Consider the following 72,089-nt stretch of genomic DNA (forward strand, 5'->3'; position numbering starts at 1 on the left):
GATCTCCACTGAGGATGATAGGACTGATGTCCTACCGCAAAACAGTGTTGTTGATCAGAGAAACCCTCAGAGTGACCAGACAGTGGTGGGCCAGGTTGGAGAAGGTGTCCTGAGGCGTTCACAAAGGTGCCATGAGCCACCGAAAAGGCTACAGTACCCTCAATTAGGGAATCCTCTTTCCTTGGTCATACAGTCCTTACTGCAGGGACTCAGTACAGCATTCACTGCATCACTGGAGGAGTCTGACTGCCTTGGGGAAGCCTCTCCGGAAATGGAAACTGGATCTCCCTCTGCTGTGATTTCACAGCCTGGAAGATGCAGTGGGACCTGCATATCTTCAAGGCGGGGAGAATGTAACCCGGGTAACCCAGGCTACTAATAAATAAAATGAAAGAAGAAAATAAGGAAGAAAGAAACAGAAAGAAATCACTGATTAATGAGGTGATGGGCCCTTTAAGAGCTAGTAGCGGCAGTGAGTCAAGCCCCGCCTATCTGCTACTGTTAGAGCGAGTGAGATGACGCAGTTACACGGAGCGATCTTCAAAACCCCTCCATGTAAGTGATTAATTCAGAGAAAAGTGATCAAATACGACAGAAAAACAGGATTTCTGATCTGATGCTATAATATGAAGGAGCTGATGCCAGAGGAAGAAGCGGATGAGACGGAGGCTTGTGAAACAGATTGATGCAGATATACACGGAACATCAATGTACCACAAATGAACTTCCTTGTTAAAAACATATAAATTCATCGCCTTGGTGAGTTAAAAACTCAAACATTAACTTGATGTTTATGTAAAAAGTGCCGCGAATCTGATAAAGAGTCAATACAGTGTGTTTATATATGCCGTGCGAGCCGAAGTGGATAGCACATGGGCTAAAGCTGACGCACGTGTGAGAATGCTAATGAGCTAACGAAGTATGCTATTTAAGTGTTAAAATGTTATGTTAAATGTGTTATTTGAAGTGCATACATGTGATTTGACAATGAAATTGTTGAATTGAAGACTAATTATTGTTCTGCCTTGTGTTTTACAAGGCTGGGTTTTTTTGAGATTCAAGTTCTTCTGTGATGAGTTCCTTGATTCGTGCTGGACGCACGATGTGCAGATTGTATATGGCGGGCCACCCATGGAACCGTTTTCTCTGTTGAACTGTGTTTTTGAGCCATCAAACTGGTAGGAGAATTATTTCTTGTACTTTCGGACAATCGGGACTCGGACTCATTGAGATCATCTTGTTTTTTTCTATTTTTCCTTTTTGATTTATCAACAAGAGACATTGATTGTGATCTTGAATCATTCTAAAAGAATCAACAGTTCTCTGAGCTCATCGATTCGCTTTATGAACTCAGGTTATCTGAATTGATTATCTTGAGTTTCTGATTCACATTGGACTATTACGTTTCGAGGAGAAAGTGATTCATTTGCAACTGAAAGTGAAAGTTCAGAATTCCATTCTGTGTATTGAATCAAACTGATTGTCCATTTGATTATATTTTGAGGTATCTGAGTTATTGATTGCAATACTTTGTGTGAGAGCATTATCTATTGTTTCTTTAATTTTGTTGTTAGAAAGAACCTGACACAGAGATTTATTTTATTTCTTTTATTATTCATAAGTATATGATAATCTGTTTTCTATAGAGTCAAAAGTGTTTGGCTACTGTCCAAAACTGAGTCCACGTATCTGAAAAAAACAACAACAAGAAGAGTGTGAATATTATCATTTATTGTATTTCAATTGTTTACCTTTGTGATTCACACATTTTGAGCAAAAGTGTATTTTCTCCTAATACAAGATCAACCTAAATCAGAAACAAGACTTTGTATTGATTGTTCACTCACCTGTTGTGCTATCTTCCTCTCTCCAGTAGTCGCATCTACCTTCTGACCAATTGGCCCATATTAAATGTTACGTTAGACACGTGTTGCACGCTTCATATATATATATATATATATATATATATATATATATATATATACACAAACTAATATTTGCGTGCTGTCTGAGACGCAGCTTTCTGTGTGTGTGAGTTCTCATTTACGTCATCATGTGCTTGAATGTTTAGATCAGCAAGGCTTTAAATAAGTCTAGTTTAAACACAAATAGCAACGTGTGCTTGCACGCTATCAACACCCGGGTGATTACGGTGTAAATAACTAGTCATATTAGAGCGTTATTGAACTAAGTTTACAAAGAGTGACTGTTTTGTCCACGATTTTTATTATCATTGTTGTCACGTATTGGGAAGCCAGAATGCGTATCCATCGCTTATCCATCGGTTTTATGCATTGTTATTTTCAACAAACCATATTATAGATGTATAATATGGAGAACGGTACTGTTCGATTTTTTACAGAGAACCGTTATACCTCTAGTTTCTTAACAAAGTGACAACACCAGCTACTGGACTGGCATGCAATACAGCGTTTTTGGGTATTCTCACGGATCCGTGTGAACGGGAATCATTTTGGTAACGTTGTCATGTGCAAAGGAAAAACGTTTCTGTTTTTAGTACATCGTTGTTGTGATAATTTAGTTATGGTGCGCAATGAAAAAAAAATGCGCCTGTCACCTTGGATTGGTTTATTATAAGCAAGATGCTTGCGTTCACTATAGACATTGTTAGCTTACTCAATTGCTTGAATTGAATTACTCATGACACATGACACACAGCTAAAAGTATTCCTAATAAGTTTTACCTATTGAGTCATGCCTTCAGAAGCATCCGTAAGAGCTGTGATTGTGATTTTTGAGTTGGGGGAGGCGCAATGCACAAAAGGGGTTGTTTGCAAAATATGATTTGTTTTTTTAATTCCGCTAGGTGCCACTAGTGTCGCAGAAACTACTTCACCTTTAACTACTGTAGGTTGTGGGTTTCAGTTGAATGTTATGTAGCTAATATTACATTTTCAAACACTTTTCCCATTTGGAGAAGATTTGGACTCATCTTTTTATGGTTTAAGCATCTCACTGGTTATGATCGATTCAAGATGATTATTCATTTACTTTCGCCCCATCAGGATCTGTGCAATTGTTTTTGCTGAACTTTATCCGCCTTATGCCCTGCTGATTTATCAGTCTGACAGTTCAGCTACTAAGTAATATAACCAAAAGACTTGGATGGGGTATATTCTTCACACAGACAGCAAGGAAAAGGTCATTGACGCCTCTTATCTTAGGATTTTCAGACTTTTTTGCTTCATCCATAAATGATAGAATCGGAGCTACAGTACATTATTTGAAAAAAAAAAAGAAGAAAGAAGAAAGAAGAATTCTTGCTGTCACTTCCCATTCAAACAACTGTTTATTTTGGATTTTTATTTGGAACAATATCATTGAAAATGAAGCTGTGTGCATGATTGTTTGTTGGCAAAATAGGTGTTTGTCTAAAAAAATATATAATAATTCTATATTCCAAACTAAACTCCCGGCATCATCATGTTCAGTTAAACAACTAAACACAGTACAACCGCACTGGCATATTCAGATAAGAGTCAAGTAATTAATGAAGGCAGATTTGAAAAGAATATTGGCCTGCTATTGAGACAAGTTATCTCAAAAAGGTAATATGTTTTCATTGTCTTTCCTGGGCAACAGCAGTGAAAATGTCCAAATGCCTTTTCGTAGTCAGGACTTTAATATATGCATATGTACATCTATGCAAAAGTGAAATATTCACTGAAGTAAAATATGTGTTAATAAGCCTCGGCCCTCCCCATATGCATGCTGCTCTTTGCCAATTCACTTTTTTTCTTTATGCTGCACATATTTAGATATTACAGTAGTATGTTTTTGAGAAATAAGTTATACACAACCTTTTGTCTTTCAACATGAGTGTTCTTTGAACAACAAGAAATCTCAGAGACTTTTGATTTAGTACTCAGAATGGAGGACAGTCATTTATTTATCATTATCAGCAGTATAATGTTTCTCTCTATGTTTAGACTGGAGTTAAGAGCAATAAAGGCTTTTCAAAGATTTATATTCAGCCCTACATTCCCTGAGCGAACGAGATAAAGTACAACCTTGTCGCATGTCGCACTTTGCCATCCTTAAATAGTAACCCTGCTCTAATTTATTTATTTATTTTTATTAAGTGGGAGTCCAAAATATCTGCTCCTTTGCTACCCTGTCTTCACTTACTTACAGAACTGTCTCATTATCAACTCCAAGAATGAATATTACTGTCATTTGATTTGACCAGCTCCGTCTGAGGCCACAATTGACTGTTTTCCGTCCAGCCAATCACCCGTGTCCAATTAAACGATATGTCTCGGGAAAGTTGGGGAACTTCTCAACTCCTTTCTTCTTAGACGTTTTAAACCAGTCAGCCTCTCTGAGCTGCAGTCACGCTCTGTAGACACCTGATTAATGCTCTCCACACCATGTCCGAGCAGCAGGGGAAGCTCATCGGACTCCACCTCCAAACACGGCCCCAGGAAGGACACAGGAGCTTAAGGGAGCAGAGCTTTGCAGTGACAGACAGAAACAGAGTGATTGCATTTACTTTTATCATCACACCTGATATATCTGCAGACCACTACAGCAAAATACCATAAGACCCCTCATACAAGCAGCGTTCATTTATTCAGCATCCCTGATGTCCAAATGAAATTGGAGGCTATTGATTTTTACTAGCTCGAATCCCCATTTCACAAAATTTTTCATTCACTTAGACTGTTGGAGAGTGTTTGTAATACATATATTCCACCCACACTAGGGAGATCGAGATCCAGAGTAAGAGAAGAGGATGGTTTCAAATAAAGTCCAAAAATACAGCAAGCTGATAAAAACGAAGTTAGTTTTATTCAGAAATTCCTCGTATTAAATTGCTCATTACTTTTGCTGCTTCAGCAGATATTTTTCAGTCCTCCAATTTTCCAGTTTTCTTATCAGATTTTCCATAATTTTAATTTAATTATTATATTTTGTAATTTATAATATGTTTATAAATTAAAAACAGTCATTTATTAATTACAACACAATTACACACAATTATAAAAATGATGTATTATATATAATATTGTAGATGGTTTAAAGGGGCTATATGTACGATTTTTAATGTATTGATAGTTTGATAGTATCTTGTACGTTACGTGTACGTGAGAGTGAGCACAAGCAATATAGCCCAAAGTATATACTTCACTTTTTACGCATACACGAAGGTCAGCGTACAGTGCGCCTGACACAAATTTCGTCATCAGAAGAGTACCTTATGCTGGTGACCAGCAATGCTAGATTTATCAGCTGGGTAAGCTAGTGTGACCATTGAACATTCAACAGCATATAAATAAAAACTGCCTAATGTTAGAAAATGAAATGTCGAACCCACAAAAAAGTGTACAACTGTGCAAGCTTTGGGGCTGTTGATGGACGTCATCTATGTTTTGATCATTATTTTGAATCTGATTTGGCTGAAGTCACATCTCACATATTGACTGTTTTCATATTCTGGGGGCCATGAAACTTTTGTGAATAAGATCAAAAATACTGGTGCTGGCTTAAAAACAAAAAAAAATAAAAAGCTGGTGGGGAAAGAATTAATAAATCTTTAGCCTCTTCATATACTGTAAATAACTAGGCCTACTCATTTTCAACTGTAACCTCAAATGCTCATATAAAATTGTCCTCTCTTTTAAATTGCTTGTATGTATTTTCATAGGATTTTCCAGCTGTTCATGTCGTTTCATTGCATTACAGTAGGTGAAGTGAAGCCTGTAGCCCTTCTGATTGGGGTGTTAATATAATTCATTTATTCATACATCTGTGTGCATGATTTATTCACCCAGAATAACATTCATCCCTAATTTTGTCATAATGCTCATCCAATAATTGCCATAACTATTTTTTAAATGTCATCTGTCTTGATTTTGTGTCTCGTTTAAAGAGGAAAACACACACACACGCACATTAACTTTACCAGTTGTGTATGAGACACGCACATCCTTAAACCCATTTAATTGGCTGCAGTGGTTAGTGTTAGTTAATTGATATGACTCATATGCCCTCATGGACCTGTACTCCTCAATACCATTTTAATGACCTTTGAAAGTTTTGCTAGAAACAACTCATTAATTTTCATAGTTGGAGATCAGGAAGTGTTAATGTATCTGGCATAATGTGTCACTGCATGATTTTTAAAAAATGCTGGTGTGACTGTTTATTCATTGATTCCTTTAGACAAGTAGAATATATTGTCTTGAAAACATCCAAAGGCATAGAACTGCTACTGCTCTAGGCGTCTTAGAAGTTATTTACTGATTAACAACCTGCCTAATTGGCAGAATTTAACACTTAACAGAATTTAACATTTTATTTACTTTTTTCAGCAAATTTCAACTTAACACTCTTCAACTTAAAACTGACATATGAAATTCAATTAATCTGAATACAAGTGATCTAATGGATGTGGTTTTTGTGGTACGTGGTCATAAAATTGCCACCAACTACTGCAGTAAATGTGGCGCATTCAAACAATTTGACAGTTATCTTTACCTGCTTTAAATGCATACTGCCCATCATGCACAGTTTCCCTAAAACCATCGGGGCTTGGGGTCTGTTCTTCGTACCTCGCTTAATACATCCGAGATGATTTGACAGATCCCAGATCTTTTAATGCCGATAACTGATCTCAGGCTAATTTGGTTCTTCAAACGAATTTGCAGATTGGATTAAAATATCTGGATTAAGTTATGAGATTACTGAGCGTTCGTGTGTTCCCTGAAGAGGGCAGATGTATCAATCCTCGAAACCACGATCAGCAATGCAGCGATTGGCTGGCGGCAAGACAGCAACGTAATGACGTCATATAATAAAAAAGCCACCTGGCAAAACTAGACTAAATAAATAAATTCTGGACCTTTATAAGGAAACCGCCAAATGACCAAACCGACTTAAGTTATAATAGATAAATGAAATGTGTTTTTCCCAACATGAGTCCCAATTATTTATAGTCACAATTTTTTTATTTGTACACCCTTTACAGTTTTATTTCAATGTTGTAATTAGCAATTCATTTAGTTTTTAATTCAATTTCACTGAACTGAACACTCAAAAGAAAGGCCTACTGTTATCCACACAACAAAGCCATGACAAACTCATCTAAGTGGCAGTAAAGTCTTAGCAAATCGGAAAGGCAAGATTGAGTAAACAAAAAACATAATTTTATTTTGTTTCACAGAATATTGACTCATTAAGTTAAATAGACGGGGGCAAAAACAGAACCAGACCCCTCACTATCATCCCTGTATGGAGGTGATATTGACAGAACCGGACTCCTCAGCATCATCCTGGATGGAGGTGGCATTGACAGAACCGGACCCCTCAGCAGCATCATCCTGGATGGAGGTGGCATTGACAGAACCGGACCCCTCAGCATCATCTTGGCTGATGTTGGTGGCATTGACAGAACCGGACCCCTCAGCATCATCCTGGATGGAGGTGGCATTGACAGAACCGGACCCCTCAGCATCATCTTGGCTGATGTTGGTGGCATTGACAGAACCGGACCCCTCAGCATCATCCTGGATGGAGGTGGTATTGACAGAACCGGACCCCTCAGCATCATCCTGGATGGAGGTGATATTGACAGATCCGGACCCCTCAGAATCATCTTGGCTGATGTTGGTGGTATTGACAGAACCGGACCCCTCAGAATCATCCTGTATGGAGGTGGCATTGACAGAACCAGACCCCTCAGCATCATCTTGGCTGATGTTGGTGGCATTGACAGAACCGGACCCCTCAGCATCATCTTGGCTGATGTTGGTGGCATTGACAGAACCGGACCCCTCAGCATCATCTTGGCTGATGTTGGTGGCATTGACAGAACCGGATCCCTCAGAATCATCCTGGATGGAGGTGGCATTGACAGAACCGGACCCCTCAGAATCATCCTGGATGGAGGTGGCATTGACAGAACCGGACCCCTCAGCATCATCCTGGATGGAGGTGGCATTGACAGAACCGGACCCCTCAGCATCATCCTGGATGGAGGTGGCATTGACAGAACCGGACCCCTCAGCATCATCTTGGCTGATGTTGGTGGCATTGACAGAACCGGACCCCTCAGCATCATCTTGGCTGATGTTGGTGGCATTGACAGAACCGGACCCCTCAGCATCATCTTGGCTGATGTTGGTGGCATTGACAGAACCGGATCCCTCAGAATCATCCTGTATGGAGGTGGCATTGACAGAACCGGACCCCTCAGAATCATCCTGGATGGAGGTGGCATTGACAGAACCGGACCCCTCAGCATCATCCTGGATGGAGGTGGCATTGACAGAACCGGACCCCTCAGAATCATCCTGGATGGAGGTGGCATTGACAGAACCGGACCCCTCAGAATCATCCTGGATGGAGGTGGCATTGACAGAACCGGACCCCTCAGCATCATCCTGGATGGAGGTGGCATTGACAGAACCGGACCCCTCAGCATCATCTTGGCTGATGTTGGTGGCATTGACAGAACCGGACCCCTCAGAATCGTCTTGGCTGATGTTGGTGGCATTGACAGAACCGGACCCCTCAGAATCGTCTTGGCTGATGTTGGTGGCATTGACAGAACCGGACCCCTCAGAATCGTCCTGTATGGAGGTGGCATTGACAGAACCGGACCCCTCAGAATCTTCTTGGCTGATGTTGGTGGCATTGACAGAACCGGACCCCTCAGAATCGTCCTGTATGGAGGTGGCATTGACAGAACCGGACCCCTCAGAATCATCTTGGCTGATGTTGGTGGCATTGACAGAACCGGACCCCTCAGAATTATCCTGGATGGAGGTGGCATTGACAGAACCGGACCCCTCAGCATCATCTTGGCTGATGTTGGTGGCATTGACAGAACTGGACCCCTCAGAATTATCCTGTATGGAGGTGGCATTGACAGAACCGGACCCCTCAGCATCATCCTTGATGGAGGTGGCATTGACAGAACCGGACCCCTCAGCATCATCCTGGATGGAGGTGGCATTGACAGAACCGGACCCCTTAGAATCTTCTTGGCTGATGTTGGTGGCATTGACAGAACCGGACCCCTCAGAATCATCTTGGCTGATGTTGGTGGCATTGACAGAACCGGATCCCTCAGTGTTGCCGTGGCTGAAAGTGCCTTGTAGGGGAACAGAGTTAGAACTAGTTACACAGACTTGATTGTTAGTAGATTCGTTATTAGCAACAAAAAAAAAAACTAACTTTCTCTGACAATGTAAATAGGTTACTATAAACTCATTTATTTAGTACAGGAACATGTTAGATTAAAAAACACAAAAAAGGTCTACAAACCTTTTCCTTCAACATCACTCCAGGAGAAATCTAAGGATCCATCTTTAACTGCAGAGCTGAATACTAAAAAATACATTGACATAAAAAAAACAAGTAATCTCACTACAAGCATACAAATATTAAAATAAACTTACCATGCCATACCAACTGCTGATAAAGAACCACCAAAACAGTAACTTTAATCAAACCCATTCTATAAAACAAACTGAGCCACTAAGAAAGCCAATCTAACCAGGCAAAGTAACGCTTTTAAAGATTAAACAGAAAACCATTTGGATGGCCACCTGGATGACTCGTTAACTCATTATTGGGGCAAATCTGCTAATTAATGAGATCAATAATTAATTAATCACTCTGCATACGAGGCTGACGTTATATCACATAGAACTAAAGTTTTAGGCCTGGGGTCCGTTCTTTGTACCTTGCTTAATACATCTGAGATGATTTGACAGATCCCAGTTCTTTTAATCATGATAACTGATCTCTGGCTAATTTGGTTCTTCAAACAAATTTGCAGATTGGATTAAAATATCTGGATTAAATGATCTAAGATCACTGTGCGTTCTTGTGTTCCCTGAAGAGGGCAGATGCATTGATACTCGAAACCACGATCAGCAATGCAGCGATTGGCTGGCATCACAACAGCAACGTAATGACATCATATAATTAAAAAAGCAAAAAAATCGACAAATTATACAATAAAAACCCCACGAATTTCTGGATCTTTATAAGGAAACAGCCAAATGACCAAACCAACATAAAAGTTAGAATAATAAATGAGAATTTTTTTTTTTAACATGATAACCAATTTTGTATATTCACTATTTTATACAGTATTTGTACACCCTTTACATTTTTATTTCAATGTTGTAATTAAATTTTTAATTCAATTTGAAGCAGATTTGTAACGTGACAGTATTAAAGTTTCTTATGGGTCAAGATCAAATTATCTGCATCTCTTGCGCTGCATCAAGCCACTCCCATAATATCTGTGATCACTGAAATTAAAGCACGGCTCAGAGTAACTGTACAACATGTATGTACACCTCCAATAAAATTATAAAGTAATTATTCCATCACAAATAAATCGCTCAATCAAGTGGCTGTGTCTATATTATTATATACAACATTAAAATATTATATACATTCTCATATACATATACAATATAACATTTTTATATTATTATTATTATTTAAAAGTATTATTATTGCTTCTGGTTCAGTAATGAACTCTTGTAATAAAGTAGCAGTGGCTGGGACAGATTTTAAGTATCACCTCAAGATGCAATCTAATCCTTCCATCCATCCATCCATCCATCCATCTTCTTCCGCTTTATCCAGGGCCGGGTGGCGGGGGCAGCAGTCTAAGCAGAGATGCCCAGACTTCCCTCTCCCTAGACACTTCCTCTAGCTCTTCCGGGGGGACACCGAGGCGTTCCCAGGCCAGCCGGAAGACATAGTCCCTCCAGCGTGTCCTAGGTCTTCCCAGGGGCCTCCTCCCGGTTGGACATGCCCGAAACACCTTCCCGGGAAGGCGTTCAGGAGGCATCCGGAACAGATGCCCGAGCCACCTCAGCTGACCCCTCTCGATGTGGAGGAGCAGCGGCTCTACTCCGAGTTCCTCCCGAGTGACTGAGCTTCTCACCCTATCTCTAAGGGAGCGCCCAGCCACCCTGCGGAGAAAGCTCATTTCAGCCGCCTGTATCCGGGATCTTGTCCTTTCGGTCATGACCCAAAGCTCATGACCATAGGTGAGAGTAGGAACGTAGATTGACCGGTAAATCGAGAGCTTCGCCTTACGGCTTAGCTCTTTCTTCACCACAACAGACGCGTACATCGACCGCATTACTGCAGAAGCTGCACCGATCCGTCTGTCAATCTCCCGTTCCATCCTCCTCTCACTCGTGAAAAAAACCCCTAGATACTTGAACTCCTCCACTTGAGGCAGGAACTCTCCACCAACCTGAAGTGGGCAAACCACCCTTTTCCGACTGAGGACCATGGCCTCGGATTTGGAGGTGCTGATCCTCATCCCAGCCGCTTCACACTCGCTTCACAATCTAATCCTGTTTACATGAAATAAGCCGCTCCCGAGCAGGTTTAAGCTTACGGACATGTTGCTATTACAGCAAGTCCAGGATGAGCGTCGAAGAACCAAACAATCCAAGATCATGCCAAATCGTCAACAATCAAATCCGGCTGACAGAGTTAGCGACGTATGAAGAACGGACCCCTGGTTTCACAGACAGGGCTTAGATTAAGCCATGATTATGCCATGGTTCAATTAGGACATTTTAGTAGCTTTTATAAATGTGCTGTGGAAAAAAAACATTACGGGTGTGCATCTTGAGACAAAACAATGACAGTGACATATTTTAAGTTGCTTTCAGTTAAAACGGCTCAAACATGCATTTTAGTCTGGGACTAGGCTTTAGCCTTGTCTGTGAAACCAGGGGTTAATGTTTATCTCTTGTGATTCATTGACCTCCACTGAATGAAGATCCAACAAGAAAAAAGTTACCCCTGTTTTCATAGACATGGCTTAAGACTAGTCCCAGACTAAAATACATTTAAGCTGTTTTTAACTGAAAGAAACTTACACTGGCATATCTTAAAATATGTCCGTGCCATTGTTTTGTCTCAAGTTGCACACCAGTAATATGTTTTCCTAAGGAACATTCATAAAAGCTACTTAAATATCCTAATTAAATTTAGGCCTAATCCTGTTTTATTCAAAACCCTATCCCCCGGTTTCACAGGCAAGGCTTAAGCTAGTCCTAGACTAAAATGCATGTTTGAGTTGTGTTAACTGAAAGAAACTTGCACTGATGTATCTTAAACTATATCAGTGCCATTGTTTTGTCTTAAAGGGGTGATGAACTGAGAAATCAACTTTCCCTTGAGCTTTTGATATATAAAAGGTCACGGTAATATAAGAATATCCTGTAAGTTTCAGAGCTGAAAACTTCCTTGTTAGTCAAATAAAAACTTTTATTGACACCAGGCCCAGAAAACGAGGGCTCTCAGAATATGCGGATCTCTTACATAATAGGACCTGGACGCCGCCTCTACAGATAAATATGCTTCTGTAGCCCCGCCCACCGACTCGTGAGCTAAGGATCGTCCCTGCATTAGCTTCCTTCTGAACACACACTTATGTGAGTAGGCTAAAACATGTTTTTTATATGTGTTAGTTTTGCATAACATTACAGATCGTTTGAAATCTATTGATTACATACCTTAGCACGCTGTCACAGGGTGGAGAAGGTGTTATTGAATTGGTTCACTCGTGATCGGACTTGAAATGTTATGGGCCAGGCGCGAGTGTGTGTGTCCGCACGACGCGAGTGAGTGAGTGTGTGTCCGCCTGCACGAGTGAGTGTGTGTCCGCACGAGTGAGTGAGTAAGTGAGTGAGTGAGTGAGTGTGTGTGTGTGTGTGTGTGTGTGTGTGTGTGTGTGTGCGTGTGTCCGTGAGAGAGTGTGTGTGTGTTTGTGTGTGAGAGTGTGTGTGTGTGTGATTTAATCATTGTGTTTGTTTAATATTTTGCGAGTCCTCTGAGCATTTCCCCCAGACGATTCCTGGGACTGACGGTAGCTGAAGCTCATTAAATATGCAAATCTTATCCAATCCTAGCCGTGGGCATTTAATTCCAAGTGTTCAGTGCGGCACGCCCATCAAATCCGAGTGTTTTTCAGAGAGCCTCAGGCCCTGTCCACACGAACATGGGTATTTTCTAAACCGCAGCTTTTTCTACGCGGTTTGGCTGTTCGTCCACACGCAAACGCAGTATCCAGTTACTGAAACCAGACTTTTTTGAAAACTCCGGCCAGGGTGAAGATTTTAGAAACTCCGGTTACAGCGTTGTCGTGTAGATGGTGAAACCGGAGATCTCGGCTTGTTAAGTCGAAGTGTGCGCCGTTCTCTCCTTTGTTTGACTTCAGATTGTGCGCCGTTATCGCTTTTGTTTACATGAGTGGAGTCTATGCAATTGCGGACGTAGCTTTTAATAACTCTGCTAACAGCGCTTATCACATGTACAGATACATGCAGAGTTATCATTGTATTGCAGAACAGAGGCGCCAGAATGCAATAATACAACATAGCAAGGCAAGTGTGTGAAGCTTCCGTCCACTTGGGCTCTGCCCCTGTTTACAGTTACCTATCACAGAGTTATCACAGAGTCCAGAGTAAACTTGCAGAAGGGTTTCACTGAGCCCATGGCATCCCTCAGTGCATCGATGCCGTGGATGGGACCCATGTGGAAATCAGGCAGCCAGTCATAGCGCGGTTTTGCGTTTTCATGTGGACAGAGATTTTTTTTAAACCGTGCTTGTGTGGACGCGATTGTTTTTTAAAACGGAGGATGAAAAACTCAGGTTATAAAAATACCTGTGTACGTGTGGACTAGGCCTCAAAAACAAAGCAGAAAATAGCCTATTACTTATTCATTATGATGTTTTTGAATGTAAAAACCACACAAACGTCATAAGTTGACCTCAGACAACAGTATAAAAAAATAAAAAAAAGCCAGTTCATGACACCTTTAAGATACACACCAGTAATGTTTTTTTTCTAGGGCACATTTATAAAAGTTACTTAAATGTACTAATTGCACTAATGCCTAATCCTAGTTTAGCTTAAGCCCTGTTTGTGAAACCGGGCCTATGTACGTAGATTAAGCCAGGATCAGGCATTGGTTCAATTAGGACATTTAGCTTTTATAAACATGTTTTAGAAAAAAGACAAACAAAATTAAAATATTGAGACAAAGCAATGGCATATTTTAAAATATGTACTGACATTTGAATATATGTCAGTGCAAGTAGCTTTCAGTTAAAACAACGCAAACATGCATTTTAGTCTGGAACTAGGCTTAAGATTTGTCTGTGAATCTGGGCAACGCTGTACTATTCCACATCAACTGGTAAAAAAGCACCAAATAAAGATGACAGAACTTGGACCCCTTGGCATCGTCCTGGTTGATGGAGGCACTCACTGAACCGGACCCCTCCGCTTGTCCTGGCTGAAGGCGGCGTTCTCAGAACTGGACCCCTCAGCATCGTCCTGGCTGATAATTTAATCTTGACCCTTAAGAAACTTTAATACTGTCACGTTACAAATTTGCCTCAAATTGATTTAAAAATGTAATTTCAACATTGAAATAAAAATGTAAAGGGTGTAGCCTACAAATACTGTATAAAATCGTGAATATAAATAATTGGTAATCATGTTTAAAAATTTTTTATCTATTATAACTTTTATGTTGGTTTGGTCATTTGGCTTTTTCCCTATAAAGGTCCATAAATTTGTGTTTTTTTTTGTGCGTGTGTGTGTGTGTGTGTGTGTGTGTAATTTGTCAAACTTTTTGCCAGGTGGGTTTTTTAATTATATGATGTCATTACGTTGCTGTCTTGCTGGCAGCCAATCACTGCATTGCTGATCGTGGTTTCGAGTATCGATACATCTGCCCTCTTCAGGGAACACAATAAGCATGTAATCTCAGATAACTTAATCCAGATATTTTAATCTAATCCGCAAATTCAATTGAAGAACCAAATAAACCAGACATCAGTTATCAGATCTGGGATCATAAGATCCTAAGATCTCATAAGATCTGGGATCTGTCAAATCATCTCAGATGTATTAAGCGAGGTACGAAGAACAGACCCCAGGAAGTGTTAATGCAGTCATATGTCACTGCATGATTTTTAAAAAAATGCTGTCGTGGTGCTGTTTATTCATCTAGACAAGTAGAATATGTTGTCCTGAAAACATCCAAAGGCATAGAACTGCTACTGCTCTAGACTTCTTAAAAGTTAATTTACCTATTAACAACCTGCCTAATGGGCAGAATTTAACTCTGTTAACAGAATTTAAGAAATACTTCAGGACTTTTTAATTTCAATTTAACACTCATTTGAAACTGACATGAAATTAAATTAATCTGAATACAAGTGATCTAATGGATGTGGTTTTTGTGGTACGTGGTCAAAAAATTGCCACCAACTACTGCAGTAAATGTGGCCCATTCAAACAACTTGACACATTTATATTTATTTACCTGTTTTAAATGCATACTGCCCATCGTGCACAGTTTCCCTAAAGCCACCAGGGCTTGGGGTCCGTTCTTCGTATCTTGCTTAATACATCCGAGATGATTTGACAGATCCCAGATCTTTTAATGCTTATAACTGATTTGGTTCTTCATACGAATTTGCGTATCGGATTAAAATATGTGTTATAAATTATGAGATTAGAGCGTTCGTGTGTTCCCTGAAGAGCACAGATGTATAAATCCTTGAAACCACGATCAGCAATGCAGCGATTGGCTGGCGGCAAGACAGCAACGCAATGACATCATATTTAAAAAAGCCACCTGGCAAACCTTGACAAATGAAAAAAAAAAAACGAACTTTTGGACAATTATAGTTATGTGCACTGTTTTTTTACCACCATGATTCCCAATTCTTTATATTCATGATTTTATAGTATTTGTACACCCGTTACGGTTTTATTTCAATGTTGTATTTAGTAATTTAGTTTTATTCAATTTCACTTTTTCAATCAACACTTGTTAGGCAAAACCTGAACTCAAAATAAAGGCCTCCTATTATCCACACAACAAAGCCATTACAAACTAATCCAAGTGGCAGTCTAAGAAAATCGAAAAAGCAAGATGGAGTTGAAAAAAACCATAACATTTTATTTTGTTACACAGAATCTTGACTCATTAAGTTGAGTAGACACAGGCCAAAACAGAACCAGACCCCTCAGCATCATCCCTGGATGGAGGTGGCATTGACAGAACCGGACCCCTCAGCATCATCCTGGATGGAGGTGGCATTGACAGAACCGGACCCCTCAGCATCATCTTGGCTGATGTTGGTGGCATTGATAGAACCGGACCCCTCAGAATCATCCTGGGTGGTGGCATTGACAGAACCGGACCCCTCAGCATCATCCCTGGATGGAGGTGGCATTGACAGAACCGGACCCCTCAGCATCATCCTGGATGGAGGTGGCATTGACAGAACCGGACCCCTCAGAATCATCTTTGCTGATGTTGGTGGCATTGACAGAACCGGACCCCTCAGAATCATCTGGGCTGATGTTGGTGGCATTGACAGAACTGGACCCCTCAGCATCATCCTGTATGGAGGTGGCATTGACAGAACCGGACTACTCAGCATCATCCTGGATAGAGGTGGCATTGACAGAACCGGACCCCTCAGCATCAACCTGGATGGAGGTGGCATTGACAGAACCGGACCCTTCAGCATCATCCTGTATGGAGGTGGCATTGACAGAACCGGACCCTTCAGCATCATCCTCGATGGAGGTGGCATTGACAGAGCCGGACCCCTCAGAATCATCTTGGCTGATGTTGGTGGCATTGACAGAACCGGACCCCTCAGAATCATCTGGGCTGATGTTGGTGGCATTGACAGAACTGGACCCCTCAGCATCATCCTGGATGGAGGTGGCATTGACAGAACCGGACCACTCAGCATCATCCTGGATGGAGGTGGCATTGACAGAACCGGACCCCTCAGCATCAACCTGGATGGAGGTGGCATTGACAGAACCGGACCCTTCAGCATCATCCTGTATGGAGGTGGCATTGACAGAACCGGACCCTTCAGCATCATCCTCGATGGAGGTGGCATTGACAGAGCCGGACCCCTCAGAATCATCTTGGCTGATGTTGGTGTCGACAGAACCGGATCCCTCAGTGTTGCCGTGGCTGAAAGTGCCTGGCAGGTGAACGGAGTTAGGAACTAGTTACACAGACTTTATTGTTAGTAGATTTGTGTCACGGTTCAGGAATGCATTGCTTTCTTTTGTGTCTCGTGTCTCTGTTTGTTGTGTTGGTATGTGCTGCGTGGATCCGTGGGCGTGGCCGGAGCAATCATGCTCATTCATCTATCATCGGCGCCAGCTGCGAGTCATTATCACTTGCATTTATACTCACCGTTTTCTCCTCTCCTTTGTCAGATCGTTGTCGATGTTGTGTGCTGTCTGGTGTCCTGAGTTCCTTGTTCCTGTTCCGTTTGGATTATCGTGTGGTGTTTGTTCTGGGATTCCTGTTCGTTGTTTCCTGTTCATCGTTTCACGCCGGATTTCACCCACATCACCATCGCGTCACTCTTCACCAGCACAGATACAACCTGTTGATCATCGAGGTCCCTGCGTCACCTGCCAGCGGTGTTGTCTGTCTCCATTTTGTCCTGTCTGACATTAAAAACTGAGTTTATTTGCACCTGCATTTGTTTCCTCTTTCTGTGATCATGACAGAACGATCTGACCCAATGATGGAAGCAGCAGGCGAAGCTCCGATGACTATGGAGTCATTTGTTCACAGCAGCCTTCAACGCATGGACGCACAAGAGGAGGGGCTCAGCAACACTAGCCGTGCGGTTCAGGTTTTGGTGACGCAGGTGTCCGGGCTCACCCAGCAGCTTCTACAACTGCGAGCTCCCACTGCGCCACCCACACCGTTCGTTCCTCCCACACCATCAGATCCACTCTCCCAGTCGGAGCCTCGTCTACCAGTGCCTGAGAGGTATGCCGGAGAGCCCAGTTTCTGTCGGGCGTTTCTGACTGGATGCTCCATGCATTTTGCACTACAACCGAGAACTTTCAACAATGAGCGATCCAAAGTCGCATTTGTTCTTTCGCTACTGACTGGGAGAGCAGCACTCTGGGGAACGGCGGTGTGGGAGAACCAGGACCCATGCTGCCAGTCGTTCCAGGCACTCTCCGCCGTCATGAAGCGGGTGTTTGACCGTGCGGTCTCCGGAAGAGAGGCGGCGAGGGTGCTCGCCGAGCTTCATCAGGGGGAGAGGTCTGTTTCGGATTACTCGATCGAATTCCGGACTCTCGCGGCGGAGTGCCAATGGAACGACGAGGCGCAGTGGGATATGTTCCTGCATGGGCTGGCTGACCGCATCCAGAAGGAGATCTACACCCTGGACCTGCCTAACACCTTGGATGGACTTATTGATTTAGCACTACGAGTTGATGCTCGACTGTCAAGAGTCGAGCGACGCGTCCTTCCCAATCGGGTTTTTAGAGGAGCAGAGAGTTCGCGGTCCAGCGGTACGGATGTGGTCAGCCCTACCTACGATCACGAGCCCATGCAGGTAGGGCGAGCTCGGCTTTCCCGGGAGGAGAAGGAGAGGCGGAGGTCCCAAGGCCTTTGTCTATACTGCGGCGGAGAGGGACATTTTCTGAACATGTGTCCGGTAAAAGGCCACGCCCGGTAGTAACAGTGAGGCTACTATCGGGTGGGATCTCCGCCGAGAAGACCTCATCGACATCTACCCTCCTCCCGGTTAGACTAAGATGGTCAACACACCAGCACGACTGTCAAGCACTATTGGACTCCGGGGCGGAAGGTAATTTTATGGACCACACTCTCGCACACCACCTTCAGATTCCCCTTCAGTCACTTCCTCAGGACATTTCTGTCCACGCACTCAATGGTCAACAGCTTCCCATGATTTCCCTATCCACTGGACCCGTTACTCTCATTACATCTGGTAACCATTCGGAAACTCTGTCATTTTACATCATGGACTCACCTCTTGCACCCATAGTACTCGGACATCCCTGGTTAACTCAACACAACCCCAAAGTAGACTGGATCCGGAGGTCCATTACGGAGTGGAGCACCAAATGTCATGAGTCCTGTCTTGTCTCTGCCTGTTCGTCTGTTCCGTTGTCTGTGTTACAGGAGAAAGCAGTGGATTTGTCTAACGTGCCCGCGGAGTACCAGGACCTGAAGGAGGTGTTCAGTAAGTCTCGAGCTGCTTCTCTGCCTCCGCATCGTCCCTACGACTGTGCTATAGATTTATTGCCAGGTAAATCTCCGCCTAAAGGCAAGCTTTATTCACTTTCGGTTCCAGAAAGGGAGGTCATGGAGAAATACATTTCTGATTCGCTAGCAACTAGGTTCATTCGCCCTTCCTCTTCTCCAGCGGGGGCGGGGTTCTTTTTTGTGGGGAAGAAGGACGGTTCTCTGCGACCTTGTATTGATTACCGGGGGTTGAACAACATCACGATAAAGAATACTTATCCTTTACCGTTGATGTCTTCAGCTTTCGAGAGGTTGCAGGGAGCGTCAATCTTCACAAAATTGGATTTACGTAATGCTTATCATTTGGTCCGCATCAGGGAGGGGGATGAATGGAAGACTGCTTTTAACACCCCTAGGGGGCACTTTGAATATTTGGTCATGCCCTTCGGGCTGTCCAACTCCCCAGCAGTCTTCCAGGCCCTCGTCAATGACGTGCTGCGAGACATGGTCGACCAGTTCATATATGTTTACCTGGATGACATATTGATTTTTTCTTCGTCTCTCCAGGAACATGTGCAGCACGTTCGACGAGTGCTTCAGAGGTTGCTGGCGAATGGGCTTTTTGTCAAGGCGGAGAAATGCGAGTTCCACGCACAGTCGGTTCCATTTCTGGGATACATCATTTCGTCTGAGGGAGTATGTATGGACCCTGAGAAGGTTAAGGCTGTGGTGGAGTGGCCAATCCCAGATTCTCGCAAGGCCCTGCAGAGGTTTCTGGGATTCGCCAATTTCTACCGACGTTTTATTCGTAACTACAGCCAACTAGCCGCGCCTCTGACTGCCTTGACCTCCCCCAGAACGACGTTCAGGTGGACTGACGCGGCTGAGGCCGCGTTCACCAAACTAAAAGACCGCTTTGTTTCGGCCCCCATTTTGATAGCCCCTGATTCCTCACGTCAGTTCATGGTGGAGGTCGACGCGTCAGAGGTGGGGGTAGGTGCAGTGTTGTCCCAACGTTCTTCCACGGACGAGAAGATACACCCTTGCGCGTTTTTTTCTCATCGCTTGTCACCTGCCGAACGTAACTATGACATTGGTAACAGAGAGTTGTTGGCAGTCAAGTTAGCGTTGGAGGAATGGCGTCACTGGTTAGAAGGGTCGGGGGTACCTTTTATCGTCTGGACCGATCATAAGAATTTGGAATATATTAGGACGGCTAAAAGATTGAACTCCAGGCAGGCTCGGTGGGCACTTTTTTTCGGTCGTTTTGACTTTACTCTCTCGTACCGCCCGGGTTCCAAAAACATCAAACCCGATTCTTTGTCGCGTATTTTTGATCGCTCCGAACGCCTGGTTACTCCCGAGTGCATTTTACCTGAGACCCTATTTGTCTCCACACTCACATGGGAGGTTGAATCGAAGGTCAAGAAGGCCTTAGAAGGGGTAACGCCCCCGGTCGGTTGCCCACCGAATCGATTATTTGTGCCGGAGGGATTACGGTCAGACGTTATTCAGTGGGGGCATTGTTCCAACGTAGCCTGTCATCCAGGAGTGACTCGTACGAAGTTTCTGGTTAAACAACGATTCTGGTGGCCACTTATGGCCCGGGACATTCACAGTTTTGTTTTGGCTTGCTCGGTTTGTGCCATTGGTAAGTCTTCCAATCGACCCCCAGATGGGCTACTCCAACCGCTGCCTGTCCCTTCGAGACCCTGGTCCCATATCGCACTAGATTTTGTTACCGCCCTCCCGCCCTCCCAGGGCAACACGGTAGTTTTAACCGTGGTGGACCGGTTCTCGAAGGCGACTCATTTTATTCCCTTGCCCAAATTACCCTCAGCCAAGGAGACAGCGGTGGCCGTCGTGGATCACGTCTTTCGGTTACATGGCCTCCCGATGGACGTGGTTTCCGACAGAGGACCCCAATTTGTGTCCAAATTTTGGCAAGAATTTTGTAGATTGCTAGGGGCGACTGTTAGTCTTTCCTCAGGGTTTCATCCCCAGAGCAATGGTCAGACCGAGAGAGCCAACCAGGATCTGGAAAGAATGTTGCGGTGTTTGGTTTCCAAGAATCCTTCGTCTTGGAGTCAGCAACTGTCTATGGTGGAGTACGCCCACAATACGTTACCAGTGTCATCTACGGGCCTGTCTCCGTTTGAGTGTAGTGTAGGTTACCAGCCACCTATCTTTCCCAGTCTGGATTCCGAAGTCGCGGTCCCCTCCGCCCACGCCTTCATCCAGAGGTGTCACAACACCTGGACTAGAGCCCGAGAGACTCTACTCCGGGTGGGGTTGCGCACCAAGGCTAAGGCCGATCGCCACCGGTCAAAGCCTCCCGTATACGTCGTTGGTCAAAAAGTGTGGCTTTCTACTAAGAATATTCCTCTCCGTTCCGTCTCTAATAAGCTCGCACCCAAATTCATTGGCCCGTTCGCTGTCACCAAGATCATTAGTCCGGTGACAGTCCGCCTCAACCTTCCTCCAGTGTACAGGAGAATTCACCCCGTGTTTCATGTATCTAAGATTAAGCCTGTGTTTCGATCAGCAATTAACCCGCCGGTTCCGGTTCCTCCCCCGCCGCGTCTCGTAGATGGGGAACCTACGTTTTCGGTAAATCGTATTCTGGACTCTAGGCGGAGGGGACGCGGAGTCCAGTACTTGGTGGACTGGGAAGGTTACGGTCCGGAGGAGAGAAGTTGGGTCCCTACGAGAGACATTCTGGATCACTCCCTTATTGATGATTACAATCGACAGGTAAGGGAGGCTGGGAACGCCAGGAGGCGTTCCTAGGAGAGAGGGTACTGTCACGGTTCAGGAATGCATTGCTTTCTTTTGTGTCTCGTGTCTCTGTTTGTTGTGTTGGTATGTGCTGCGTGGATCCGTGGGCATGGCCGGAGCAATCATGCTCATTCATCTATCATCGGCGCCAGCTGCGAGTCATTATCACTTGCATTTATACTCACCGTTTTCTCCTCTCCTTTGTCAGATCGTTGTCGATGTTGTGTGCTGTCTGGTGTCCTGAGTTCCTTGTTCCTGTTCCGTTTGGATTATCGTGTGGTGTTTGTTCTGGGATTCCTGTTCGTTGTTTCCTGTTCATCGTTTCACGCCGGATTTCACCCACATCACCATCGCGTCACTCTTCACCAGCACAGATACAACCTGTTGATCATCGAGGTCCCTGCGTCACCTGCCAGCGGTGTTGTCTGTCTCCATTTTGTCCTGTCTGACATTAAAAACTGAGTTTATTTGCACCTGCATTTGTTTCCTCTTTCTGTGATCATGACAATTTGTCATTAGCAAAAAAAAAAAAAAAACGAAACTAACTTTCACTGACATTGTAAATAGGTTTGTATAAATGTAAATCTTTAGTACAGGAACATGTTAGATTAAAAACACAAAAAAAGGTCTACAAACCTTTTTCTTCAACATCACTCCAGGGGAAATCTAAGGATCCATTTTTAACTGCAGAGCTGAATACTAAAAAATACATTGACATAACAAAAAAAACAAGTAATCTCACAACAAGCAAAAAAATTTAATAAACTTACCATACCAATTGCTGATAAAGAACCACCAAATGCATCGATTTTAGTGCATTACCGCCACCAACTGTTTGGGGTGCAAACTGATGTTTTTAACCAATCAGGTCTTTTAAAGAAAAACCATTTGGATGGCCACCTGGATGACTCGTTAACTCATTATTGGGGGAAATCTACTAATTAATGAGATCAATAATTAATTTATCACTCTGCATACAAGCTTACGTTATATCCCATAGAACTAAAGTTTTAGGGGCGGTTTCCCGGACCAAGATTAAATTAAGACAGGAGTAGGCCTTAATCTAGAATAGTTAATCATGTTTTAAAAAATGGCTTTCTGAAACACAGATTAAGTACATATTACTAACACCTGGACTATGGAGTCCTCAACTAAAATACACTCAATTAATTTAATACCACCTGTGCAAATCAGGATTAGCTGGATTGAGGTTGCCTATAAAACATGGAATGAACCAAGAAAAGGTTAAAATTGTATGCAACTGAGAAGCAAATGGCAATGGAAGTTGAAAAGAGAGTGCGATCAAAGAACTTTTCTGAACATGAAAAAAGTCTTTCAAAGCAAATAGTTTTGAGACATCCTGTTATCGAAGATAAACTGCACACATCAGCTGTTGAATCAAAGAAAAGGAATGCCTGGACATCTATTTGTAATGAATTTAATGCAAATTAACACACACATCTACAAGAACAATACAACAACTTCAGGTAAGAATCATTAGTTTTATCATGGCTTTTTAAAATCACTGTTGTATTTATAATAGTTATTTAATACAGGTGTTGTGGAAAAAATATAAAAAAAATGAATTAAAAAAAACTGTTGCTGAAGCTCGAAGAGAGAGGTTTAAGGACCTGCAAATAAAGACTGTGATGTGTAGGATGAGTTACTGACAGGAATACTGGAGAATCAGCAACCTTTGGAGAACATACCAGATAATGACCATCTGGACAGTTCAGATGATGGATCACATGCACCTATATTAAGTATTTGAATTTGATTTTGGCTTTTGTTTCTCTCCTCTCAAATTTCTATTTGCTTCTGTCATATGATGTGAAACATTTTCCCATTTAATCTGTATTTATTTTACCATATATGAACTGTTCATGTTTCAAGGAGAAGGTCAAAACAGAACTGAAGAATTAGAAAGCAGCTTACCCTCCACATCCTCAGAAGCAAGGGTGGCAATGTCTGCCAGTACTGGTAACCAGAAGATAAGACTCACAGTTCATGAAAAGTTGGCTAATGATTTTCATGAACATAAATTGAAGTATCTTCAGGAAGAGCATGAAATGAAGATGAAGATACTACAAGTAGAACTGGAGATAAAGATGAAGGAGGGAGAGCTGCAACAGGCTCAAATGTCACAACAGCACATGAATCTGTGAAATAAATATTGTTTTAATAAGAAAGGCTGGACATAACATACCAGACCAAAAAGTTGTACACTTTTAACAAATATTTGGTTTTATTATTACATGCATCAGATCTGAACAGAGGGTTGAAAGTTAAATAATGTAAAAAGATAAAAAAGCATCCCTGTATGCAAGTCCTTCTCTGTGGTTTGTTGTAAATGGTGGCACATCTGGATTGTCATCCTCTTCTATTGGGGCATCGGTGCATCCCTGCTTTTGTAGGTAGTTGTGAAGAACAGCCGTTGCAATGATGACAGTGCAGCATCTACTTGGTTTGAATCTGAATGTTTTCCTAAGGCACTGAAAAGGACTCTTCCAAACATGCGCTCGACTAAACCCCTTGTGCGCATATGGTTGTTCAGCTGTTTTTGGGGTGCAAGTATGGCGTAAAAATCCTTCTGAGCATACCCACTGTCACCAAGCAAAATTCCATTATGATCTCTTCTTTCAAATTGAGTATACAGAGATGAGTTGAGGAAAATTCGGGAATCATGAGTTGCACCTTTCCACTGTGCAACAATGTTTGAAAACTCTAACTGGGGAGTGCATGACCCTTGGACATTTATGGAAAACCAGTTATTTTGGTTCCTGTATTCCTCAGCATCTGGAATAGAGGGACGCTTAATGGGAATATGGGTTCCATCTATACAACCTATGACTCCTGGGAAATTTCCATATTCATAGAATGGTACCTTGTTGTTAGTCTGGGTTCTAGCATCAGGGAAGTTTATGTAATGTGCTTTTAACAGCTTTCCTGTAGCTCAAACAGTAGAGCATGGCGCTAGCAACGCCAAGGTCATGGGTTCGATTCCCAGGGAAAGCAAGAACTGACAAAATGTAAAAATGTGTACCTTGATTGCAATGTAAGTTGCTTTGGATAAAAGCGTCTGCCAAATGCGTAAATGTAAATGTAATTCACAAATGGCCCTGCACACTCTGTGAATGACTTTACACACTGTTGGTTCACTGACACCACAGAAATCCCCAGTTGCTCGATGAAAGGTGGCACATGCCAATCACCTTAAAGTTATGAGCACCTGGAGACAAACTGGAATAGGCTGTCCTCTTTGGGTCACAGATGAAAGCCTGGGTTCTGGAGTGAAATTATCTCCAATGCATTTACTTTATGCATGCGGAAATGATCTCGAAAACTTTTTTCATCAAAACGTTGCAATGGGTCACTTCTGTCTGCAAGAACTTGCCTGGCTGGTGGAAAGCGCTGATCATCATTGACATAGTCCAAGTAATCCATGTGTCTTCCAAATTAAATTAATCTGAAGTTAAACCTGCCTCCTGGTACGTTTAATTTAAGCCTCAATTTAGTCCTGAAGTTGCTCTAGTCTTCCTCCAGGAAATTAGCCCATTAAATTCTGGGCTAGACTAAGTCTTAGACTTTTTAAAACCATGACAGAGAAAGCACATTTCTGTTAATCTGATTTAAATGGCCATTTTAGTCTAGGACTAGGCTTAATCTTGGTCCAGGAAACCACCCCTATGTACGCATATTAAGCCAGGATTAGGCATTGGTTCAATTAGGACATTTAGACATTTATGTTTTAGAAAAAAGACAAACAAAAAAAAATCTTTAGACAAACAATGGCATATTTTAAAATATGTAATGACATTTTATAATATATGTCAGTGCAAGTACCTTTCAGTTAAAACAACGCAAACATGCATTTTAGTCTGGAACTAGGCTTATGCTGTGTTCACACCAAACGCTAATAGAGCGTCAAAATTGCGTCTACCGCGTTTAGAATCCATCCGCGCGTCCATGGCGAATTCAATTCAATTCAAATTTATTTGTATAGCGCTTTTCACAATACACATTGTTTCAAAGCAGCTTTACAGAAAGTGCATTTCATAAATGTACATTGAAAAATGTTAGAAAGAGAATGTTAAAGAAAAATGTTAGAATAAGTTAATCAATCATGTATTAATTTAGGCCATAACAACGCTGGCGTTGAGTCGTCTCTTCACAGGCGTCGAGTCGTCTCATCACGGGTGTTGGGGCATCTGAAGTCTCCATGAGAGGCTAAATGGCTTTTAATAACAAAAATGATAACTATATAAATGGGTTAGTTAACCGTTAGTATAAAACTCATATTACTTTAGGATAATACCATGTTAGAGCAAGCAAACAAAAAAATTAACTCATAATGCTAAACCAACTGCTGATAAAGAACCACCAAAACAGTAATTTTAATCAAACCCATTCTATAACACAAACTGAGCCACTAAGAAAGCCAACCTAACCACACAAACTAAAGTTTCAAACCACCCAGGGGCCTGTTTCAGAAAGGAGGTTAAGTGAAAACTCTGACTATGTTAACCCTGCAATGAGGGCAACTCTGGGTTTCCCGTTTCGGAATGGGAGGTAAATCAAAGCCGAGAAAAGAAGTAAAGCCCGTTTCTGAAAGAGAGATAACGTATACTCGGAGTCAGTTACCATAGTAACTTACTCTGTGAACCTAACCTGGTCAGGAGCAGGTTTTCTTCGGTAAACCCAGAGTTCCCTTTGTAATGACTTGGCCACATAATGTTATTAAATTACATTTAAAATTAGCTCAATAGGGAATTATGGGCATTAATATTTAGTTACCTATGATTAATCACAAAGGGTTAAGATCAAATCATAAATCTCTAAATTACCCAAAAGGGAAATACCCAGCCTAAGTATTTGTACAATATACACTCACCTAAAGGATTATTAGGAACACCTGTTCAATTTCTCATTAATGCAATTATCTAATCAACCAATCACATGGCAGTTGCTTCAATGCATTTAGGGGTGTGTTCCTGGTCAAGAAAATCTCCTGAACTCCAAACTGAATGTCAGAATGGGAAAGAAAGGTGATTTAAGCAATTTTGAGCATGGCATGGTTGTTGGTGCCAGACGGGCTGGTCTGAGTATTTCACAATCTGCTCAGTTACTGGGATTTTCACACACAACCATTTCTAGGGTTTACAAAGAATGGTGTAAAAAGGGAAAAACATCCAGTATGTGGCAGTCCTGTGGGCGAAAATGCTTTGTTGGTGCTAGAGGTCAGAGGAGAATGGGCTGACTGATTCAAGCTGATAGAAGAGCAACTTTGACTGAAATAACCACTCGTTACAACCGAGGTATGCAGCAAAGCATTTGTGAAGCCACAACACGCACAACCTTGAGGCGGATGGGCTACAACAGCAGAAGACCCCACCGGGTTCCACTCATCTCCACTACAAATAGAAAAAAAGAGGCTACAATTTGCACGAGCTCACCGAAATTGGACAGTTGAAGACTGGAAAAATGTTACCTGGGGCCTCATTTATAAAACTTTGCGTAGGATTTGCGTCAGAAGTGGCGTGCGGATGAAACATAGGACGTGCGTACGCACAGAAATATTCGGATTTATAAAACCGTGCGCACGCACATCCTACGCAGTTTTCCCTTAATAAATCACAATCAATTCTAAATGTAGCGCAGCTTTTGCGGCTTCATGTCACGCCCATAGTTGCCCATAAATAGTCTGTGAAGCGCCCACAAGTTAATATTCATAATTTGCGAAATCATGGCAAACACAGAGAGGAAATAAAAAAAAACGTAACTTCACTCAATGTGAAGTAGAAATTATTGTTGGCGAGGTTGAAAAGAGGAGAACATTTTTGTTCGGAGGGCACAGTGTGGGCATTAGGCCTACTGATGCCAAAAAGGAACTTGAGGGGCAAAAGGTTGCAGACGCCGTAAATGCTGAAGCCTCACAACCTCGGACCATGGCCGAAATAAAAAAGAAATGGTCGGACATCAAAGTCGAGACAAAAAAGTGTCTAGCGCTCCATCAGAGTGAGTCTCCACGGGTGGAGGAGAGGAAACACCGGAGCGGAGCCTCTTGATGAGAGACTGGGCAATTATTGGGGAATCCCTATTAATCCCTATCCCTATCATATTAATCCCTATCCCTATCATCTACGTGGAAATGGGAAATAGTTCAGTGCAAATGTAATGTCTTGCAGTTTTCTGAATGGTTGAGACATACGTCATATGTTATTTTATCAAAAATAAAACAAACTAAAGGCATTTGCATGAATACCATGATTCCGTAGCTGATGAATATTTTTTACTATGAAAACAACTTTCCCCAGTGGACAATTAATAAATCTATCTATCTATTTATCTATATATCTCCCTAATTATCTATCTGTCTATCTAATTCCATCTATATCTGCTCCGCCAGACGGACACATTGACGAGAATATGTTTTGTAGGCTACATTATTTCGTTCTGTTTACCATATTATTTATGAGGATGAATTGCATAACATGCCAATATTATTGCAGAACATATTTCACTTTTCTTTTTGCAAATATGTGTTAATTTGCATTTCTGTTGTAATTTTCGTTTGTTTTACATTGCAGATCGATCAAACGGGTGTTCATGTAGGCTGTTAATTGTAAGACTTGCTTTGTGAAGTCTTCATGTTATTTATGAGAGGCAGTATAGACATTTCTTTTACACAACGTTCTACAGTTTCACACACTTTCACGTGTTTCTTCCATCTGCCGACGGTGTCGCCATTTCTCATTTCACCTGTTTTTGTGCGTACGCTTGGGTCAGAGCTTGCGTGAAGGACCGCACATTTTCCCGTCAAGTTTGCTTTTTATAAATACCAATTATTGTGTATAGAGCGGCGTACGCCTTCATTTGTGCGTACGCAACGTTTATAAATGAGGCCCCATGTCTGATGAGTCTCGATTTCTGTTGAGACATTCAGATGGCAGAGTCAGAATTTGACGTAAACAGAATGACAACATGGATCCATCATGCCTTGTTACCACTGTGGAGGCTGGTGGTGGTGAAATGGTGTGGGGGATGTTTTATTGGCACACTTCAGGCCCCTTAGTGCCAATTGGGCATCGTTTAAATGCCATGGCCAACCTGAGCATTGTTTCTGACCATGTCCATCCCTTTCTGACCACCATGTACCCATCCTCTGATGGCAACTTCCAGCAGGATAATGCACCATGTCACCAAAGCTCGAATCATTTAAAATTGGTTTCTTGAACATGACAATGAGTTCACTGTACTAAAATGGCCCCCACAGTCACCAGATCTCAACCCAATAGAGTATCTTTGGGATGTGGTGGAACGGGAGCTTCGTGCCCTGGATGTGCATCCCACAAATCTCCATCAACTACAAGATGCTATCCTATCAATATGGGCCAACATTTCTAAAGAATGCTTTCAGCATCTTGTTGAATCAATGCCACTTAGAATTAAGGCAGTTCTGAAGGCGAAAGGGGGTCAAACACAGTATTAGTATGGTGTTCCTAATAATCCTTTAGGTCAGTGTATATACACATTTAACAACAATGGATTGCAATTAACTACAAATATATAGCAGGAGGCTACAGAATAACTTTAAATAATTAATTCAAATCGTGTCTGTTCATCTAACGAACCAACACAATCTTTATCAGCTCTCACAAAGTCTTATTCTTTCTTATCAAATCTTCAGAAAGATTATCCTTCTGCCAGAGTTAGAGGTCTGGGCTGATTAGGATCTGATTGAAGCACTAACAGGACCATCATCTGCTCTACCTTGACTGGGTCATAAAGCCGACAGTGGTGCAATCTATCTCAGACTTGTTGGAGCCATTGGAGCAGGGACCTTAATATATATGCAGAGCTAAGCAAGAGAAGATGAGGAGCATCTCTGATGTTCCTCAAAACGACTCATCCTTTTGGTCCTATCCAGGCAGACCCCCAGATGTTACACCTTTCAGTCAGTCACGTAAGACGTACGTCAGAACTGACCGACGAATTGGGGATCGCTTTCAGAGACCAATCTACTTTGAGTGTAACGAAACGAGCCAATAAACATTGGCATGCGGTTCATGCATCCCACGCTCCTCCCCGCAGCGCGGGTATAAATAAGGAAGTGGAAGCACCGCATCTTTGCTTTCTGCTTCGGAGCTGAACGATTGCTGTTCCTGGATTCGTTTCTACGAAGAGCTTCTCAAAAACGAGTCTGCCTTTTGGAGAGGACGCTCTGGTCTGGTGCGAGTGTGACGGCGCAATACAGCAGTGGTCACAATCTCCTCTGGGTGTGGAGAGTTGCGCCTTCAATGAGATTGAGTGCTCACAACAGGCTTGCACTATCAGAGTGGTCACGATCTCGTCTGGGTGCGGAGAGTTGCGTCTTCAATGAGATTGAGTGCTCACAACAGGCTTGCACTATTAGAACGGTTGTGAGCTGTGGCCATCTCCCCAGTGTGCTTCAACACTTAAAAGAGCAATTTTCCTTTCTAAAAGTGCATTCACCGTTTGACCCTGCATCTTTTTCAAGATGTCATTCAAACTGTGTGTTTCTGAATGTGGTTACTATCTGTCCCCGGTTGACGGTCCCGATCGCTGTCTCTCGTGTCTGGGCGTTCGGCATTCTGAGGCAGCGTTTGTTGATGGTTCATGTTCCCACTGCGGGAACATAACCATCACGGTGCTTAGGTCAAGACTTGTTTACGTCAAACGGGGTGGAGTCCCTTCGCCTATACCCTGATATAGTGGACCTCCTGCAAAGCAGAGAGCTTCTATTTCGGTTGATAGCCTTGGTGGTGACCTGAGGATCACAGTGAGGGCTTCCCCAACGAGCCAGCCTCCTCGGGCCCCTCAATCCTCCGCACTTGTGATGGTGGAGCTTCCGAGAGAGCGCGCTGGTCCTTCCTACGGGTCCTTCGTAGCATTGCCCGAATCTGATCCAGAGAGCTCACAGCTATGCTTTCCCAGGCCGCCGCAAGTGTCGGGCTCGAGTGAAACCCTCCACCTTGTCCCAAACCTTTGCGGTTCGCTGAATGGTTTCTCGGGGCGGCCCGTGCTGGTTCTCAGTGCCCCACCCTGGTTCCATTCTTCCCGGAAGTGCATCAGGAGATCACTAAATCGTGGACGGCACCTTATTCTGCCCGAAGCCAGTCTGGTGGTGCCTCCGCCCTCACTACCTTCGATGGTGGTGTGGCTAAGGGGTATATGGAGATCCCCCCCCAGTGGAGTGGCTACCTCTTGACGGGGTAATTCGTGTCTTCCCTCCCGGACGTGTAAGTTCTAGTCTTCTCTGACGGACAAGGCTTACACAGCCTGTGGAGAAGGGCGATGTCCACACTCGTGGTCCCGGAACGCCACCATGGGTTAAACCTGGCTTCTTTGGCGATGAAAACTTCCCCACCAAGTCCAGCGGCAAGCATAAGGGCAAGCGGCCCTGAGACACAACACAGAAGTCAGATAAATCCCAAGATATAGAGACTCTTTCACCTAGATATTATCGCATAGAGACCATGTCTGTTCCCCGAATTAGTAAATACAAAAAAAATCATACTTTAGACTTAATATTGTCACATGTAATTTGGAAATTCTGCAGCAGAGCGATGACATCTCAGATCATTATCAAGTATCATGTTCACTTAATTTAGCAAAGACTGCAAAGCCGTCCCCTTGTTTCAAATATGGCAGGACTGTCACCACTGCCACTAAAGATTGCTTTGTAAATAATCTTCCTCATCAGTTCCATCTCCTCAGCATCCCAGATAGCCAAGAGTAACTCGATGATGCAACAGAAAATATTGACTCTCTTTTCAGCACTTTTGCTCCTCTGCACTTAAATAGGATTAAAGAAAATAGGCCAACTCCGTGGTACAACGAGCACACCCTTAAAACAGCAGCCAGAAAATGAAGCGAACCAACAGAACTGGAGTTTTTTTGCATTTCATGGAAAGAGAGCATGATTCCATACAGAAAGGAAGTAAAGTTTTTTCTCGACTCTCTTAGAAGAAAACTATTTTATTTTTATTTGAAGGTATTTATTTGATACAGTGGCTAAATTAGCAAGAAATAAAGCTTCAACTTCTGCAACTTTTGCAAACAGCACAGCAGTAATGACTTTATGAACTTTTTTACGTGCAAAATTATAACTATGCAACCATCTACTACAGTACCATCTACTACAATGCATTATATCAGCATTATGTTTACCTCATAAGCGAATGAGAGGCTGTATTCACGTATTTCTGCTCATTTCCATGTGGAATAAAATTACATCCTTTATTTTGAGATAAAATACAAGACAGAAAACCATTTTAAAGGGTAAGCTTTGTATTTAAACTGGGTCATTTATGCAGTAGAAATGTGAAATTATTTTTGAATGTGGTGCCTTCTAGACTGAGAAAAGACAGAAAATGTATTTTTGTCTCATGTGGATGAAAGACAACAACTCCCAGAACGCACTTGCTTCGGTGGCCTATGAGGCCACTCCATACACCGTTGTTTTGATCTTCATAGTAATACAATCATTTCGTTCAGTTAGAGAATAATTCCATAGATTGCATATGGAAGCTAAACTATCAGAGGAATTCATTGAAAAGTTGAAACACTCATTTTACCCTGCACCGCGCTCCGTTATGGAATGTCCGTGCGGCTGTCTGTGTCTTACATTCTGTGGGTGAGATCTCTCCCCTATGGGCGGGTTGATAACATGGGGAATCTAGTTCCATCTAGTGGCTGTAGTCTTTAGCCTCTGGCCAAAAAATCCTCCGATGACGCAAAATGACGATATTTACGTCATCGGAGGATTTTTTCCAGAAATAAAACGCATAATTCTCTCGTCTCAAGGGGATATGAGGGGGGAAAGTACCATAATTCAAATATACTACCGGGTTTCTACTGATACAACGCCTAATGCTAAATCTCTGAAGTTACCCTTTAACTATAATGTGGGTCTAATTTTAAACAGATTTAAATAATTAAATAATAATTAGGATATTATTTTCCTATTATTAAATTAAATATGCATTTTTTTATTACGACATTTGGAAAAACTTTCATTATATTGAAGTGGAAAATAAAACAGAATGTGTTGTGGAAAAAGATGGGGAGAAATGTGGCCACAAAATCACAGGAAAAAACACCACGAACCTTAAGAGACATCTCAATGTTTTTATTTATTTTATTTAAATGTATGTGTGTGTACTTCTAACATGTTTTATTGGTAAAATAAATTTACCATAAATGTATTAATTTATTTAATACAATGTATTTATTTAAATAAATTTTGGGTTTGGCAAAAATAAGATTTTTGTTTTATACTACTAGGTGCTTATTCTATACTGAATGGGTTAAATAGAATTGCATTACTAAAAAGAGACTAAAATACAACTTTCATTGGCTAAAACTAGACTAAAATGTCATCAGTTTTCGTCGACTAAAACTAGACGAAAATAGTAATGGATAATTCTGACTAAAATAAGACTAAAATGCTTAGACTTTTAGTCGACTAAAACTTGACTAGACTAAAAAGAGTATGAACGTGACTAAAACTTAATAAAAACTAAAATGACAGCTTGACACAAAGACTAGACTAAAGCTAAAATTAAAACAGGCCGCCAAAAACAACACTAGTTGCAGCCATGTTCTTTTTTTCCAGTGGGATACCATGACAATTAATTTTATTTCAATAATTTACTGTTCTGCCAGTTCTCACCTCTGATATTACAGTGATTAAGAATTAAACTTATATTGACTCTGAAGTATGCAGATGTCTTTTTGTCAGGTGCTGTTGCCATGGTGAATCATAATTTCGGAGATCCATCAATCATGGCTTTTCATAGTCGTAGTGCACGTGCTTCACTCAGAGTCAGACTACTCAGAGTTGACTGAACTCAATTCAGCTGTTCTGAAACTGAAAACTAAATTTTTACCCCTCGTTTTCACAGACAAAAGCCCTATTCGCACAAGATTAGAATTACCTGGGGCCTGTTTCAACAAGGAGGTTCAACCAACTCTTGAACTTTAAGTTGACTTACCCTGAGATGGGTTTTTGGTTTCACAAAACCAGAGAAATATGTGTTAATGTATTTTAAAACAATCTAATTAAATATTGGGCACAAAACATTCAGTCAATAAGAAAAGAAAACATGTACACACACACACACACACACACACACACGCACACACACACACCTGCTCTGGATCAGGCTATTTTTCCAGCATATGTTGCAGGAGTGACTGAGCTTGAGCTATGTTAATATATGACACTAGCTTTATGAAACCAATTCATTTGACAATGAGTCAGACTAACTGAAATAAGCCTGCCTTATTTGGTAAACTTGTTTTATGAAAAAAGCCTCTGGCAAAAAATTGAACCTTTCATTGAAGTAAAATAACTGTAAGTTGGGGGAAATCACAATATGAAATCAATGTTTTTCTCCAAAACACGTTGGCCATAATTATTGGCACCCTTTTATTAAATACTTTTTGCAGCCTCCGTTTGCAAAGATAACAGCTTTGAGTCTTGTTCTATAATGCCTGAAGAGTTTGGAGAACATCTGACAAGAGATCAGAGACCACAGAATCTCTCCAGATCCTTCAGATTTCCAGCTCCATGTTGGTGCTTTTTCTCTTCAGTTCAGCCCACTCATTTTCTAGCTTTCAGGTCAGAAAACTGGGACGGCCATGGCAGAAGCTTAATTTTGTGGTCAGTGACACATTTTTGTGTTGATTTTGATGTTTGTTTTGGATCATTATCCTGATGGAAGATCCAACCACGGCCCATTATATATATATCCATGATGCCATGTATCTGAACAAGATGTCCAGGACCTCCAGCAAAAAAAAAATTGGCCCACAACATTAAAGATCCAGCTGTATTTTTAATCGTGGGCATGGGGTACTTTTTATCCCTATTAGCACTGAACCCATCTGGTGGGTTTGCTGACAAAAAAAAATGTGTTTCATCTGACATCAAACACCAGTCCAGGATGAGTGAGGATGATTTTTCTTGAAACCCTCCCAAACAACATGTGGTGACATAGGGGTTGTTTATTTATTTTTTTCTGACCCCAAGACTCAACTAGTCTCTGCAATTCTCCAGCTGTGATCCTTGGAGAGTCTTTGGCCACTCAAACTCTCCTCCTCACCATGCATTAGGATGATTCACGTCCTCTTCCACGTCCTCTTTAGTTGATTGGAACTTCTTAATTATTGTCCTGATGGTGGAAATGGTAAAAAAAAAAAAAAAAAATTGTAGGGGTGCCAATAATTTTGGCCAACGTGTTTTGGAGGAAAGCCTTTATTTCATAATGTTATTCAATAATTCTGTGCCAATAATTCTGACCACAACTGTAAGTACCTTTTTATAAAAGTGCCTTAGAAAAAAAAAACATTATGCACCTTAAAACAAAACAATAGCGCTGACATATATCAGTGCAAGTTGTTTTCAGTTAAAACAGCACAAACAACTCAAACCATCTGGGGTCTGAGGTGTTTTCTGGACCCTGAAGGTATTATGACACGCCCTGACATTTGTGCTTATGTATTATAGGCCGTGGCTATAGCCTGGACAATCCAGTTACTGATTGTCTGAGTAGAAGCGGGCAGCCCTTTCTTGGGTGAGCCAAAGCACACCAACAACTGGTCTGACTTTCTCCACTGTGAAGACTTCTCCAAATAGATTTTCAATGCTCTGACTGGGCAGAGCAGATAAAGTCTCCCTTCTTCCGTCAACACATGTGGTAGAGGATGAAAGGCCTGAAGAACCACTGACCGTGCCACACTGGATGGCACCTTAGGCACGTAGCCAGGTCTAGGATGAAGGCTAACCTTAACTCAGCCGGGGGCAAACTCCAGGCTAGTCGGCAAGATAGCAAAGGCCGACTCAAGCGGTTTCGAAGGGAGCCATAAACAGCCATTCGGGAACCACTGTCAGATCCCAGGTTGAGACTCAAGAACAAGTCGCAGGCCTCATCCTCCGAGTACCGCGGAGGAAATGTACAACCAAATGGTGCTTCCCCAGAGGCCCATCTCTTAAAGGAGCTTGGAAAGCCGTAATGGCAGCCACGTTCACCTTAAGTCTGGACGGGGTAAGCCCAGCAGAGAAGCGATCTTGGAGGAACTCCAGCACTGAAGCCACCAGGCAGTTAACTGGGTCCAACTCATGCTCTCTACCCCAAGTGGAAAACACATTCCACTTTAGGCTGTACAACCTCCTAGTGAAAGGAGCCTTGAGCTAAATATGGTCTCGACTACACCTGTCGATAGGCCAGCCTCTAGGTACCGGGCCCCCTCAAGGGCCAGACCCAGAGCTTCCACAACTGGGGCTGGGGGTGAAATATTGTGCCCCTCACCTGAAACAGCAGGTCCCTCAGAGGGATCTGCCATGGAGGGCCTACTAGCAGTGCCATGATGTCTGAAAACCATACTCGGGCCGGCCAATAGGGGGCTACTAGAAGTAGACTGATCCCTTCTCAGCGGACCCTCTCCAAGACTCCCAGGAGCAGAGCGATCGGGGAAATGCATACAGACACAGCCTCGGCCACGTCTGCACCATGGCATCCAACCCCAGCGGGGCTGAATGAGTGAGAAAAAACCAAAGTTGGCAGAGGTACGTCTCTCGAAATGTGATTAGATCCACTTCCACTGGGCCGAACCTCTTGCATATGGCCTTCACCACCTCTGGGTAAAGTCTCCTCGTTCCCTATTCAGAGAAAATGGGTTACGCAGATAACCCGAGACATTTAACTAGATATGGATGATTAGCTTTGAGGTCAACTGTATGCCAGTGTACTCCTAAAACTGATAAACCGTTTACTTCATGTAAGAAAACTGTGCTTATCAAGCACCTCATGTGGTCTTTATCCAAAACAACAGAAGAACAAATGAGAAAAGGCATTAAAGATCTTCCTGAAAGTCTGATTACAACATGCTTGAATTTAAGATATCTGGAGGTCTGGCACTAACAAGCATCCAAGCAGCTGTCACTGTCTTTCTGTGCAGTTATCACAGCTTTTCACTGATCTAGGTCAAGGCTGCTGGCAGAACTACAGGAGAAATTGAGCCAAATTTTGCATTTAAACAGAAAGATTCTGATGACGAGGCCTAGTTTGTTTCATGTGCCAGACGTTTTCTAATTTTGTCAATTTGTGAAATGCCAGTGCGTCCATGCTAATGAAAAGCAAAGCATCAAAGATGTTGTATGTGTGAACTGCTTGGCATCACAATGTACACATTAAATCTCTTTTGTATTGAGATTAGTTTAATCATTAACTTCTGTTCATTTTAATTAGATTCCTCCATTCCTTTACATTTCACTTTTTTGCAGTTTAATTCAATTAACTCAATCTTTTCAAATGCTAGCTTTTAATTTGAATGCTGTTCTTTGCTTTTGCCAACTCGAATGTGTCATTTCCTCCATCAAAAGAGCTGTGAGAGGACAAACTGTAAGAAGTGATGATTTAATATATATATAAATGGAAGATGGAAGTAATCTGACATTAACAAAAATGTTACGTACAGGAGCTGCCCAAGGTCAGTCTCACAAATGTGTTTTAGCAATTTTAAAATGTCATTCTAACAGCACCCATCACCCTTCAGTCCTTCATTCTGCACGTTCATCTTAGTGTTCTAGCGTCCTGTCAAACCTTCTGGAGTGTGGGCCACATTTCCCCTCCCAAACATCTGGGCTTGCCCTGGGCTCTTTCTCTTCCACTTTCCCTCAGTTCTTCTATTCCTCCAGAAAGCTCCAGTCTGTCTAGATTAAAGACGGTGTGAAATTGATGCTTGGATGCTTTCAAAGGGCTTCTGCTTTATCTTATTTTCTGTAAAGCCTCAAACCTCACTTTGCACCCTTATCAGTACTTCCCTGAGTTATCTTTGATAGCACTACCATATTTATTTATTTTTTGTCCTAAAATAAAATATCCAGTATATCTCTAGATTTTGAGATTGTCATCTCTTACAGACGTTCTGACTACAGCTAATAACTGTTTTAATATGTATATACTGTTTTCTAATTTGCCCAAATTGTTCAGAACTTTTTTTTAATAGTCTTTTAAAATTAATTTTATTTTGCATGCACTCCCCTATAAAATCAAGCAAATCATATTAGAATGTTTATTTTTAGCTATACAATCATCTGGTGAAAAATTATTTATATATCTTTATATGTCATATATCTCACAATATATGAGAAACTAGGACAAAGGAACATGTGACAGAATCAAAACAGGGGGTATACCAGAAAGCAGGTTATGTGACTTACCTGGGTATGTTTAAGAGTAAGTAAGTGGATAACCTCAACTTTCAGTTCCAAAAACAGAGGTAACTTTCAGGGTATGTAAGTAGCCATAGTAACTCACTCTGAACATAACCTGCTCCGGAGCAGCTTATGTTCCAGGGTTAGTTTGCTTAAGAGGTATTCAGATGCGTGTTATATGATTAATATAGTTATATTAATATAAATAAATGTGTTATATAGTTAGTTATATAGGCTAATATAAAATATTATATATAAATTCTAAAGCACTATTATAACAAGGTAATGTTTAAAGGTTCTCTACAAGGTTTAAAGGTTATTCAATTCAAATATATTTAATATTTATTTTACTGTCATCTCACACATGGATCTGATGCCAAAAAAACTCCTAAATCAGCTGCTTTGACTGCATAAACCTACGATTACTAAACACAACAACGTACAGATGACAAATCAAACTTTACCTTCCCAAGTGTATGTGGAAACAGCGCGACTGTACTGTGTGTCTGTCCATGAATGTAGCATGCGATCAGTGATCAAGATTGCACACATACATGGTTTGTTCTTTGTGCATCAATAAATGACTCTCACGCACTTACTGTAAAACACCAAAATTGCGCTCTTCAGAAACAATCACAGAATACGCGTTAACGGTGCAGCCCTACTATTAAGACATGTAATATGTGTTTCATTCATACTGGAAGCTGGACGGCGCCCTCGCACAGAAAGTCCCAATATGCCTCACAGAGTTTATCTGATGACGTTCCAGGAAATCCCTAATATGAACAAAGGCATCCAGCTACGTAAGAGCTATTGTTGTGACTGAATAAAACGAAGATAGAAACGCTTTGACTTATTAAATATGAAGAAAATAAACACACGACTGCAACAATTCTGTGATAAGAAGCCATAAGACATTCTGTTATGTAGGATTATCTACTGAACAGGCATCGATTCACAGACACATCAGACTTCAAGGACTTCTTGACCCCCTTCCTCAATTTTCTGATTAGTGAGTCACAAACTCAGCCGGGGGCCAATTGGTCAGAAAATGGTCTACATACACATCCGAGCGTCCATTTGCCCGGCTTATCTCAAACCCAGTTCACAAGGATACGTTAAACAACAGACAGACATTCCTTTGTTCCACAAACAATGTTTACTTGTGATCCAACCCAGGAAGGACCAGACTTGTAGTCAGCAGAATGTATGATCCCTGCCTAAGGTAAAGAGATTACCAGGACCCAATAGAGTGCTAAACGTTTCCTAAATGGGCCATTAGCAAGCATTCAGGAGATCCCAAAGACATGGGCAGTAACAACCTCCTTTCTTGACCACACATCCCAAATACCCTTTGTAACCAAACACAAAGACTTCTATGTAACAAACACGAGGACTCAAACTGAACTCTGAATCCATAGCATGAACTAATCCAAAATCGGGATTTGGATCAATTATACGTATTATGAACAATTAAGTTTTTCCAGGGTCAAACAATAAATATATATTTAAGTACCGGGGAAATCACTAAGAAATCTCCTGATAACGTGTATCAATGTATTATGTATGTCTTATAGGATCTGTGGAGTGTCTGTATAACTAGACAAGTTACCACATCATAATCCTCATTATCATGCCTTCCATATATGGGAAGTATGCGGTATTTGATATGTACAAGACGGATAAATGATAACCCACATTTTGGTGCAGAGTAAAGTTCTGTATGATATACCATATTTGCAATATGAAAATTATGTGTTTGAAATGTTTGCCAGAAGTCAGGGAATCTGCTCGCACTTATCATTAGGCAAAACGCTAATGATATGCGAGACCGGGGTGGGAGACCCTCCCACAACAATATCTGATTAGCTGGAACACCTCCAGGGACGGACCAAATGGACCTGTTAAGACAGGAAATTTAACAGTTGACTTTGCTTTTTGCTTGAGGCTTCTAGCTTCGTGCGTTTTGCCTTTGTTTGCAGTGACCTCGCTACAGCTGTCTCGTGCTGGTTATCTTCTTGCCTGCACGGCACGTTCACTAGCACTAAGAGCCACCAAAAGCTCTTTCCGAACTCAACAACCCTTTCGAAACTCGCAGACGAATTTCCTAGAGTAAGCGCATCCAGAAGCGGCATACTGAGACGCAGAGAAAGCCTGTTGTGTAGCAACAACAAAGCCTTACTCAACGCAACCAGGAACCGGAGACAAGCTCCTCCTGGCGAAGCCACCCTCGACAACCAGGGCTGTCCAGTCCCACAAACGCAACGACCGCCTGCCAGCCAATTAGCGTCGCAGCCCCTTCATCATGAAAAGAGCCCGCGCTTCAAAGAGCAGTCAGAAACTTAGGTACAACTTTCCATTTCTGGCCGAGCTGGTGAAAATTGTGTCGAGCAGACAAACTAAGGTTGAGTTACTTGATTTTATGAGGTCGCGGTTTAAGAAATAGCTGCTAAAGCTAGAAGGTTGGGACTCAACTCCTAAAACAAATATCACCCTTTTCCTGCAAACTGTATGAATGAGTATGTGTGTGTGTGTGGTTTCATTAGATTAGATTATATGTCTTAGAATAGCTCAATAAAGCCTTGTATTAATTTTTCATCTAAACGTGTGTCTTGTGCTTCATGCTCATAAGTTGTTGCATTAAACTGTCGATCGTGTTAACGTTACCGTGCATGAACATAATATTAATGATATTATTACCTTTGGCCGGGGAGTAATATTCGGACCAGAATTGATAAGATAACTCTAATATCGACATACCACTGGACGAATAGTTGATTAGGTGTTAAATATTAATCCTGAATTATTCATATAGGTGATTTGGTTCTTTTAATTGTGAATCAATTCCCCAAAAGAGTTATTTGATCCGAATTATCCCAACAGTTATTAGAAGCCATTTCAGATCCCAAATGGAAGTTGTAAGGTCCGCTCAATCGTCCCAACAATGGTTTCCGATAAGTGGGTGAAGGTTTCTGCGCATTTGGTCTTTTCAGTTGGGCAGTAATTTAATTCCAATTTACTTTTATCTGACTCCATTTTATCATGACCTCAAATTTAGGTTAGAAGGCCGATTGGTTATTTGGTCATTTGTGTAATAATTTAACTACATGTTTGATTATTCTATTTAACTCTTTACTTTACTTAACTTATTCAGTTCTCAGAGTCACACAGGGTCTTGGTCACTAGACAGAGGTAATTGACTATACTGTTTTCATGCTTGCTTTCTCTAAAATAATTGTATTTAGTCCCCATAGATCTGTATACACTTGAATTAAACTAACATTATCTCTAGGAGCCCTCTCTGGGCTCTGGACAGGAGCCGTCCCTGGACTCATGACGTGGACTGGAGACGTTGCTGGACTCTGGACATAGACGGGCTGTGGCAGGGTGGATGTGGCATGAACAAATCCTGACATAATGGTTGGGGTGTGGAAACATTCTTACATGGAGGTTGCTGACCCGGCAGGCATGACGTGAACTGGCCTTGGCGTGGTGTGAGTAACTCCAGACATGAGTTGTAGGGGCATGGAAACACTCTGGTGTGGATGGTGCTGTAGGATTGTAGGGTTTCTCATCCGCAACACCCACAGTAAATGATGAGCCACTCAAAAGGGGCATGGTCAATTTATTGAGCCAGGGAAAAAATTGATCTTTCCCCCTGGTATCCCTGAGCGAAGGGGTTCGTTAAGTCCATGCCGAAAAATGTCATTTAGCGCTACATCATTTTATGCCACACTGTAGCTACTTGATGCACAATTCATGTGCAGTTCATAACTTTTATATTAATCATATATTTTCCATTTAATTATCATATTGAAAAGTACACGTCACTTCGAGTTGTTCCTTTTCTCGTCATTGACCCTCCACTGTCAGTGGGTGTATCAGTCTCACAGTATGAATGGAAATCATGTCCCAAAAGGTAAACGAAAACATTCCTTAATGTCACATTCAAATTGCTACACCTCCTGATGTTAACAGCCTTTTCTAATGAAATGATTATTATTCAGATGTGCAAGGCCCTCTGCAATCATCTACTATGCAGAGTCATTAACATGAAAGTAGAGGCTGTGCATGCATGAGGTACATTCAATTAAAATACTTCAGGATGGAAGAATTGTCAGGATGAGCCCAGGTTTCAAAGTCTGTAAGAAGATTATCCAACAAGTAGCAAAGTTACAAAAACCTCTCACTCTGATGGACAGGGCAAATTGACACCTATGGTTACGCAAAGCCAACCAGACTGATTTAAATAGATATCTCTTTTTAGTGTATTTTATGCATTTGTCGGAAAATCCAACTGCAACCTACTATCTATGATATTTGTATAAAAGAGTAATCATAAACGTTTAGTGTTTTGCAAGCTTAGATATATCCATTCGAAATTGATTTTCAATTAAGGTTAAAAAAATATTATTTCACGCTATGGTGTATTTTTTTAAATCAATATTTTTACATTTATTCATTGAACAAATGCCTTTTAAGTGACAGAAATAGACATTGATGCTGTCACAATTCACCAGTGAGAGTGCCCCTGTTTACCACCAGAGGGCACTCCACCCCGGACTGTCATTCCATCAAAGACTACATTTCCCATAATCCTTTGCTCATCATCACTTATTGTTTACACCTGTGTCTCATTTTCCTCATTACCTCTGCCTATGTCTAGCCTGTTCACCCTGTCATTCACTGCAAAGTCTTGTTTGTTGTAACACTACATTTCTGAGCATTCTCCCTGGGGCCCGTTTCAGAAAGGAGATTAAGTGAAAACTCTGAGTATGTTAACCCTGAAATGAGGGAAACTCTGGGTTTTCTGTTTCAGAATGGGAGGTATGTTAAACCCGAGAAAGCAGGGTAAGTCAAGCCTGTTTCTAAAAGAGAGGTAACTTATACTCAGAGTCAGTTACCAGGGTAACTTACTCTGTGAACCTAACCTGGTCAGGAACAGGTTTTCTTTGGTAAACCCAGAGTTTATTTCAATCTTCTCCCCCTTTTTAAAGCGTCAGCAGTTTTTAAATTCTTAATTAATTAATTCAAACTGCACAAATGCTTTTTTTTTGTAGTGTTTTGTCGTATTTTAAGTACGAATATAAACAAAAATTAAATCAAAAGTAAGCAAAGTTTACTTAAAACAAGTTACATTTTCTGCCACTTGACAAAAATACAAAGTAAGAAAAGCATTCTTTGCAGTTCAGGAACATTCATTCATTGCTCATATTTCATCATGAGGACACCAAAAAAATGACAAAAATGGCATGTCCTTTTATACAGAATCCTGACTTTCACTTGATAAACCTCTAGAAGTAACATAATAATTAGAATTTCCTATAGGATTTCCAGTGGTTGAATGCATTGATGACACTTCATCACACTTTCTGAAAACGGATTATTGTATGGGATGGAAGGATGCTGCCAGATGGTGGTATGAGATATATGCCATACCACAGCTGTTAAATACATTTATTTACAATTTTTATGGTCATCTTTATTTCCTACAAATACTTTATTTTTCCTGTTGGATTTTAATATTCTTCCACCATCTCCTCTTCATCTGTCAGTGGTGCTGGTGTTTGGCGGGCCTGAGTAGAAGTCAAATGTTAATGTCATTACCCTAATTAATAAATGTAACGGGTGGGATCAGAGAACATAGACAGTTTTCACATTTCTGGGTTTCTCAGAGGGTTAACTTTTATAGCGGTGAATGAGAGAATATATTAAATATATTTTTGAGTCCCCATTTGCTCAAATGGCAAAAGAAAAAACTCCACAATAGTGATTTCACAACTTTCAAAAAGAGGGAAAAAATGAGTGCGATTGATAACGGCAGTGAAGAGAGAGAAAGATGTTAATTTATACCATCACTCCCAAAGATGCTGTATTAGAAACACCCTCACAGCAGCGGTCACTTGTATTTTTTTGTAATTTGATTCAAAAGTAATATAATACAAAGTATTAGTGTTATAAATGTCCATCAATTAAAAAAAAATATATATATATACAAAAAACGTTGCAGGATTCGTACAAGTCTGTGAAAAGGGTCTATGTGGGAAAAGTTGCTGCACATTGGACACTGAATGATATTTCATATGTCAAATGTTTTTAAAGTCATTAAACCTACACCCATGAACCTTTTATGCCTAAAGCTTTACCTGATTGAATTATGTTTTTATTTTTCATTTTTAGCTGCTGCCACATTCTTTTTTTTGCCTGTGAAATTTTTTTTACCATGAAAATTACACTTAATTAAACTAATTAAGAATTAAACTTACATATTGACCCTGAAGTATGCAAACATCTTTTTGTTGGGTGCTGTTGCCATGGCGAAACATAATTTCAGAGCTCCATTGATCGTGGCTTTTCAAAGTTGGGGTGCATGTGCTTAACTCAGTCTACTCAGAGTTGATTGAACCAACTCAATTCAGCTGTTCAGAAACCCAAAACTCAGAGTTTCCCATCTCAGGGTAAGTCAACTCAGAGTTCAAGTTTAAACTCAGAGTTGGTTGAACCTCCTTATTGAAACAGGCCCCTGGTTTCTTGTCTCTTGGTCTTGGATTACTTGCCTGTTCTGTGGAATACCCTTTTGCCTGTCTCTCCTGTCTTGTTTGCCTGTTTGGACTGCTTGCCTGTGTATGACCTTTTGCATGTTTTTGACTACGATTGTGGATTATCCTTTAATAAATAATCTGCGTTTGGATTCTCAACCTTCTGCCTCGGAGCAGTACGTTACAGATGCATTTAAAATTAAACAATTTTTTGTTGACATTTTATTACTCTTTGAAATACTATAAAACATTCAGACACTGATTTTACTACAACATGATTGTTTTTTTAAACGTGGTATCACTTATTTAACAACATATCTATCCTTCTGCTATGATTTATTTTATCAAAAATAAAATCTTCATTTTTGCTACTAAAATGTGATATGCAGTCTGTCTGGCTTCCTGCCTGTCTGTCTGTCTAGTAAATCGCTGAAACTGGTGATACCTTTTTTACCCAAGTCCAATGGGACACACAAACCATTAAAATCATACGGAATCGTCCTTAAGGTTTGCAAACCAGCCAGTGCATTTCTCCAAACAATTCGTACAGCATCACATTGCCTGCAAAAGCCAGTAACTTGCTCCTTAGTTCATCTCTCAAAAGTAAGAATTTATGTCATTGAATATATTAGTGCCATTAGGATGACAACTCCTTGCAGGCACGTGCACAGGTAGGGCTCAACCTGTGCAGTGCGCATGCCCTTTTTTGTGCCCACGCCGAAGTGCCCTTTTTTTTTGGTGGCGTTTTTTTATTTTTTATTTTATTTATTTTTTATAAATCAATGCTATTGGTCACCCTTCACGTCTGTCTGTTTTACAAATATTTAGCCAATGAAAGTTCTTAAAAAGAGTTTGAGTAAATATTATTCGACGATCCTCAAACTGTCAGTTAACCATAACTCCGCCCCCTCTATCATTCTCGACTGAACGAACTGACGTTCCGCAGCAGCCGCACAGCAGACCGCAGCTGGACGAAGTTTTGCAAGGGTAAATAAAGATATTGTTGTTTGAATAAGTATTAAACAAACACTATGTCTATAGGCTCATATTTTATTTATTTGAATTTGAGTCTGACTAAGACGTGGTGGGACCACCACTAAGTTACCGCCTACCACCTGAGACTGAAAAGTAGAGACTAGCTAAGTTAGTCAATGTAGACTTGCCTACACTTAAATAGCCTGTGCATACATAGTAGCATTTCATCTTTTATAAAATTAGATTTTGGCCAAATGTATTTTATTTTACAACCGGAAAGACTACAACAAACTAGTTTGAAACCTGCTGATAAAAATGTAACGTTACGCTGTTTTAATGACGGACAAATTGCACATTTGCACACATTCGCTGGTCAAACCCCCCTTAACTGCATAGCATTTGAGTTTGACTTTTGTAAAATGTTAACAATATATTGATAAGTAATACAACATCTGAACAACATATAATTTGTTTTTTTTTCGCCCCGCGCTGTTTCATACTGGAACTTACAGAAAGCGACTAGTGTGATCCTCGTCGTCACCTAGGTAACATATCTTTGATTCATGCTTGCTGATGATACACTTGATTTATTAACATTTAATCGTGTTAAGGTAATAATATAAAATGATGGTTATTATTCAAGGCTGTTAATATGCACACATTATTTGTTATCTAGCTATTTTTTTTATCTACAGTGTTCTATACTCTCTCTGCTTGTCTTGTATAAATGTAGTAAAACATGGTTTGTTGTAGTAACAAAAAAAAAACCTACAGAATTAGATCAATGCGAAATATTTATATTTTATCATGTAGAATGCAATATATATATTTGGACGGTAAGATTTTTAAATGTTTTTAAAAGAGTCTCTTCTGCTCTCCTAAGGCTTCATTTAGGCCTATTTGATCCAAAATACAGCAAAAACAGTAATATTTTGAAATATTTTTACAATTTAAAATAACTGTTTTCTATTTGAGTATATTTTAAAATGTCTTTTTTTTCTGTGACCAAAGCTACTCTTCAGTGTCACGTAGTCCTTCAGAAATCTTTTTTAATTTGCTTTTCACGGCAACTGTACTTTTCACTCTATTTTTATTCAGTGCTGGGTTATTTTAGGGAAAGTGTAGTGAATAAGAGACATAATATTTATGTTATTATGGTTGTTATTAATAGTGAATAAATCTAAAGCTTTTGAGACTATTATTTTGCATTATTGATTTTGTCATGAAGCTATGACCATTTCTTCCATTTCTGTAGGCTTAATAAATAATCTTTATATATATATATATATATATAATAAAAAAAGGGGTGCCCTTTTTCAGTTTCATAACATGCCCCTCAAAAGGTCTGTGCACGGCCCTGACTCCTTGTGTCATTGTTTACAAACAAGATATCCAAATGCTTAGTCAGTTTGTCAATATAACCGTGTACTCTGTCAGTATTTTCAGATATAAACATTGGCTATGACAATGACTGAAAATGCACTAGACTGCACTTTATCTGTATGGCATATATACAATTTAAACAGTAAACATTTACAAATTACTCACTGATTACAAGAGACTGGACAGGATTCACAGTTACACTTTTACTGATCTGTCAACAAATTACAGTGCAATATAAAGAAAAAGAAAAGACATGCAAGACCACACACACAGACACACACACTGTATGTAAGTACAAGTGTGTGTGTGTGTGTGTGTTTGTGTGTTACATGTCTCAATAACGTATATTTACTGTATAATGTAAAATGTAAGTGGACTACTGTAATATAGCATTACAGTATATAGTATTACCAACGCCATCTCACGACCAATTCGTACATATTTTACGAGGTGGCTAATTCGTACGAATCCGTGCGACCTCACTTGTACGAATTCGTACAATTTGTCTAAATGCCAGTGACGGGTAGGTATAGTAGTTAGTTTTATTGTCCTTTCGGAAAATCTTTTTGCAACTGTGGCAATAAGTCACTAAGTTGACAATACAGGCAAGAACAGATATGAACAAACATAGACAAATTACAAAACAACATTGATCATTCCACCATACATATGTAGCCACCCTTAGACACCAACATCCCTCTCACGACAGCAGAATCACCGCCATAGGTGTACAATGACATCACAGGGATTTATTTACCAGAGCTATGCTCGAGAATATGAAGGATCTTTGTGCACGGGCAGTCCGAAATAACGGTACCCTATAGCTTCGGCCAGATGGTAACAGCACATATTCACCATTCAGAGGGTGTGACTCATCTCTAAGAATTACCTGGCTTTTTCTCAGAACTCGAGATTCACATAACGTTGACATACCATGTTGTTGTTTACCTGCAATCTTGCTAGCCATATTCACAACCTTATGTAATTTGTTCTTATTTACCACAGACAGTGAGGAATACCAAGCAATGAAACTAAAAGTCAGAATACTCTCCACAAATGAGCGATAGAAAAGAACTAGTATATGCGTGTCCACACCAAACTGCTGAAGCTTGCGCATGAAATACAATCGTTGCAGCCCTTTCTTATAAATGGCTCCTATATTAACACCCCATGTCAGTTTTGCATCAACGACTGTTCCTAAATACTTGTATTCACCTACATTTTCAATGCGCTCACCATTGACAATTATTTGTTGTTGTACATCACCTCCTCTAAAATCAAAAATAATTTCCTTGGTTTTACTAGTATTTAGTTGGAGAAAGCTGGATTGACTCCATTCAACAAACTCTTCCACACATCTACGATACGCCACTTCAGTGATCAAGCCAACAATTGCTGTATCATCTGCATATTTAACAGTGAAAACATCGGATGAAGAACCCGTGCATTCATTTGTGTAGAGTGTAAACAAAACTGGGGAGATAGTACTTCCCTGTGGGGCCCCTGTGTTGGTAACAATGATGGAAGACAAAGCAGAGTTTACTCTAACACACTGTGTTCTATCAGTCAGAAAAGACTAAACCCATCTAATGAGTCTACTATTCACACCCAGCTTAAACAATCGTTCCATCAGAATATGTGGTCGTATGGTGTTAAATGCAGATGAGAAATCTATAAACATAACACAAGCATATCTCTTTGGTAGATCAAGATGACAATAGAGTCTATGCAACATATACAAAAGTGCATCCTCTATGCTCCTCCCCCTCCTATACGCAAATTGTAACGGATCAAGTTTGTTTTGCACCTCACAAAGAACACAGGTTTAGGGGCGGGGTTGGGGGTAAGTCATTTATACGAAAACATATATCATTTATACGAAAACACATTTCTTTTAAAAAAGTCCTCACTCGAATAAGTTAGCCACCAAATACAAATTGCCTATTGAGATAGGGTTGGTATTACAGTATAGTGGACATTGTCCAATTCCATTTCAATGAATGAGGACACAGTTGTTCTCCTAACATTTGACTGCATCTTTCAACCCGCCTCGGCCATAAGGTCATGATTGAGAACATGGTCCTAAACAGTGGCCCTTATTTCATCAGAAATTTGTCTAGAATCTTGGCCTCTTCTACCTCTTCTGCCTCCATACATTTGCACCACACATCCCTACTCCTCTTCTTCCTCCCAGCTGTTGACCCTGTTTGTTTCCTTGTTGTTCTTCCATTATCAGAATTTGTAACACTGTGTTGAGCTAAGTCTATATATACTTGCCAAATGAAGCTTCATGAGATGCACCTCTGAGCTGTTTTAAAGAACGGGTTGTTACATTTCCCTTCATTAGTGAAATTGAAAATTCTCATTCACAATTCATCAATTCAGTACACTTATTTTTTTTAAATGTATAGAAAATATGTATGAAGCATTATGACAACTACTGTAACCATTTAGCATTTAATGACTTTTGCAAGGAACTAATGCCTAAATGTTTTGAGGGGTAAGACTAGTACATTTTTATAAACATGACATAAGCAATTGATAATGAAGGAAACAGCAGACAATTGTACATAATCAATGGCAAGACTTTGACAATGAGAAATTGCTTTTATGATGTGCACAAGTGACTAGATGATGTGGAGGTTGAACAAGTAGTTTTGAGAATTTCAGTTGTGATCTAAGAAATGCACCAAAGTAACTGAGAAAAACTGTAACATGTTTACGTGCCATATTTGAATATATTTTTTAAATCGTATCTATCTGTTCTTTATCTCTACCAAGGTGTACAACCTTCAAGACACCACATACCTTTTAATTTAGTTATAAAGTACATAATAAACCATATTTCATCCCAAATATTCCTGAGGCTTCTAAGAATATGGATTGATGTTTGTTTCTCCAAAGGTGGCAGAAGGAACACTGAGAATCTGAGCGCTTACTAGTTCATTTACATCTTCCAGCAGCTCCCTGGGGTTTTTGTAAACCTGGCTGCATCACCTCTTGACAAACTTCTCCAGAATGAACTATTTCTGAAACACAAGTGCCTCATATAGTCAGAAGTAAAACAGCCATATACTGTACAGCTCTCAAGTCTCCCGATACTGCTTCTGAATGCTCACCGTACATCCAGTGATGGCGGCAGAGTGCTTGAACTGCTCACTGAACGCGACTAGATTAAATAACTCTCACAGCCTTTAGCCTTTGGTCAATGAAATTAAATCTGTGCACAGAATTCCACAGAGACTTGCTGCAATAACAAGACCCTCCATAGAGGTGAAGTTCAGTTGAATTATATGGTTATGACAGCCATCTGATTTTTTTTTTTCCTGTATTGCATTACATATGTGTCAAAAGGATGACATCTGGAGCAGAAAAAAACATTCTTATAGTGTGAGCAGTGAAATCATTGATTTTTGGGGCATGTTGTGGTTTTTTAAAATGTTACAGAGAGAGAGGAAAAAATAAATAAATGAATAAATTATGTAATATATATATATACAACCCGTTCTCACTCCCAAGGCGTCAAATTCCGACGCATGGTCAAGTGCTTTCCGCGTCACAATAAAGACGCTAAAGGTACCCCTAGGCGTCACTATATCGACGCGCCGAGTGCTCCATTCATTTCAATGAGAAACCTTTGGCGTCAGACACAGACGCGTTGGGCATGGGAAAGTTATCGTCATGATGATCATATATTGGGTTATGATTTTGCCATTATGACATGTTGGACTGTGATTCTCAATTTAATCAGCCAGCATCATTTTATTTACGCTATCTAGACACGTTTTAACATGTAACCCAACCCCATTCCATCCCTAAACCTACCAATTTGTGTGGTATAAAACGCAGATATAACAGGCAGAGTCGACTGCATGCACAATTTATTCAAAAAATACAAATATTCCGAGGCCAAGCGATTGATTTGTGTGAAGGAAATCCCCAAAAGCGATCAGCGTCTCCATCCGCAGAAGATCACGAACACATAACATTTCAAATATTGCCGCCCGTAACGTCAGTTTTCATTGTGAAATTGCATTGGCTCTAGTATGTCTCGTGACCAATTGCGTCATTACGTCAGCTTTGATTGTAAAATGTCTTTGGTTCTCGTGTGTCTTGTGACCGAATGCGTCATGCTAAAGAGGCGTGTGTATTATTTGAATGAGATATGAATGAGTGCGTTAACGGAGCGGCGGGATCATCATCTCAGCGATTAAAACATTAAGATCAACTCTGTTCTTTACATGAAGAACATCGTGTGACTTCAGAAGACTTGGAATGCAACATGAGTTAATACTTTTATACTGTTTTTGCAGTAAATAGATGTGACTGTACTTCTATTTGCCTGTTATGTGTTTCTATATTGTTTAGGAGTGGGTAGGTTTAGGGTAGGAGTGGGGTTAGCTGCTCCAAAATATAAAAGTAACCTTTAAATATGAATAAAATCATGTATGCTTTTACAAATGCGAAGAATAAAATGCGTCTTGATCTGACGCATTGGGTAAACAACTAAAATCAATGGAGCACCCAGCACGTCAATATAGTGACGCCAAGGGGTGACTTTGGCGTCTTCGTTGTGACGCGGAAGGCACTTGACCATGCTTCGGATTTTGACGCATTGGGAGTGAGAATGGGTTGATATATATGTGCCAAGAAAAAGTATGTGAACCCCTTGCAGAATGATTTTAACAAAATAAGAGAGATCATACAAAATGCATGTTATTTTTTAGTTAAACTGCCCACTTCAGAAAAATCCTTCAGGTCCAGCAAAATTCTTCAGTTTTCCAGAATCTTTTGCATAATTTAACCCTTTCCAGCAGCAACTGTATGATAGTGAGATCCATCTTTTCACACAGATGACAAATGAGGGTCTCAAACACAGCTATTAAAAAAGGTTGAAACATTCACAGATGCTCCAGAAGAAAACACGGTGCATTACAGTTTTTCTCATTCGACTTGACACATTTCTCTAAATGAATGTAGTTGCTCTCAAAACACAGCAAACTAAACACACTCTAATGTTGGCAAAACAGTTCAGTATTTGCTGCATAATGAAGCACTGCATTTTATTCTAGTGATGCATTTATCAAAAATAAATGTGTGTTCTCTGTTGATTTGATAACAAATTCAGCTGTAGATACACAAATACATGAATGAAAATACATGTTTTTCGTGTTATTTAATTGTGTTCTTCAAAGTTCTATAATGACGAGTTTAGTTGTATGACAATGAGTTTTCACCCAAAAATAAACAAATACATAAATGTACTGCAATCACGGAATCAATGCACTTTATAGATCTTATCTCTCATTTACATCTGGTCAAAGAATTTTATCAACATCACAGCATATATTTTCATGAGACATGCATTGTGTTCATACAGCCAACCAAAACTTAATATTAATATATCAGGAAAAAAACAATTGCAGCTCTTTCTATTGGTTTTTCAAAAATCACAATAATGTGTGTACTATTTTTTTTTTCAAACACAACAAACAAAACTCTGTTATTTGTTAAATTCTCAGTTGCACTTGGAATATTCTCAATTAGAAAATATCTCCAGTGTTAGTAATGCAAATTTCCTAATTGTTTACACAGCTATCTCAATTACAAAAAACTATAAGGGGGGAAGAGGTGTACGAGTGAGAGGTTTTGGAGAGGACTGAGGAAGGGGTAATATTGAGAGGGAGAGGAACAGTGGAAGAGGTAGAAAGAGATGAAGGGAAAGGAATAAATAGTATAGGTAGTAGGTGTGTCGAAATTAATCGTTTCTACGATGCATCACAATGCAGACGAGGACGACTCGGTATCAGTTCAGTAATAGTCCATAACCGATTATAATGTACTGATTATTTTCTGAGGTAATTTGTCACGTACATGCTTTGTCGCGGTAGGCATAGGGATGCGAGACGCAATTGTGAGTAATTAAAATGCTCGAACTACTTTAAAAGCCGACATCTGGACACATTTCGGCTTTTACGAACAACCTGGTAAGCACGACCTGGAGAACAAAATGATTTAATTTTTACTTGGGCACATAAATGCCGTCTCTAAGATGTGGCGTGGCGGGAGCTGCTCTTAGAACTAAAATAAAGCAACCTAGTTTTTATACATTTAATGAGTATAGTTTCCTGATCAACTTTACTGCGGCTTTTATGAATTTTTACAAGTCGAAATTTATGCAGAGATTTTTAATCTTCGGATATATGTTTGCCCTCCTTTACGCTTCTGTTCAGTGCTGTTGGACTACTCGTGCATGTAACAACGAGACCCAGTTGCTAGTTTGTCTATGCAGACTGGGCCAGTTTGCTTCGTATTCCGTTGTCTTAAAACACGGGAAAGCGTCAATACCGACTGTATCGAGAAGTCCCGCACATGAGAGATCTCCTCAGAGAAAGGTATTGCTTTACCTGATAATGACACTTCTCCTTGCTGGCTATATTCAACTCAACCCAGGCCCTAGCGACACTGGATGTGATCAGCGCATTTTCTTGGCCTCTAACGACGCATCTGGGGGTGGCTTGCTGTCGTCGTTGGACATCTGTGGTCGGGGCGGACCTGGTCACGGCCTAGTTGGCCTGCTGGAGCGGACTGGAGATTCGCCTGAGTTTCCCACAGCGGTTGTTTCGCCGGTATGTGTTGGTGATTTGCCTGGGTTTTCTGTGACAGCTACCGGTCATCAAGAGGAGATAAAAAATATAAAAAATAAATATACAACACTCGTTAGAAATAGGCATAGAAAGAATAACTTGCCATGGATTTCGGAAGAGGTATGGACGCTCATGAAAAAGCGTGATTATGTTTTAAAAATAGCTATAAAATCTGGTTTACGACAGGATCGACTAATATTTAATAGCTTAAGAAATAAGGTGGTTAAGACATTACGGCAGGCTAAGGCTCAATATTTTATTAATATATTAAACGAGGTTAAAGGAAATGACAAAAAGGTGTGGCAAACTATTAATCAACTGATAAAGAAAGAATCTAAATCATGTACTAAATTTTCAGAACTAAATGTTGAAGGAAGAATACTTAATAAACCTGATGAAATTATAGATACTTTTAATAATTATTTAGTTGACTCAGTTCAAAGATTGACTTATAAATTTGGTATCAGATATAGAGAACTTAATTCTGTTAACGCAGCAGAACCTGCTTTTGATTTAACAACAGCATCAGAGAATAAGATTCAGAATATCATAACCTTGAAAAACTCATATGCTAAAGATATAGATGGGTTAAATTGTAATTTTTTAAAAACTAATTGTGAAAATTTTTTAGTACCAATCACAAATCTTGTGAACTTATCGATTAAGCAATCTATTTTTCCAAATTGCTGGAAAACTGGGATAGTTACCCCAGTTTTCAAAGCAGGTGATCCACTAAATGTAGCAAATTATAGGTCAATTAAAATTTTGTCAGCTGTATCTAAAATAACAGAAAGAGTAGTGACTGAGCAAATTGTAAATTTTTTAGACACAAAAAATATTTTATTGTGCCCTATGCAATTTGGGTTCCATAAAAAGCATTCTACGGAAACTGCTGTATGTTATCTCATTGAGCAAGTGCGATTAAAATTAGATAAGGGTGGGGTTGTGGGTGCGGTTTTTCTCGATTTGCAAAAAGCATTTGACACAATAAACCATAATATTTTATTATCTAAATTAACTCATTTAAATTTTTCTATGCGAACAATGAAATGGATTGAGTCTTATCTTACATCAAGGAAACAATGCACCCGGATTAAAACACGTATATCTTCAATAAGACACTGTTCAACAGGGGTACCACAGGGGTCCATACTAGGACCTCTACTTTTTAGTCTGTACTTGAATGATCTTCCAGATGTTTGTCTTGATGTATCTATTCAAATGTACGCAGACGATACTGTGATTTATGTACATGCTAAAACAAATGAACAGGTATCACAAAAATGTTCTGCTGTCATGACCAAAATCTCAGACTGGCTTAATCTGTGTTGTTTACCGTTGAATGTCCAGAAAACTGCTTGTATGTACTTTAAGATTAGAAAGATGGAGGAGGTTATACCAGATATATTAGTAAATGGCGAAAGATTACAAATTGTATCGGATTTTAAATATCTTGGAGTTATTTTAGACACTCACTTAACATTTGAAAAGCATGTTAAAAAAAGAGTTTGTACAGTTACACCCCAACTTAGAATTTTTTAATTTATATGGGGTCAACTTTCAGCAGAAGCTGCAAGAATCTTTCTGCACTCTTTAATCTTTTCTCATTTCTCTTACTGCATTACTTCATGGTCCCAAGCAGGAAAATCTACTCTTAGACCTTTGCATGGTTTAAACAAACGTGCTATAAAAGTGTTTGATAAGAAACCTGACAGACATCATCATTGTCTTATAATTCAAAATCATAATCTTTTTACCTTTAATAACTTTGTAATATTTCACAACTGTAGTTTAATGTATAAAATTGTGAATGATCTTGCACCTCCACCTTTAAAGATGTTTGTTTCATTGCGCAAAGACAGTTTAAGACCGACAAGAGCCTCGTTAAGAGGTGACTGTGAAGCGCATTTTAGAAAAACAGATTTTGGTCGATCAGCCTTTTCTGTAAAGGCTGTTAATAACTGGAATAGTTTACCAACTGATATTAGACAGTGTACTACCTTTGTCCAGTTTAAATTAAATTTGAAAAGATTTTTAAAGGCAAGTCAGGTTTGTGATCATTAATTATAAATTCTATTGTATTTAATCTGTATGGTATTTTTATTGATAATTTGGTGTACTCCTGCCAAGGGACTACAGATGAAATTTAGCTCTGTAGCTAATTCTGGGGTAATATTGTATTGTCCATTGTCCCTGTCAAATAAAGAATAAATAAAATAATAAATGTATCTCCGCAAAACGGATATAAATCCGATCTTCAATTCCCGCACTATATATACAAATGATTGGAGTTCACGTCACCGAAACAAGAGGTATGAGCATTTTATTGATCATCAGCTAATTTCAAAATTAAAAACCGCGGCAACAGCACTGGTAAGATCAGGTTCTTATACTTTTAATGAATATGATTGTATGTTGAGCACCCACGACTTTACTTTTGGTAGTTTGTGCGCTGGCTTGATGAAGAGATATGCTGCTGGTCATCTGCGTTGATACGTGCTTCAGTAGCGCTGTCATATTGGGCTATAATATGTCATATAGCCCATAACACACCCGTATTTTTTTTTTTGCATTGTTGCGAGGAGTCAAATTCTCATATGTGGTTTCAACAACCAGATGCATTTAGACATTTTGACTGTAATGCGGCCCAGACCACCTCCTGAAGTGGCTTTTTGTATTTTGTGTATTTGTTCTAAATGCATCTGTTGTCTTATGTCTTCTGTGCCCAGACTAGAGTTTTTTTTCAAACATACATTCAAGAAGCGTGTTTTCTTTGAGCAGGTAAAATGAAAGGTTCAGTTCATATAACTGACTGACAAAATTGTTTACATGAGGATGCAGTGCATCATCAATGCATTGTGATGCATCGTGATATCGAATTGAACCGAATCGATGGTATGATAATCGTAATCGAACCAAACCGTGAGACCGGTGTAGGTTCACACCCTTAATAGGTAGAGGAGATGGAGCAAGAAGAGCTGAGGATGTAGGTAGAGGAGAAGAGAAGAGCAAGAGAAGAACATTTAAGAATACATGGACAGAGGGAAAGCAAGGTGTAAGAGGAGGTAGGAGAGGTAGAAGGATAGGGTACAGACAGGTTTCAAATGAAATCAGAGCCAACCTAACTGACCATTTCATAAATTAGTATTTTTCTTTGAGGGAAGCTGGACAGATAGTTCAGCCCAATATAAACATTGAGCCACAGTCAATGTCCCTGGACAACAAATGCTGCAATCTACTGGTGTTGTGGCACACAACGCTGTCTTGGGGCCATACAACACAGAAATTTTGTAAAATTTTGAGTGGTTTGAGCATCAGCCACATTTCAGGATGGTGTGGCTTACAGGATGGCTTACAACCAAGTAAGTCTTCTTCAAGCGATGGAAGAGACCTGTGGTTGAGGCACAAGGATGGATCCAGCATTCACTGCTTTTTTCCCTATGATGCATGACTCGTGAAAATATATGCTGTGATGATCAAAATCTTTGACCAGATGTAAATGAGAGGCAAGATCTATAAGGTTCATTGATTCAATGGTTGCAGTACATGTATTTATTTACTTATTTATTTATTATATTTTTGAAGGGCGAAACATCATTAAAGAACTTTGAACACAATTAAAGAATACAAAAACTTGTATTTTCTTGTATTTGTGTATCTACAGCTGGATTTCTTATCAAATTAACAGAGAACACATTTGTAGTTTTGATATTAGCATTTATTTTTGATAAATGCATCACTAGAATAAAATGCAGTGCTTTATTATGCAGTGAAATGTTTTGCCAACATTAGAGTGTGTTTAGTTTGCTGTGTTGATTGTTTTGAGAGCAACTACATACATTCAGAGAAATGTGTCAAATCGATTGAGAAAAACTGTAATTCTATATAATTAGACCCAGGTTTAAATCAAAGACTTAAATATTGGTAAAAAAAAAAAAATCTGTTTCTTTAGCTTATTGGATGTCATGTGAAGAAAAAAATGAGAGAAGACAACTTCACATATTATAATCAAATTAACATGTTTTTAATTTGTGTTACATTATTTAGATATTGTTGAGTATGTGGTTGTACTCAAATTATTATTATAAATTAGATTATAATCTACAGACATTTTCTTTCACAAAATAAGCACCAATCATTCATGATATCTGCTGCATTTTCGCTACAATTTTTATTTATTTTTGGGCTTGATGAAAAAATGTAATCTGTTGGGGTCTCTGGTTTGACAAGCTATCTTCAAACCTCACTCAAACTGTATTTGATTTGGGGTAAAGTGTAATTTTTTTCTATCTGTCAAAAGGAAGTATTTGTTTAGTATTTATTAGAGCAAATATGAACACTTTTGGAAGAAACATGGCCTTGAGATTAGAATGCCTGAACTTATTGAGAAACAGAATAAAAACGTTGCATGCACCAAACTTCATTCAGTCAGCATTCATTCATACAACAAAACGAATTCAAATGTTTAACTGATACCATACATCTCATAATAGCCTATATAGCCAAGCTGTAAGTGGCCCTTTTATCATTTTAAAGTGTAAATCTTGATAATCAGTTTCTCAAGAGGAACAGTGAAAATTCACACATGAAGGATACAGATATTGAATCCTCAGTAATACGTTTTAGGACCTCATTTTCATTATAACTGTCACATTCATGTTTAGTGAGTGTAACTTTCATGGACTTTTAGGGCGCTTTCACACCTACCTTGTTTGGTCCGGATTTTCAGACTTTTCAGTTTGGTCCGAATCAAAATTACAGGTGTGAAACTTCCCCCGTACCACGTTCCGGACCAAACAGACGAAATTTGAGGTAGAAAAGAGGTAGTCTCGGTCCGGATCAAACTGAACAAAGGTTTGGTTCGTTTCTAGTGTGAAAGCATTTTCTGTATGGTTCGGACTTTCAGACAATTTACAGGAAGTTCCTGGTTATGTTTAAATATCATAATGTTATTTTTAAATTTCATCTAGGCTACGTTGATTATGAAAAGTGAAAAGATGCGCAATATGTCAGAAGACAGAAGGTCAGAAATGATTTTGAAAGAAATTTTGCATGATTTTGCTTAGAAAGCCTTTCTTTAATGTGAATTTCGTTTTGTATAAATTGTATCTTAATTTAAATCAACGTTTAATCAGATAATTGCCTGGATTTAATAAATAAGAAGCAAATAGTCTAGCAGACAATAATCGCTGGAGTGATCACATGCTTTGCACATGAACTGGCAAATAAACCGAAACTCAGCAGGCTACTTGTCTCACAAACATGAGAAATATGTGTATATAAAGCTTGAAATGTCCACTTTTAAACGTAACAAAAAGAAAATAGTCAAGCAATGCTCACTGTTTAATAGTGGCAACGATATGCGTCCATTCATTCATTCTTGTCAAAGATGCTGACGTCAACGCACGTCCGTTTACAAACCAATCAATGTCCAGATGCAGCCCACATAGATGATGACGAAGTGTGTCATGTAAAATTCTTTAGTGCGCTTGCATAATTGCAATGTGAAAAAAAAAAAAAACTAACCGAATGTATAAAATGTATCAAAACATGAACTTCGGTGCTGACCTTGGTGCGGACTTTCAGGTGTAAAAACGCCCTTAGGGCCCTATTTTAACGATCTGAAACGCAAGTGTCAAAGCGCAAGTAACTTTGTGGGCGGGTCTCGGCGCTGTTGCTATTTTCCCGGCGGGATAAATGGCTCTTGCGCCCGGCGCAAATCTAAAATGGGTTGGTCTGAAGTAGCTTCATTATTCATAGGTGTGGTTTGGGCGTAACGTGAATAAACCAATCAGAGCGTCATCCAACATTCCCTGTAAAAGCAGGTGCGCAAGTTCCATTATGGATTGCTATTATTATGGCGTATTTACCAGGCGCACGCCAGGAGCGGTTCACAGCCGAGGAGACTGATGTTCTTGTAAGAGCAGTGAAAGACAGAGAAGTTGTGTTGTATGGGGATGGGAGAAACCCACCCAAAATAGCGTCGGTTAAACAGGCGTGGGAGGAAATAGCCACAGTTGTTTCATCAGCTGGCATCCCCAGGACGTCGCACCAGTGCCGCAAGCGCTACAATGACATCAGAAGACGGGGGAAGTCCAAGCTGGCCAGCATCAATCGGGCACGCCGTGTAACGGGAGGTGGATCTGCCTCTACTCAGGACCTGACGCCAGCAGAGGACATCGCTGCGTCCACCCTCACCGCTGAAAGCGTTGAAGGATTTGGGGGTTTTGAAATCGGCACCCAATCAGAAACGCAAGCAGTCCAACCCCAAGGTACACAAATTCACATACAAGGTTTCTTATGAAAATACTTTAATCGTTATTTACATGAAAAACATTTAACGCAGCCACACAATAAAGAAAAGCGCAACCATCAAGGTCCAGACCCACTACACGCCGTGGCAGCATTGCTAGACCGGAGGACCACCCCTTCCTGCAGCTCCAGCAAACCGGATTTGAAATGCTGGAGCGGGAGCTGTCTGGGATGCGGCAAAGTGTGAATGGCCGTCTTGACCGGATGGCGATGTTGCTGCGGCCTCTCGGGCGCATCTCCTCAAGCCTGGAGAGGATTGCTGCAGCCATGGAGCGTGGCCCTTCAAGTGCACCACCACCTCCTGTTGTGCCTCTTCCTCCTTCCCCCACTCCATCTCCATCCACCCGTTCCACCAGGCGCACATCGCGCAATGCCATTCCCGGACCCTCAGGTGTCCAATCCCGCCGTGGCGCGCGTCGCAAAACTACCAGAGGAGGGAAAAAGAAATAAACTTGTTCTGTTTAAATATTTTTAACCTCATTTTCCATTTGTGTTTTTTTTTTTATCAATTACTGTTTGCTTTTGATTTTTCTTTTTGACAAAATACAAAGAAATTTCACAAATAAATACTTTTGAATGTTTTGGACTCGTTCTCTCTGAATCACGAGTATGGTTATATTTTTGCAATGTAGTATAACATTAGACCGAGATAAATTTGCTTACCTCACTATAGACGATGCAGCAGTTCTTCTGTCAAATAAGCTCTCCTCTCCCGTGCTGCTGCTGGGGCATTTGGGTTAAGTGGCATCGGCACATGCAGTTCACCATCACGTCTCCTTAATTCCTCTAATATTTCCTCATCTATGTCAACAACACATACTTGATTTATGGAAATGTTGTGTAAAACACAACACGCCACAAAGAATGCTGCGACCTTTTGAGGACTGTACTGTAAAGTGCCTCCTGATCTATCCAAACACCTGAAGCGCATTTTCAGTATGCCGAACGTTCGTTCAATTACACAGCGTGTTTGTGTGTGTTTTCTATTAAACTGCATTTCACGAATTGTGGCTGGCATCAAATATGGTGTCATCAGCCATGTCTTTAACGGATACCCGTTGTCCCCTAACAGCCACCCATCCAATGGGGGATTCCCCTCGAAGATGGCAGGAATGGTAGAGTTTGCCAGTATGAATGAGTCGTGGCTCGAGCCAGGATAATTCGCAAAGACATGGGTGATTTTACTATAAGCATCGCAAATGACTTGTACGTTGATTGAATAGGTTCCCTTGCGGTTGATGTATACAAGTGTGTTTTCTGATGGGGCACGGAGCTGCACATGGGTGCAGTCTATAACACCAAGGACACCAGAGAACCCATACTTTGCACAAAATGCCTGCTTTGCTCTTTCCTGGTTGTTAGGTGTGACGGGGAATTTGATGTATTCCCCAGCATGTCGGACTAAACCTGATGTAACTGCATGTATAGCCGAACTTATGGCAGATTGTGAAATGCCTCCAATGGAGCTAAGGGGGTGCTGGAACGACCCAGATGCATAGAAATGCAATGCCGCTGTAACCTTTACTGCCACGGGGAAGGCATAGGGACATTGTGCATCAGTCCCCAACTCATCTGCAAGGAAATGGCAGATGTCTGTCACAGCCTGTCGGGTCAGGCGTAGCTTTCTTATGCATTCCTCCTCACTGAGGGAGAGATAGGTCTGTCTGGGCCGGTATACCCTCTCCCTCCGGCGTCTAATTCGTTGTCCCAAGACATACTCCATCTCACTGTGCAAAAGAAAAAAATATGAGCAAGCTCAACTTAACTGGTAAGTTGAAGACTAAGGTTTTTAATGTACTTAGCTACATTATGGTAAAGGTGATTTCACAGTCTTTTTTTTTCAGTCTTTCAGTTTTTTCAGTTTTTCAGTCGATTTTTTTTCCTGGTTCTTGACGGACAAACCAATTTGTCAGATGTCCTTATATACATATATGTCTTGCCACTATTGGGCAAACAGGTCTGATCCTTAATTACTACAATTAGCCTGAATAATTTGTAAGCTAGATTTATGCCTATTTTTTCACATCTTCGTGGCACACCACAACGATTTCCGTCATCTCATGTGTTAATATTTTTTTAGTGTAACAATTTATGATTTGCAAAAATAACTGTTGCATCTGTGTAGATTACATGAGCAAAGTTTATGCGCGTTGTGCACGCTATACATTATGGTCAAGCATGCGCCCTTAAAATAGCATAATGAACAACGCGCAACGCGCCACTGACTTTAGACTAGGTTTTTTCTGGTCAGTGGCGCAATTGTTTAATGGAACAGCAAAATAGCACCAGGGATTGTTTGCGCCGGAACACGCCTCCTTTTTTGCGCTGAATCGCCCAGGGAGCGCAAGTTCATTCACTAGTTTAGCGACGTGCTTCTGTGGAGGGAAAAGCGCGCTTTGCGCGGGTGCAAAATAGGAATGACACATGCGTCGGTGTACAAAGTCAATTGCGCTGGGTGCAAGATAGGGCCCTTAGTTTGTTTGTATTCAGTCACGTTTCCTTTGTTCTAATTTCCCGCCACTTATCATCACCATGGACACTAATCCTCCACCACAGCTGCTCATCATTTAGTTCATTATCTCTGGGTATTTAATTCCTCTGGTGTCAGTCTTCAGTTGTCGGCTGATGTTCCTGTATGCTATTGTTTGTCTACATACTGTTATGCCAGTTTACCTTTTTTTTTATCAACTACATTGATATTTTGATACTGTCTTCAGTGCTTCATCCTCATCATTCAATGACAAAAGTTTTCTTTTAGTTTGTTATGGTGTCACGCAGAACCTATTAAATGAGTTAGTCAAGTGAACCAAGAATAAAAAGGGAAATGCTGCTCAGTGATAACTTGCTCATGCCTTTGAAATGTCAGTGTTAAGGCTGTAAATAATAACATGCTAATTTAGTGCGTTTAATTATATAAACAAATAATGCTATAAAAAAGAAGCGCAATTAATCATGTCTTTGACCTATATGTAAATTCTTGCGTCGTCAAACCAGCCTTACCAAGAGCAGGAAACACTCTGAATAATTACCAGTCATGAAGATCTTAAGTTTATGTATTATCATTCCCTCTTTAGTCAGGAGATAAACTGGTAGTAGGTGACATTTTGTGTGAATGCTCTGGTGTAATAAACTGGTTCAGTTGCAAAATGGTCATGTGGTCTGTACTTCAGGCCAGTGACAGACTTGTAATGTCTTTCGATGCTTTAGTTTGCCACAATAATATCATGTCTTTGCATTATCTTTATTTGAAGGGCTTTTCATAGCAAATATTGAAATATGATCAGCATTTCATATAATTCATTTGATTTTGATGTTTTCAAATTGATAAACAGACCGTGTGAATATGTATTATTCATGCATTCATTGGTGTGTGTGTGTGATTAATTTGTGAAGACAAATGTATGAGGGGAAACAGAGGACTCCAAAGAAAAGTTATCATGAGGATCTTGACAGTATGGGTGCACCCTTTCCTTTATTTCACAGTACTTTGTCTGAAAGCAGGTAACATATTTTTAAGAAATACAAAATAACACTCATTGTGCTCTTGTTTGTATCTGATGCTCTCCGTTCACAGATTTCCGAACATTTCTAAGTTGAATGAGATACAGGAGTGCTACACTATGCAATATAAAAACATGTAGGTTACTTGCTAGATTACCTATAAACCTGACAGCTCTTGAAATCTACTGAAATGTATTGTCTTTTTAAAAAAATTACAACAGATGAAGATTTTTCAAAAACATCAACATTAAAGAAAAAGAAAAAAAATACAGTTATACAGATAGTACCAGAAGTTTAAGGCATTGAAATAAAACAAAAAAGAAAGAAATTGGACAACCCAGTTACTTCCTGTACTCCTCTAAATAGCTGATGTACAACTCCAGTGGCAACAGTTCGGCTGGGTAATTTAGTATTTCTCACAAGTCTCACCTTCCGGATAAGCGCTGATCATCACAGGGTCCGTGCAGTGGCATTCAACATTTACAAAAACATTTTTACCTGCCAAACAGTAAGGAAGCCTAAAACAATACCTTTAGGTTTATAAACACTTTTGTTTCTGATTGATTAAATATTTTTGACAGAAATGACAAATGCATGAAACTGAAAAAAAGTATGAAGATAAAAACAACTCAGCATACAGCATGAAAAATGGGGATTATGTGGTTGTAAAAAATCAAAAAATTGCAAATAAATTACAGCTGAAAAGGCTGCTTTATGTATGTAATACATTCATCCATAGGGCTGTTGGCTCGAGATTGGTAGAAACATCTGCTGAAAAATGTGTGATGAGCTGCCACCCAAGCACTTTGGTTCACGATCAGATAACCCCTCACTACTATTAGGCATCGTAAGGTAAAAAGCAGAAGTGCATGTTTTGTGGAGCGATTTACTGGTAAACAAACCAAACATAACTACTGTGTGTGTATCAAAATGTTCTACGTTTCCATTGCTTTTCCTTTTCTTCCACTTTGACACTGCAGTCTTGTATGCAGATGTTTCACCTACACCATCCCAACCAAACTGATTCACTTTGTAGTTATGATACACAAATTTAACATCATATCAGCCTTTGTGTAATATTGTGCAGTCTGATCAGTGGCATGGATTAAAAAGAAAATTGGCAAAGCAGGGTAGCGTAAACTGTGGCCTAAAGGAAAATATGCCATTTCATTGACCAGTGCAATGTTTATCCATCAGGACGGTAAACATTCATTTAAGGACAGATAATATCACTGGAGCTAACTCCGAAATCCACGGTCTAAACCTGAATCATACACATCATAGTTTTTTTTCTCCATTTTTAACAGCAAACGTTGCAAATATAGAAACAGTATCTGTACATAGTTCAATTGTATTTAGAACAAACTCAAATATTGGGAGAAAAAAAGGTCCATAAATTACAGTGGTCCTGCAGAAGAAATACTAAGATTTCAGAAGATGTCTGTCACTGTTTCTTTTTAGTCTCACAGTACACAACAGCAAATCCACTGTCACAGGACTTGGCCATGCGGTAATCAAATACTAAAAATCCATTTCAACATATATATATTTTATATTTGCAATATATTCTCCTCTTGTTGCTTTAAGTAACATCTTTTAATTTTGGTACACAAACCTCTTTCCCTAAGTTGAAATTCACTGAAGTGTTTTATTTATCCATTAGAATGTGATTTCACAAGATTAAGGATTCATTCTGGTCCTGTTGTTTGTGGTCCATCGGAATTGAAAAAGACACAGACAAACACTTGAGTAGATTAAGATTTATGTTGGGCCGACACTCCCTTCCAGTAATCTAGAATGTCATGCAGGTCTTCATCCTTAGCAAACTGCACCTTTTTCCTCAGAGCGTGGCCCGCAGCCATATACTCCTCATCTTTGTGTCGCTTACGATGGAGTTTAAAGCGCTCCCAGATGCTGTGTGACGGTTTGCAGTAGTACTCGGGACTAGATGAGTAACTGAGATTGTGGTACTGGGGAGACAGCTGTGAGTAAGCCAAGTCTCTTGCCCGAGGCCGAGTAAGGGGCTCCAAGATGGAAGTTTTACGGCTGTCTGGACCTTCCAGCTCCTCAATTTGGTGGGCGTCAGGGTAGGAGTGCCGATGGTCATTATACTGACGGATCTTCTCCGCTTCTGCCCTTAGTATTGCAGCTGCGGGTGTGATGGTCAGGATAGTCTCCCCTGTGGGTGAAGTCTTCTCTATGTACTTCGACTCCGACTTGTATGAGCCCTCTGAACGGTAAGGCCTCGGGCTCCGCATTGGACCACCAGTGGCTGTACTTGGACGCTTTGGGGAGGCATCTGACCCGTGATGTCTTTGTAAAGAGTGGTGGTAGCTGTCCTTGTAGACAGGTGACAGGAAGCCAGACTTGCTCTGAGGCTGCTCTGAGATCAGCACCAACTGAGGTTCAGCTGTCGACACAGCACCAGATTTCACCCCTTGGAATGAGGTGGACTCTGATTTCAGAGCATCTATGCAATTGTTAATAATCTGGTTGACCTTGTCCACCTCCTTCGCGATTGTTGATATTTCGGCAACCGAACCTTGGCTGTTGCCAGGCATGGACATCTCACATTCCCTTCGATCTTGGTGCTCTCCTGTTCTCACTTCCATATAATTCCCTTTGGCCATTTTCGGAGTTTCGCTGATGTCCTGTAGTTTGTATTGCTCCATTTCACTGCCGGAGGGTAGATAGGGCATGCGGGACATGCTCTCCCCAGCCATCATTTGCTTTTGAGACATCCTGGATATTGTTCCGCCCTCCAGTTCACCACCATATTTAAGCTCAATTATGTTCTTCTTTAAACTACATGCCTTTTTGTGCTTTTCATCTTGTTGTCTCTTTTTTCGCAAGCAGTAATACACAACCCCTAAAACAATCACCATACTGAAAAGACATCCTAAGATAGTCATTATGTAGTGAGTGGCTGTTGGATTAATAGTTACTGGCTCTTTTCCATTCCTAAGCCCAGTGGACAGTGTCAGACAAGTATGATTGAAACGCAACGAGTTTCTTATGGAAGCCACACAGTAGGTATAATCAGTGTGGGGTTTCAGGTTTTTCAGTTCAATGTCCTCCTTCTGCCGCTTCAGATTCTGTATGTCAGTGAAGAAGCTGTTGTTGTACAGGACAAGGATGTACATCTTCTTGTAGGGGTAAGGGATCTGAACAGTGATTACTGCATTTGTGTTAGTCACTTGCTTGAGTTTCATGATTGGTTTCACATCTAAGTCTATGTACGTGGGACTGATGCTGATTTCATCCGGCTCACCTGAGGGACAGTCTTCCAGACCACATGGTGTTAAGTCCAGAGGGAAAGTGGTGGTCTCGGGAGGCACAGGGATGTACGAAGTCACGTAATCATCCATGCACACAGTGGACAGCATATGCAGAGCATTCCGGTGCGTGGGATTGTTCGGATCCTGGCTTAAGAGACTGTAGCCTGAGAATCCTATAGGAGTATCGCACACCATCCGTTCACTTGTCCTGTTGGGAAAGATCGAGAGCCACTTAACGAACCCCAAGATCTCACAGGAGCAGTTGAAAGGGTTGGTGTAGAGTTCACAGGTGGTCAGCTTAGTCAGGCTGGTAAAGGTGGACCCATCTAGCACCTGGATGCGGTTCATGGAAAGGTCAATGTTTTCTATGTTTGGGCACTCCCAAAAGGCATTGGGTGTCACAGTCTCAATCAGGTTGGCCTGGAGGTAGAGGTACTGCAGCTTGCCCAAACCCCTGAGAATCCCTTCAGTTAAGTTACGTAACTTATTGAAGCCCAACTGGAGAACCTGCAAATTGAACTGGGCTGAAAAAGCCCCGTCCTCAATGTAATTAATCTCATTCTTGGTCAGATTCAGGTATGTGAGGTTGGTAAAGCGGCTAAGGGCAGAGTAGTGGATGCTCTTGATCTTGTTCTCATTCAAACGAAGGTCCACTATGGTGCTGTTGATATGCTGAGGGATGGCCTCATAAGGTGGCTGGTTTTGGCTGCAAATGGCCAGCCATACAAAGCCCTTTTCGCCTTCTATGAGCCAGCAATCTCCCCTCACTCCACCTATGTGAGTCAGATAAATTATGGCCACAGACCAGAAGAAGGCACTCTTCACCATGCCTCCATTAAAAGCTCCTGATTCCCTCCTGGAAGCCATGAGCGATGCCAGTAGGTAGCAGCTTGGGGTAACACTTGAGTTTGAAGTAGGCTGGATGGAGCCTCACAGTATTTGAGCAGGGTAGTAAACCTTTTCCCTTTAGCCAAGGGACAAAGATGTTCAGTCTCTGGTCCAGATAATTTTCACATGAGTTGGGTGTTTCTGCACTGATATATCATCCCCTTATTAAACCCACTGACCATAGCTTATGCATTCACAGGTTAAGTCTCCAATGGAGAAGTTTTCACACTAGTGGAGTGCTAGAGCTGGGTCTTAGTGTTTCACCAATTCAAAATGGCCTGTGCTTATTTCCCCAGGGTAGAGCATTGTTGATGGCTTTCATCCTCTTGTCTTTTCTTCTCTTCCCCCATTTTAGTCTCATTTATGGGCCCAGAGGTACACCCTGGGTGAGAAAAAAATAAAAGGAAAGCATTGACTGACGCTCACAAACACTTTAAATTAGAAAAGCAATATTCGAAATACAGTTCAGCATGCGGCAGCAGTGAAGACATGTTTCATACTATACAAGAGTGTGCAACATAATACAGCTCAAAGGAATAATTCAAATCATCCTATTGTATTTATTTCCCTAACGTCTCACTCATATGTCTATGGACCTGTGGAAGGTAAAATAACTTTGTTAGCTGACCATCAATTTACTTTGCACACAATTTTCCTTCCCTTCAGTTCCTGTGACATACTGCTATATTGGAAACCATTGGCCAATTTCCCCCTGACAGATAAAAGAAAACAAAAGTGTCCCTTTTCTCCCTCCATTAACTCTGAGACCATCAAAATGCGCAGAACCAATATTTGGGGGATGCAACAAATCAATTTCACTTTGTCCTTAAAATGTTCAAGTGAAAACAACCAGTCGCTCTTGAGACTAGTTTATCAAATTCAAATGCATCCAAAGAGCAGTTTGCATCTAATGTTCAAAAATGTTCTACATTTGGGCAAAAATGCACATATTCGATTACTAACTACAAAACTATTTAATCATACAAAAAATCATAATACTGTGGGTGAGAGAAATTCTGTATTTCACAAGCTGCTTTGCCTCTTAAGTTTTCCCTGGCTTTTTCTTGGAGCTCATTTATTTTTAAATAAAAAATACTATGAAGACAGAAGGAAATCACATGGTAAAAATATTTATCTGAAAGACACTGCCCTCACAGAGAGAAGGTATGTTCCCCGGGGTGGCAGAGACAAGAGTGAGCTTCAGTTCACAGTCATCCCTGGCAGGCTTTGAAAACACATTGAGACAGCTGTAAGCAATGTTGTCTGTATCGTAAATCATTTTGTATTTTGTAAGTTAAGAATGGGAACTGGTTTGAAAGTAAAGGATTTACTTTCCACTGCACTCCTTCTCCATGGGCATAAAGGCGATCACTGTGTGTGAGCATGTGTGTGTGTGTGTGCGTGTATTTTCTAATAACCTGAGTGCTACGAATGATCCTTATTTCGCTTTACTGCTACAGTAAAAAACAATATATTGTCCTCTAACTAAAGACCACTTTGTCCTCTATTGGTATCACAGCAATGTCAAGTAATGTGCATGTTACCTACATTATCCATCTAATATGAATAAAACTATGTTATATTGTATTATATATGTGAGCTAAAAAAGAACAACAATGGGAGCACAAAATGAAAGTCCTTCATTATTGCACTCTGTCTCCTTAAAGCTGGTGAAAGCTCCTAAAAGCCTCTTCACTAGATGGAGGAATTATGAGCAAAGACTTGCACAATATTGAATTCTTTACAGTGGTTTCCACTGCACTAAAACTCATTCTAATTGTGCTGTCTGATTGACCCGCTGTAAGCCATAACTTCGGCAGCTTCTTGCCCTGTGGAAGCCACAATGACTGGAAGAGAGGGAGCACACTGATTTTACACAAGCCATATATTAGTGAATTATGCAAGAAGGGCATGCTTTCAGTGAAGAGGAAAGAAGCATAGATGGACACGATTCATAAACTCTCTATGGAAGGCAGTGGATCAGTGGATCAGTGGCTGGGATTTCACTGGGTTTTACCTGGGTTCCTCCCAAGTGATGTGTTAGATTGTTTATGTGTAAGATGGCTTTCTGGTGGAAACCACAAATTACGTGTCGTGAATCTGATGAAATCTATTTTAATCAGTGTCTTTCATTTGGATTCTAAGCATTTAGAGAGACCCAAAAGTCTGAGAACACGTTGAAAATATGGGTTTAAGGATTTAGGCCCCGATCAGACAGTACGCGTTTTTGCAGTGAGAGGCACCTGTTTTGAATAGTTTTCTGTTGGCAGTGAGCGTTATGTGCACTGTTTGTGCGCCCCGGGCGCCTCGCATTTGTCCAGGAGCGCTTTGAGCGCATGAAGTTGAAAAAAAAAATCAACTCTGAGCAGAAAAGGGCCCGAAGTCATCACGGTTTTTTCCCATTGTCCATGAGATGGCAAAACAGAATTCCATGCTCATTTTTCTGCTCATTTGAATTTTCACTGAAATTGTTATACTGATTATATTTGTATTTTTTCTTTGGTTATAAAAAGCAAAATAGAAAAATGTTCAGTCATTATCTTTTAGATCACTTTGAATCTACCACAACAGAAATCATATATTTTCTTTACGTGTGTGTGTGTGTGTGAGTGTGTGTGTGTGTGTGTGTGTGTGTTCATAAAGAAACAGGCTGCATGTGGTTATTTATAGAAATATGTGTGTACACATGACAAGTACACCCATATTTTCCCTTTGAGACTTCAGGCTTAGAAGATTCTCTGTGTCTGTCACTGAAAAATTACATTCATGACAAACAATAAAACACTGAAGCGATTTGTTTGTGAGAGATACTGCCAGTTCATTAGACTGAGAAAGCACATTTTCATAATATTAATTTACATATATAAAAATAAAAACAGAATAAAAACATAAACATTATGAAATGTAATGTTACATTTCTACAAGCGGTTGTATTGTAGCAGTTTAAATGCAAAACTTTCAGTCATTTGTAAAATATATTACTGTGGACTGTAGGTCGGTGAAAGGCCAATGTTCAATGACATGATAATACAAAAAAATATTCAATCAATCAATCAATCAATCAATCAATCAATCAATCAATCAATCAATCAATCAATCAATCAATCAATCAATCAATCAATCAATCAATCAATCAATCAATCAATCAATCAATCATTTAATCAATTTTTTTAAACAATTTTTTTAATCGATGATTTACTTGTCTGCCACGAAAATACAATACCTTTAATTAGTTTCATTTAAAGTCTTTTCTCAGCAAATACTGACATAGACAAATAATTAATCAGCAAGCTAATGTAAGTAATTTAATTTATTTTAATTTTTATTTTATTTTATTTTATTTTATTTATTTTATTTTATTTTATTTTATTTTATTTTATTTTATTTTATTTTATTTTATTTTATTATTTTATTTTATTTTATTTTATTTTATTTATTTATTTATTTATTTATTTATTTATTTATTTATTTATTTTATTTTATTTTATTTTATTTTATTTTATTTTATTTATTTATTTTATTTTATTTTATTTTATTTTATTTTATTTAATTTTATTTAATTTTATTTAATTTTATTTTATTTTATTTTATTTTATTTTATTTTATTTTATTTTATTTTATTTTATTTTATTTTATTTTATTTTATTTTATTTTATTTTATTTTATTTTATTTTATTTTATTTATTTTATTTTATTTTATTTTATTTTATTTTATTTTATTTTATTTTATTTTATTTTATTTTATTTTATTTTATTTTATTTTATTTATTTTATTTTATTTTATTTTATTTTATTTTATTTTTATTTTTTATTTTATTTTTTATTTATTTTATTTTATTTTATTGCTTGTGAGCTAATTTATGTCTCTGAACCCAAAAATCATATCCCTTTTCGGTTACACTTTATTTTAAGGTGTCATTGTTACAGTGTAATTATATATTTAAGTACTGAGTAATATTAATTAACAACATGTACTATAGAGTTTGGGTATAGGATTTGGGTTTGGTTGAGGATTAGTGGCGTGCAATTATGCTAATTTACTGTTATTACTATGGTAAGTACATGTAAAATATGTAACAAGGACACTTAAAGTGTAAAATGAAGTGTTACCCCAATTTCTTTTAATTGACATTTCCCTGCCACTAAACTGCCACACTGCAGTCAAATTAGACTGCTCATGTGATTAAAATTCAAAATTCTAGAATACTTTTGTGAGGAATTTCATGCAACCCCATTTACATTTTGGATTTTCCTGGTGTTCAAATTCTTAGCTGTGTGAAAGGCACCCAGGCCTCAGTTTGGGAGGGTGATGTAATTGGAAAATTTCAAAAAACATAAGCCTTCACCCACTGAGCTCCTATTATTTAGTGAAGCTCAGCACTTTTGCTCCGAGGTAAAAACATTTTTTAATAAATAAACACAAGAGTGTTCACGAGTGCCACGCACACACCTT

At 40.1% G+C, this 72,089-nt stretch overlaps 1 protein-coding gene and 1 pseudogene across 5 annotated transcripts in view; both read right to left on the reverse strand.

Annotated features, from left to right (window-relative positions):
• Positions 1-24,155: 24,155 nt before the first annotated feature.
• Positions 24,156-25,314, reverse strand: LOC307122746 (putative nuclease HARBI1; annotated as a pseudogene). Its single transcript has 2 exons — positions 24,982-25,314; positions 24,156-24,816 (listed from the first exon to the last, which is right to left on the reverse strand). The product of its transcript is annotated as a putative nuclease HARBI1 (transcript).
• Positions 25,315-63,417: 38,103 nt separating this feature from the next.
• Positions 63,418-72,089, reverse strand: part of elfn1a (extracellular leucine-rich repeat and fibronectin type III domain containing 1a) — a 127,604-nt gene continuing 118,932 nt past the window's right edge. For all 4 annotated transcript variants that reach the window (XM_079824374.1, XM_079824377.1, XM_079824375.1 and 1 more), the window contains one exon: positions 63,418-68,018. In XM_079824374.1, coding sequence (XP_079680500.1) covers positions 65,225-67,615 — 2,391 coding nt within the window. In that variant the 5' untranslated portion in view covers positions 67,616-68,018 and the 3' untranslated portion in view covers positions 63,418-65,224. The remainder of the gene's footprint in view (positions 68,019-72,089) is intronic.

Source organism: Gobio gobio (assembly GCF_949357685.1).
Source record: "Gobio gobio genome assembly, chromosome: 1".
NCBI classification, from domain to species: Eukaryota; Metazoa; Chordata; class Actinopteri; order Cypriniformes; family Gobionidae; genus Gobio; species Gobio gobio.